The 70858-nt window shown below is 47.4% G+C and overlaps 3 protein-coding genes across 17 annotated transcripts in view; 1 reads left to right on the top strand and 2 right to left on the bottom strand.

Moving 5' to 3' along the window:
• Nucleotides 1-1579: 1579 nt before the first annotated feature.
• WFIKKN2 (WAP, follistatin/kazal, immunoglobulin, kunitz and netrin domain containing 2) lies at nucleotides 1580-37588 on the bottom strand. Of its 3 annotated transcripts, none has more exons than XM_061141103.1 (2): nucleotides 5626-5858; nucleotides 1580-3100 (listed from the first exon to the last, which is right to left on the bottom strand). In XM_061141103.1, exons 1-2 carry the CDS (start codon nucleotides 5827-5829, stop codon nucleotides 1580-1582), a joined length of 1725 nt encoding a protein of 574 aa, XP_060997086.1. In that variant the 5' UTR covers nucleotides 5830-5858. The 3 variants fall into 3 exon arrangements, 1 of the variants encoding a protein (XP_060997086.1); XR_009692726.1 differs by lacking the exon at nucleotides 5626-5858 and adding an exon at nucleotides 37476-37588 and having other exon boundaries at nucleotides 3090-3100; XR_009692725.1 differs by lacking the exons at nucleotides 1580-3100; nucleotides 5626-5858 and adding exons at nucleotides 25323-26427; nucleotides 37476-37588.
• Nucleotides 37589-62961: 25373 nt separating this feature from the next.
• Nucleotides 62962-69487, top strand: ANKRD40CL (ANKRD40 C-terminal like). 7 transcript variants are annotated; one of them, XM_061143727.1, is made up of 5 exons: nucleotides 62962-63054; nucleotides 63476-63565; nucleotides 66484-66564; nucleotides 67299-67474; nucleotides 68274-69487. In XM_061143727.1, exons 2-5 carry the CDS (start codon nucleotides 63529-63531, stop codon nucleotides 68415-68417), a joined length of 438 nt encoding a protein of 145 aa, XP_060999710.1. In that variant the 5' UTR covers nucleotides 62962-63054; nucleotides 63476-63528; the 3' UTR covers nucleotides 68418-69487. The 7 variants fall into 7 exon arrangements, with proteins under 7 accessions (XP_060999710.1, XP_060999714.1, XP_060999711.1 ...); XM_061143728.1 differs by having other exon boundaries at nucleotides 62981-63054; nucleotides 63427-63565; XM_061143729.1 differs by having other exon boundaries at nucleotides 62995-63054; nucleotides 63430-63565.
• A 1129-nt stretch (nucleotides 69488-70616) lies between these two features.
• The window catches only part of LUC7L3 (LUC7 like 3 pre-mRNA splicing factor), a 27693-nt gene continuing 27451 nt past the window's right edge, over nucleotides 70617-70858 (bottom strand). For all 7 annotated transcript variants that reach the window (XR_009693000.1, XM_061143717.1, XM_061143718.1 and 4 more), the window contains one exon: nucleotides 70617-70858. This exon is cut by the window's right edge. The gene's annotated coding sequence lies outside the window, so the exon portion shown is untranslated.

A 70858-nucleotide genomic window follows, 5' to 3' on the forward strand; every position in this document is an offset into this window, starting at 1 on the left:
AAATGGGTGGAGTGTTAGCAGTGTCTCTCCATCACTCAAATGGGATCTAGTTGGCCAGATTCCCCCTGTGCTCCCCCCTAGGTAGGTCACCAAAGCAAATGACACTGCCCAGCACTCCCCGCTCCCACCTACACATCAGCCCAAGCGAACCACATGGGAAGGGCTGTCGATACTATGAGCTTTTAATTGACATCTTCCCCCCACATTTGAGGAAGAAATGAGAATGCCCCACAGTGACCTTCTTCAGCTTTGGAGGGGCATGGACATAATGAAGGATGAGGATTGAAGAGGGGTAGATGAAGAGCTGACAGTGGCTTTCTCAAATCCTAAATCTAATAGTGGGGTAGCGGACTTGTCCTGGAAGTCCAGAAACAGAAATCAACAAGCTGCCACATCCTCAAACTGGCCCTCCCAGTCCACACCTAGAGCCTCCTTCTAGGTCCCTGCAGCTCTGGAGACCACCACCAGATGGCAGCATCGAGCAGCATTCCTTTCCCTTCCGAAGCCTACCTCCCGGTCTTCCCTCTTTCCTTCTTCTTTCACCAACCCACTTCCCTGCCTTGCTATTCCTCCTTTATTTCTCTTCCCATCAAAACAGATCCTGGGGCTTCTGTTGACTTTATGTCTGAGGAAGCCAGTGGCAACTGAGATCACACTATCTGATAAAGGGATCTTTTGCCAGCTGGGAGCACCAGCCATTAATCTGCTTCTGGGAGAGCCCTGGGATCTGGACATTTGTGTTCAATCACTGTGAGCTGGGCAGTAACTAACATCTTTCTGTGGTCCTGGCACCCAGTCAATGTTCAGAAAATGTCCACTGACTTGGACTGAATAAAACTGAATCAACAAATCAAACATCAATATACCAATCAATAAGGCCAGGGAGAAGAAGCACGACAAACATATTCTGCTTGCACTATGGTGGCCTCAGAGACTTCTAGACCAACGTGATCAAAGCACAGGCTGGCCACCACCCAAAGGACTTGCTTGCTTGGCAGCCTCCCCTTAAGGCAAGTTGTGCACTGGGCTGGATCATGCCTCCTGCTTCCCGCTTCCCACAACCCTCGCCATGAAGTGGTCTCTGTTCGTAGTGCTCTGGAGGGCTGTGGGAAGTTTATCCAATTAGTTCTGGGGCCCTCCTTTCTATTCCCACCTACCTTTTTAGCAAACCAATTCATTCAATTATTCCTGTGACCATCATTCAGCCAGCCGCCATCTCTAGAATCCTGCCTGGGAGTCTGGCTAGGGGCAGGGAGTCTGGGAGAGCCAGGGGAGGGAGTGGTCAGTCAAAAGAAGATAACAAAGTCAGAGGAGACTGGTCATCAGGAATAACCTGCAAATGTCGGTTGACTTCTTTTGTCCCCCTCACCTAAAAAGACATGCCCCCCCCAATTATCAAACCCAAAGAATAGAAGCTGATTTAAAATCCTCTGGTGGCCTTTTTCTGATGCATTGACTGATATTCCCCTGTTGGCCTAAGACTGTCTAATCTGACCTTGCCCAGTTTGCTGACTGAGGGGCGCCAGGAATGGGTAAGTAGAAGAGGATCAGAAAGAGGGCTGGGGAGGGGCAGGGGGCTTCACTGCAAGCCTGGGAAGTCCTTGAGGACATCGCAGGTTTTCTTGTGCATGACCTCACGCAGCTTCCGAGCCCGCCGGGTGCTCGAGGCTCCCACAAAGCTGTCGGGCCGCAGCATGGCCATGCCGCCGTCCACCTCGCCCATGATGATGAGTGGCATCTCGCCCACTGTCACATTGGGGCAAGGGCAGGTCCAGTCCATGTGGAGCAGAGTGACCTCCAGCGGCTCCCGGCCCAGGAACTTGAGGCCCATCTTCTCATCCTTTAGAACCTCATCCACAGTCACCAGGGCACGGCCTGAATCGGGCTCCTCGGTCAGCTCGGAGATTCGGCCCAAGATAACAAAGTCACTCCGACAGAAGCTGGTGACAAGCTTCTGCCTTGGCTTGCAGGCCCGGCAGCGCTGGTTCCCCCGAGGGAAGGGGCAGGACTCCTCGCAGTCCTCACGGCTCTCAAAGTTGTTGCCGTTGCCCTCACAGCCACCGTAGACAAAGGACTGGCACTGGCCCGTCTGGCTATTGTAGGCCCAGCGGGGCTCATAGGCCTTGCAGGGCCCCTGCAAGGCAGGCAGGCTGCACACGGCCAGTGACCCACTCATGCAGGCCAGCATGCAGGCCTCATAGGTCTCAAAGTGGTTGCGGTTGCGGTGGCAATGGCCGAAGGTGAAGGTCAGGCAGTTGTTGGCTTGGGCGTCAAAGTACCAGCGGGTCTGCTCCTCACCACAGTCATCACTGTCAGGCGGCTTCAGGCACTCAGCTGTGGGGAAGGCCGTGCCATTGGGGCTACTCTCTGCGGTGGCTGAAGCCTGACCCCCACTGACCACCGACAGTGGGAAGTCAGCACGCAGGACGCCAGCAGCGTTGCGGGCCGTGCAGGTGTAGATGCCAGCGTCCTGGGGCTGGGCGTTGTAGATGACCAGCTGGGCAATGTTGGTGACCACCACATTGCCGCGTACATGGTTGGGTCTCATAACCACATTCTCCCGGTCCTCCAGCTGCTTCTCCCAGGTGATCTCGGGCCGGGGCCGGCCCACCACATCACAAAGAAAGCTCACTGTCTCACCCACGGTGACTGACTGGTGTGCAGGGTGGTTGAGCAGAGCTGGGGCCGTGGCGTCCAGCCCAGGGGTCTCCGGGGGAGCCGTGGTGGGATGCACAGTGGTCTCCGGTGGCGAGGGGCTGGTGTTGGGCCAGGTGAAGTGATAGCGGCAGGTGACAACAGCCAGTGTGATGCCCTTGGAGCAGGCTTCAGCGTCCATGTAGCAGCGGTTATAGTAGGTGAGGCCATCGGAGGCGCAGGTAAAACTGGGCTCCTTCTCACAGCGATCTCTGCATTTGCATACTGGCTGGCCATCCCAGATGTCACATTCAGAGCCCTGCTGCAGACACATGAAATGGTCGCATGTGGCCTCCTTGGGCATGCCAACAGGGCCCTTCTTCCCCTTCACATCCATGTAGCGGGCCGCCACGCAGCTCTTGGTCCCACACACGTTGGGGCAGCACTTCTCATAGGTCTCACACTCCTGGGGAGAGCCAGATGGAGAGGTCTGAGCAAGGAGGAGAAGGAAGAGAGCACAGGCTTCCCCCACCTTCCCCCATGGTTTACAGGGAAGGGAACTAATATGTGCTCACCTATCATGAGAAAATCATTTTGATATAATAACTAATGTATTCATAGCTCCCACTATTTGCCAGGCCCTCTTCTAATAATGTTTACAACTGTCAACTTATCTCATGCTCATTACAATGGGTATAGCCATCATTCTCACTTCACAGGCAGTGATAACTGAGGCACCGTGAGATAAGGTAACTTGCCCAAGGCCACACACAGCTAGCAGTGTGGGAAGAAGCAGATCACATACTCCACGAGGGAGTCTTCCTACTACCATGAGATGAAATGAGAATGTGAAGACTAAGCGAGGTGACACTCGAGCCCTCAGAGCTGGGAACTGGTGGGAAAGGACTTCAAGTTCCAGGTGACGGGATTCAGAAATGAGTTTTTTTGTCTGCAACTTATCATTCCCACAGTGAGGTGTCCCCTGGAACAGTGGAGCCTGACTTTGTGTCTTTTCCATCGGGAATGCCCTGGCCAAATGCTAAGAAGGAAAAGTCAGACACTGCTGGGACAGCTGTTCAAAGCTGTGCCTGTACATAAGGAATGCACATGTACACATCAGGCAGCTCTCATGCTGGCCCCTGTTCATCCAAAGCCTAGAGGAAGGGCAGGCAAGGTAGGCCCAGGACATCAGGTCTCACACTGTGGGCCGTGCTAGTTCCAACATGTGAGACTTTGCATGGGGAAATCAATAGCAAAAAAAAAAAAGTCCCCTTGTGTGGCAAAGGTCAGCCAGGCCGTCATCGAGGACTTGCCAGGCTGTAATTCCTTCTGATTCTCTGTGGAGCCATGAAAGGCATTAGTCTAATTCCTCAAAATTAGCAACATGCTCTGGGGCTGACACAAACAAGGATTTCACGTGGTGTTTTCTCCAGGATGTGGGCAATGCCCCTAATCCTGAGCCCTGGTCATGGCTCTGTGAGCTGCTCCCCACCAGGGCTGGCCTCATGCGGCCGCATCAGCTGAGGGCTGCGTGGAGCCTGCCTGCTAGACTTGTTTACTGTTTTTCCCTCTCAGCTCAGAATGGGGACTTTGTTTTGCAGCCCTTGCTTGGCATAGGCTTCTAGGCCACACCAGGGAGGCTCTAGGGCAGAGATGGACAAATCTCAGAGCCGGGTTCTGAGGGAGAGGGACCTAGTGGGGGTGAGGGCAGGCGGGGGCTGAGCAGCAGGAGAACCTGCTCCTTGCCCGGGCATCCCTCAGTTCCTTAAAGACTCTGGCCTGGGAATCTCCTTCAGGACTTGGAGGCCCATGAAAGACTGGATCCTTGGGGAAAAGGGGAAGGTAATTCTGGGCACAGAAAACCTGGAGGGAATTTTTAGAATGGTTTTTACTTAAGGGCTCAGAATGTATCCATAGGCTAAGTCCCCAGCCTCACAGAGGAGCTTCTCCCCAAAACATAAAATCAGCCAGAGTCTCACTGTCTCCAAGCCCCACCTGATTTATCAGGCCAGGCTGTGCCCCTGAAACAGCCTTGCCTACAAATGTAGCCAACCAACCTCCTGATCTCAGCCAGATAGGAATACTTTTCCATCCCTAGCCAGTCTTTATCTTCCTTTTCCTCGGCTCCCCCATTGCTCATGAACAGTGAGAGGCTGGGATTGTCTCCTGGGCTCTCTGAGGGACAGGCCACTCTCTCCAGGACCAGTCTGGGCTCTCAGGTTATGTACATTTGGCAGAGGGAGCACTCTTGGTGATGCCCAGACTGGTCCGAGCCCAGGAGCTGCCAGACTGTCAGGAATTACCTCTGCCTAGGCAGGTGCCAGGTACTAGCAGGCTCTTCACCCTGGGAGAAGTAACAGGAACAACCCTTGAATGCAGGAGCAGGGAGAGAATTGTCCTAGAACCAGGTTGAGCCAGGCCTGCCCTGAGCACTGGGAGGATTAAGGGATCTCCCAGGTTGAAACCTAGCCCACTTCCCTCTCACAGACACCCAGAGAGCCTATTCAGATCCACTCCTGCCCACCCTCCCCATCAGCCCACACTGATGTCAGGGTCAGGGTCCTGACCCCCAGAGGTGGCCCAGAGGCTGGATGAAGCATCAGCTTTGTGGTCAGATGGATGTGGATCTGACCTCCCTGGCCTTGGAGCCTTGTGCAGTTCAGTGCAGTGCCCTGAGTTTCTCTCTCACCTGTTGACAGGCTGTGGGTGGGTTGTGCCAGTCTCTCTGATGTGCCTGGCATAGTGCTGGCTCAGAGCAGCCCTCAGCAGACCTGAGACCAGGAATCCGAGGATTTCTAGCCCCTGAGAAATTCCGACATCATGCTCATCTCTTCTTCCAGGCCTCGAAGTTAAGACATCACACCCTGTTCATGTCCATGTGGCCTGGGGCCAGGTTCTTTCACGTTTTGAGTCGTTCTCACCACCCAGCTCCCACTCTGCCTCACCACCAAGACTGCCTGGCCTGGCTCAGGCCTCTGGATTCACACTCACCTGGTCCGTCTCACACTCCCGCTTGCAGGTGCTCTGGGCATCCACCCAGAGGTTGGGATTCATGTCGTTGGGACAGATGCCGGCGTGAGAGTATCGGAGGGGCGGCAGGGCCAGGCCTCGAGGGGGCACCCCAAGCAGCAGCAACAGCAGGGCTGCCCCCTGCCCCCAGCGGGACCAGGAACGGCAGCCCCGCAGGGCCCACATGCTGAGGTCTGCGGCGGCCAGAGACCTCCCCTGAGAGGACGCCAGGGCTGGGGGCCCCCTGGGCCTTCTGCTCCTCAGGGCTGCAGACACCTGCCCTGCCCACCCCAGTGGGCCTCCTTGGGCTGCTGCGGCTGCTGAGGCTGCCTCCACCGAGTCTGTGGGGTCCGCCGGGCTGTGGAGCCTCAGATAAAGGGAGCTCCTTCTCCGGAGTGTGCCGGGAGAGGAGCCGCACCGGGGCCAGAGCCTGGATTTATGTCCTGGGCGCGCCACCCGAGTGGGAGCGAGCTAACCTGACGCCTGTCACAGGCAGGCTGCCGGCTCCTCTGTCCTGTGGCTGATCACAGACTTGTTGCAGGAAAAAAAAAAAAAGCTGGAAGCAGTTTAGGCGGCGTATCTGGCACGGTGGGACACCTGCTTGTTTTTGACTCCAGGAGGCCTTTAACCCCTTCAGGGGCCAGAAATGGCATGTGCTTTGGGGGGAGCTGGCTCCAGGACACGCAAGCTCACTGTACTACATGAAGAGGCTTGCTTCCCTTCCCCCCACCTCTCAGCCGGGCCCCCTCCTCCCGTTGGCCACCTCCGAAGAACACACACTCACTTGTTACAAGGAGGGACCTGCAGCCGCAGGGTTAGCATCGCCGGCCCGATAGTACATCTGAGAGCAAATGACGTGGAAAAACAACAAGTTCACGGCCATTCCAGGGCGGGCCTGAGCAGCCTGTTCTGTGTAAGCCGACTCCCACCCCAGCACCAGGTCCCAGGGTGGAGGGACGTGCGGACAGCCCCCTATCTTTCTATCCTGGGTAGTTTGCGTCTCAAGTTCCAAGTTCGGTGAATTTTCCCCAAATCATTCCAGAGACACATACCAGCTATGCTCCAGCTCCCCCAGCTCCGGGACGTATCACATTCCTGCTCCTCGACTGACACACTCCCCGCTCCAAGAGAACCTACGTGGTCACAGTGTCTCAGGACAGTGCTGGGCAGCCGAGCTGCCTCGCTAACGACCATGAAGCTTTTACCCAGGAAGAGCCAGTTGGCTGTCATCTCCCCACTTTATGAAGGAGAAGGTCACCCCTGGTAAGCAGCAGTAGGATATTTCCTGGGGTCGTAACGTGGGCCAGACTGTGTGCATTTTCTCATTTAATCCTCACAACAAACTGTACCTTCATTTTAGATTTGAGGAAAAGATAGGGTAAGCAACTTGCCCTGTGTCACACAGCTATGTGACCCCATCATTAATGCATGGACCCTACTTTTCAGGGCCTTTGAAATCACCCCTCCCCACCAAGCTGTCAAACTGCTGTCAAGGGGCAACCCGACTCTAGTCTCTACAAGCTGGACAAGAAGTTTGTGAAACATCAAGGACTGTATTGGAGGAGCCAGGAAAAGAGCCAGAAGCTGCCAGGGGGTGGGGAAGAGAGAGGTTACCTTTTCAAGGCCAACTGCAAAGGATTTGGGGAGCAGTAACCAAGCTGCTGTGTCCCAGGGGCAGTAGACAGGGGTGCGGCCCCAATCTTTTCACAGATGGAGAAACTGAGTGCCAAGCCCAGACCACTCTCCCCTCAGGCCAAACCCCAACCTCTAGCTGCTCTGTAGAAGGGCGTGCCCCTCCCTCCACCCTGAAGATTTTGCTTCTTCCTCTCGGGCAGGGTATTGCCTCCTCCCCTGAGCCAATTCCTTCCTGTCTGTGGGTCATTCTGCAAGATCTGTCTTTTCTGCTTATGTCAAAGAGCTAATGAAGGGTGTCAGATCCTAATCCCCTAAATTATTGGAATAAACTTCCCTCCGAGGCTGGTCCCAGTAATGAAGCCAGACAGCAGGCGACGCCGGCTGCTTTGAATTCCCTGTAATTTCATAAACCCATGTTCCAGCTGCTCTGAGTTGGGCCTCAGCACAGCCCTTGATGAACATGGTTTGTGCTGCCTCCTTTGATATCACAAAGGGAAATGGACAGTGACACATTTCTGAGCAGGACTTAGAAAAACTGTCACAGCCCCATTACATGAGACAGGTATCTAAGAAAAGGAGGCTGATTTCTTGGGAGTCCCTTGAGACCACTAGGAGGGAGGTGAGTGGGGAGGGACATGGGCCAGAGGTGGGGGAGGAGAGGGGAAGTCCCCCGCCCAGCCCGGTCCTATTGAGAGCTGTGGGCCTCCCCCTGCCCAGGCCCCACTCCCGGCCATTCTGCTCTGAGAACTCTCAAAACAGCGCTGGGGAAGAAGGGGCCCTAGTACGCTCGGCTCTCCCTCTTAGCCCTTCCAAGTCTCCCACCAAAACACAGCTCAGAATAATAAATAACATCTGATCAGGGCTTGGCGCCCACACAGCACTTTCACCTACATCGTCATGCTGACCCTCACGCCAGTCCCGGAGGGAACCCAGGTGTGGCTGTGAGCTCAGTTTTATGAGGGAAGAAACCAAGCCGCAGAGGGGTGAGGTGGGCCTGGCTGGGGTCTCCAGGCTCTGGCCTTCCCCTCTCTGACCCCAGTCCTCTGCTCTTCACACAGCCCAGTGCATGCTTCCAGCCCCTCCAGAAAGGCCCCTGCTGGCCGCCTCACCAGCTCAGCTTGTTTATAAGCTGTTCAGGGAGTACTTTGAAGTCCTCTCCCCCTGGGCCTTCTCTCCCACAGTCCCTGGATCTGGCTCCCTCTGACTCTGTTCCCTTCATGCCCTTCTCTGGAGGGTGGAGTGGAACCCATGCTCACCAACTCCCCAGGACAGCTGAGGGCTCAGCTGTCTGTTCCCACCTACTCAGGCCTCTGGGGAATGGAGATGGTGTGGGTCAGCCTGAGCAGGGGCCTGAACTTGTGGGTGTCCTCTGCCTTTCACCCTCCCTAAGGAATCAGGCATAGATCTGTCTGGAAGGGCCTGGATCCTGACCTTGTCTCAGAAGAGCCCCACCACTGTGGGAAGGCAGAGGGCCCATGGACCCTTCATACCTTCTAGAACGGGTTCAAAGCCTACTCTAGGTGTAGCCAGTAGGAAGTCAGCCAGGACAGAGAATTCTGGATGACCCTTGACCTCAAGATCACCCTTAGCAGAACAATTCCCAAACCACTAGAGTATTGACGACACACTGACACTGCTTCCTAAATGCGCCAGGTCTCTTCCCTCCAGAGACTTCAGCTATAAACATGGTGGGGACACCTGGAGATCCATAGGGACACCAAGCAGCATCTCAGATGCCGTGTCCCTCATGCACAGACCAAACCTCTTAGCTCTTGAAGCATCTCCTCCCACTCCCTTCTTGATGTTTTCTAAAGCACCTACTATGGGCCAATTTGTGGGTACACAGGGATAGATGGCAGTCCTCGTCCACAGGGAGGGCACAGTCTTGGCCAGAAAACAAACATGCAAAAGCATAAGAGTAGTATTCAATCTTGGGGATCCTTACAAGTGCCGAGGCATGGCAGGAGGGAGAAGCCTGGGGTGCCTGTTGGGCCCGTGACATGTTCTGGGTCTTGAAGCCTGAGCAGGACCCTATTTCTCATACTTCTTCTTGGATGCCTCCTCAGCTAAGGCCCTCCTTCCTGGGGCATAGGCCTTCAGTAACAGAGGTGAAAGGGAAGTACAAGGATTTAGGAAAGGGGGTAGGGGTGGGAGCTGTAGGTCTGGCTTCTGCTTGAGGTGGCCCCAGCAAAGTCAAAGCAGCAGCCCATTCTGGTCCATCCTGCTTGGGCTCGCAGACCTGAGACAGTCACACTTTCTCCCAGATGGATGAGAGAGGCCAAACCCCTGGGGGCCTCCCTGCCCTGATCCTGGTTATTTAAACATATCTGAGGAAGAGAACAGATTTGAGGCACAGGAATTGGGGTGCTGGGGAGAAGGAAGTCCTCAGCAATGGTACTCAAATGGATTCTCAGAAGGCCAGGCAGCCTTGGTTAAAGGAGGTGATTAGTCAGAGCCAAGCCAAGGAGTTCAATAAAGCCGGCGGCTCATTACGCAGCTGGGGACCCCCTGCCTGAGCAGCCCAGGGCCTGGGTTACATTACAGGGCTGTGTGAACTCTCCCCTCAGAGTGAGACTGTACTGGCCTTGAAATAATTATGGGGCCTCAGCAGATGGTGGAGGCAGACAGGGGAGACCTTCAGCTGTGGGACACGTGACCTGTCAGCATCTGTGCAGAGCAGGACATGGGAGGGTCCACCCTGGGCCTCGGGGGAGGCAGCACTGCATCAAGATCTGAGAATGACGAAGTTGGTTGTTGGCGCGGCCTGGCCAGTGCTCTGGGCCAGCCAGGCCCCTTTACAGCCTGCGCAGTCCAGGGGGGCCTACTAGTGGGACCAAGTCCCTGGAAGCTTGAGGGCCAGGGTCTGAATAGATCTGCGGGTCATAGTGCAAGAGCAGGAGACACTTCTGGCAACTGTGAGTCCTTGAATGCCTTCCTGGAGCAAGTGGGCATCAAGGAGCTTGGGGATTTCAGACACCTCACCGGGACACTCCATGGTGCTGAGGCTGAGCACCATGCAAGGAGTCAGAGGACCCCCTGAACAACCCCCCTCAGGCCCCTTCCCTCTCCCTCCTCTGTGATCCTTCGTCCTGACTCCTCCAGCTCTGCCTTGACAGAACAGGCTTCAAATATCCTCAGGCAGCTCTCAGCCAAGACAAACACAGGAGGGAAGGAGCCAGAAGGCTGTGGGGCTCCACCTCTCCACTCTGCCGGGGGAGAGTGAGGGCCTGGGGCTCCAGCGATGAGACTAAAACGGGGCATGGCCCCCATTCCATTCAGGCCTCGCCTACCCAAAAAACTTCCCTGACTACTCCACCCTCCTCACTCCCAAGCTCTCTGCTTCACTGTTTTCTCCTTTTGGATGAGAGAGAAGTAAGGACGGCTCAGATTCGGTTCTCTCTGCCCACCCTCACGCTGCTGAGCCAAGGGGCACATATCCTTTAGGACCAAACACAACCCTAGTTCCCTTTCCAACAGCACAAAATATACAGTGACTGAGAAACAGGCCCCTTTCCTGAACGATCATTATTTCAAGACCTCTGGCTTAAAGACTGCTTCTCCACTTTGGTTTAGCCTGTACTACCATGGACTTCTGCCTCGGTTTGCTTCTCCATCTCACGGTTCTCCCTTCTCTCTCAAACCCTGGAAGCTGCCACGTTGCTCTTTCAATCTTTAAAAGTTCCACACAGGATTTCTCTTTAACCTATGTGAATGCTGTCCTCCCCACGGAAGACTTTCCTTCCCTGGCCCATTCTGTCTGCTCCTGGCCAACTGCTTCCCAACCCATCTTAGAAGCTGCACCTTCCAGGAGGCCTTTCTGACCTCAGAAGCTGAGGGAGGCCAAAATCACCCTGGGGGGTTCCAGGTAAAGTTTTTAAAACAAAAAAGCAAAACAAACAAAAACAAAAACTGGTATACAAAACCTGTTGCAATTAAACATTCAACCCTGTCAGGATGTATGTCTGTGCCTGTGTAAATGGTAAATAGGTTTAAATGATAATGTCAAAAATCCACAATAGATGGAGGGGAGGAATAAATGAGGAATATGAGATTAACAGATACATATTACCACACAGAAGGTAGATACACAAGGATTTACTATATAGCATAGGGAACTACATTCAGTATCTTTTAATAACCTATAATAGAAAAGAATTTTGAAAAAGAATATAACAGGAGATGGCAAGACTGAACATCAACATCTTAGGAATTGGTGAACTAAAATGGACAGGAATGAGTAAATTTAATTCAGATGACCATTATATCTACTACTGTGGGCAAAAATCCCTTAGTAGAAATGGAGTAGCCTTCATAATCAGCAAGAGTCTGAAATGCAGTACTTGAGTGCAACCTCAAAAACGACGGAATGATCTTGGTTCATTTCCAAGGCAAACCGTTCAACCTCACAGTAATCCAAGTCTATGTCCCAACCACTAATGCTGAAGAAGCTGATCAGTTCTATGAAGAACTATCACAAAAAATGGTGTCCTTTTCATCCTAGGGGATTGGAATGCAAAAGTAGGAAGTCAAGAGATACTTGGAATAAAAGACAAATTTGGCCTTAGAGTACAAAATGAAGCACTGCAAAAGCTACAGAGCTTTGTCAAGAGAACATGCTGATCATGTTGTTCAGTCGCCAAGACATGTCTGACTCTTTGCTACCCCATGGACTGAAGCACACCAGGCCTCTCTGTCACTCATCGTCTCCCAGAGTTTGCCCAAGTTCATGTCCATTGAATCAGTGATGATATCCAACCATCTCATCCTCTGCTACCCTCTTCTCCTTTTGCTGGTCATAGTAAGCACCCTTTTCCAACAACTCTACACATGGACACCACCAGATGATCAATAGCGAAATCAGATTTTTTTGTAGCTGAAGATGGAGAAGCTCTATACAGTCAGCAAAAACAAGACTTGGAGCTGACTGTGGCTTAGATCATGAACTCCTTATTACAAAATTTAGGCTTAACTTGAAGAAAATAAAGAAAACTACTAGGCCATTTAGATGTGACCTAAATCAGATCTCTTGATTATACAGTGGAGGTAACAAATAGACTCAAGGTATTAGGTCTGGTAGAGTGCCTGAAGAACTATGGATGGAAGCTTGTTAACATTGTACAGAAGGCAGTGATCAAAACCATCCCACAGAAAAAGAAATGCAAAAAGGCAAAGTGGTTGTCTGAGGAGGCTTTACAAATAGCTGAGGAAGAGACGCAAAAGGCAAGGGAGAAAGGGAGAGATATACCCAACTGAATGCAGAGTTCCAGAGAATAGCAAGGAGAGATAAGAAGGCCTTCTTAAATGAACATTGCAATGCAAATAAATAGAGGAAAACAAGAGAATGGGAAAAGACTAGAGATCTCTTCAAGAAAATTGAAGATATCAAGGGAATATTCCATGCAAGGATAGGCACAATAAAGGACAAAAATGGCAAGGACCTAACAGAAACAGAGGAGATTAAGAAGAAGTGGCAGGCTTACACAAAAGAACTATATAAGAAAGGTCTTAATGACCCAGATAACCATGATGGTGTGGTCACTCACCTACAATCAGACATCCTGGAGTATTATTTAGGAAAAAGGTTTTTGCAGATAGGATTAAGTTAAGGATCTTGAAATAAAACCATTCTGGATTATCCAAGAGGGTCCTGAATCCAGTGACAGGTGTCCTTAAAAGAAAAAGGCAGAAGAAGGCTGAGACACAGAAGGAAGGCAGGCCATTAAAGATGGAAGCAGAGATTAGAGCAATGTTATCATAAGCCCAGAGATGCCTGAGCCATCAGCACCTAGAATAGGCAAGAAAATGATCCTGCTCTGGAGCCTTTGGAGGAAATGCAGCCCCACTGACACCTTGGTTTAGGGCTTCTGGCCTCCAGAAAATAAATTTGTATTGTCTTGAGCCACCAAGTTTGTGGTAATTTATTATGGCAGCCCTAGGAAACTTACACACCTGCCTCAAACTCTTCAATGGCCCTTCCTGGTCAGGATTAAATGGCCCAGGGAGACCGCTGAGAGCTGACCCTGCCACCTCTCCAGCCTCGTTGCTCACCCTGCAGGTTCCAGCTGTACAGAGTTACTGATGGTCTCTGAGCATCCCACCAGGGTGACCAGCCATCCTGGTTTGCCTGGAACTGGCCTGGTTTTGGTACTGAAACTCCGGCATCCTAGGAGACTCCTTAGTCTTGAGCAAACTAGAATGATTTTTTCCCTTTCTACCATGCTGCCTAAATCTTAGTTTAGGCCATTCCCTCTGCCTAAATTGTTAAAAAAAACAAAAACAAAAAAACTTCACTTTGGGACAAGACCAAAAAAAGGGTCAACGGGGCAGTCCAGAGGTGAGGGGGTGGGCCACCTACACCTTGGGGAGCCCAAGCCTGGATCACACTGTGAACCATAAAGACAACATTTATCTTGCCAGGGACCCAGAGTCAGCTGGCGACAGAGCCTCAGTTACCAGCAGCAGTGAGGGGTTGACAATCTGGGTGTGGGTCTAGCCCCATAGGAAGCGTCACAGTTGGCACTGCTGTGGGTGAACTAAGGCAGTGGTCCAGAGGAAGTGGCTATGGATGGGAGTCACTGCATGGCTGCTGGGTAAGGAGGAGACACAGGCAAGGACTTTTTTGGCAGGAGTCGTCCAGTGATCCGAGGGTTAGAGAGAAGCAGTCAAAATAACTGTCAGTTAGGTGTGCATTTGTCAGCATGTAACAAAGCCTGAGCAGCTGTGGCTTAAATAATTAGAAGTTAAATTTTCTCACAGAATAAGAAGTTAAAGGCAGCTTGGCTAATTTATCAGGGCTGTGGTTCTTATCTTTCCTGTCACCTTCAGCATGTGGCTTTTGCCCTTAATGTCTGATGATGGCTACTCCCCTAGATACTTCCTCATTCTGGACCCAGATTAGGGGAAAAGTCAAAACCCCTGGAACCACATTTGTTTATTCAGGGAAGGAAGACTTTTTGCCTTTTTTTTCCCCTTTTACTGCAATAGCTCTACATACTTTTTAGTTTATTTATTGTATTTCTTGCCTGCACTGGGTCTTCGTTGCTCCAAGTGGGCTTTCCCTAGTTGCAGCAAATGGGGGCTACTTTCTCATTGCAATGTGCAGGCTTCTCATTGTGGTGAATTCTCTTGTTGCAGAGCACAGGCTCTAGGGCACATGGGCTTCAGTAGTTGTGGTATGCAGGCTTAGATGCCTGGCTATATGCAGAATCTTCTAGATCAGGGATCAAACCCACATCCTCTGCATTGGCAGGTGGATTCTTAACCACCAGGGAATTCTGGAAGATTTCTAAGAACCTCAGGCCACAGCACTTCAGCAAGGATGGTGTCACATGACTCTAGCTACAAGGGAGCCTGGAAAGGTGAGGATTCCATCTTTGCAACAAGGGAGAGTGGAGTTGTGGTTGGTTTTGGGGTAGGCAATCCACAATATCTGCCACAGGGACCATTCCTGGGACCCATTGGCTGGTGAAGTGTTTCATTTTGCAACCCTTGGTCTTGTCTGCCCTGTAAAGTAGTTTCTGCTTCTAGGATTGAAGTCAATTGACATGCAGGACAATGTGATACTAGGCAAAGATGGATGAGAATTCTCAGAGATGCCTGCAGTTCTGTGGGATACCAGTGAGCTATGATAAAGCTGGACTGAGGTGGCCCCATAAGCCCCTAGAAGCTGTCAGGGTGCTCTGCACAGTAGTGGGTATGATCAGCTTTGTCATGTAGGGCTTACTGTTCACTGCAGTCTCAAGGGAGAAGCTGGGCAAAGGGGTTGCCTGGAGAAGGGATCTTTAACTCAACTCTTTTGACAGTGAACATCTCACAAACTGAGCCCTGTCTAAGGAAGGAACAGAGGCTGGTGTCAGTGATGCCAGAGCTTTGGGGATGAGTTCAAGTCCACTGCCCCAAATCTGGATGAAGACTGAACCCAGACACTGAGACAAGTAGTGGGAAAAGTGGTTTAGGTGGGAGGGTGAATTGTTGTATGATTAAAACATAACAAATATTGAGGTGATTTCGCGGGGGGGGGGGGGGGGGCAGCTGCTGGGACAGTCCCAGGGAAAGGACGTTATCATTCAATAGTCATTCACTCAGTAAAAATTGATTTTATGCCTGCTATGTGTCAGGCTTTGTATGAAGCAGTAGAGATATAAACCAGGAATATAGTCCTTGACCTCAGGAGGCATACAGTCTAGGTAGAGAGAAAGGTGTAGAACAGCTCATTATCTAGTCAAGTATCCAGTTATAGCTGAAGCATGCTAGGAAGGAGTCCAGGAGGCAGGGGACATCCAAGGAGGGGAAGAATGGGTCAGTCAGAAGAAACAGGATCTAACTGAAGTGAAGAAAGCCTTAGGCAGGTCAAAGGCAAGTCTGCCATGGCTGGAGCCCAGAGAGAGAGAGAAGTAGCTGGTGGCCCCAGTCTGCCAAGGAAGGCAGGGATTAGATCCTAATGGGCATTAGACTGTGGCAAGGGGTTTGGACTTAATTTTAAGGCTGGACTATGCCTCTGTGACTGAAAGGTGGCAAATATCGGATGTTGAAAAGAGGCAATGGGCAGGAGCCCATACTTCTCATGTGGGCCCCGGGTTACCATCACACAGAACAGAGGGAGTCACACTCTGCTCCCAGACCAAACTTAGGATGTACAAGCTGTGCCTGGTTCCTGGAAGTGACAGCCAGTTGGCAGAGAAACAGCCCCATGGAAGCTTGGACTGACAGGCTAGGGATCGCCCTCTGCCTTCTTTCAGTAATGAAATTTATGTAGGAAGGAGCAGAGATGGGAAGGGAAAGAGGGAGGAGGAACAGGTGCTGCCCCAGAAAGTGAAAAAGAAATTTTCCTCTTGGGAGCTTGCTGAGGAAAACGCAACTGTTAGGTTTCATCACAGCTTCCTTCAGTCAGGCTGAGGCTGGTAAAGGGCCACAAGTTTTAAGTGACTCAGATGCCAGACACCTGCTGGACCTCACTGAAGACTTTCATGCCCAGTGAACAACAGGACTTGTTATAGTCAACTATAGAGTTATACAGAGTTGTACACACTACGGAGTTGTACAAACCTGTGAACTCACTCTACCTGATCCCAAAGGCCAGAGGTCAATGCCTAATTCGCACAACTGCCATGACCTGGCCCTTTTAGTTCCTCCTAAACTACTCTGTCCAACTCTTTGTGACCCCACGGACTGCAGCACACCAGGTTTGGTAATGGACAGGGAAGCCTGGTCTGCTGCAGTCCTTGGGGTCGCAAATAGTCAGACACAACTGAATGACTGAACTGAAGCTACTCTTAGTTGCTTCCCAGAAGTATATTCTCTTTGTTGATTTACTCTTTTACAGAGCCTCATGGTCTAGATGGTCTTAAAATAAAGACATCCAACAGGCTTTGAGTGGCCACAGTAGTTGAAAATTGAACCCAGTAGCAAAAGCCTTGCTCTACCCTGTAAGGCAAGAGAGCTGGCGGCATTGGACAAGCTTTCAGGAAACAGGTGCTAAAGAAGGGGCTGAGCTGAACCAAGCCCAATTTTAATATGTAATCCTTGGGCTTTCACATGTTTTGACTGAAACACATAGTAAGAAATAGCCTTTTTTGTGATGCAGAATTCATATTCCTATGCACAATTGAAACAAAAGTTTTATAAAATAATAGTTACTTTTTCTACATGTGATGCACTCTTCAGTATTTCAAAAGTTGAAGATTACTTGGGAAGGTTGAGAAGAATAAAGGACTGGGATTTGAGGACTTTGGTTGTCTCCATCAGCAAGCTTAAGGCTTCAGGAAACCAAGTTCATATATACAAGTCAATTATTTTCCTTTATTCCATCAATGAACATTTAGAATTTGAAATTGAACAGCCACTAACTACTTGGAGAGAAACACATGGAGACATGGAGAAGCATCATAGTGAATGTCTTTCTTGGACCTTCCAGCCCAGCCCAGCCACCAGCCGAATGTGGTTGAGTAAATACCCCAGACAATGCCACACAGAACAGCCCCACTGAGCTCTGCCCAAAGTTCTAAGCCACAGAACCATAAGCAAATAAAATGTTTACCCCCCTAACTTTAGGGATAATTTTTAGAGCAAATTATAAGTAGGATAGGTTTGTAGGGATACTGTGGAGGCCAGCTTCAGCTGCTCAGCTCATGACAAGTCAGGAGTCAGAAACAAGTATGCGGTCAGCGTGCTCTATAGAGCCTGAGATGGAACACTTGAATCTTTCCCTGCAGCCATGTCATTAGAGGGTTCTGGACTGTGAGCTTGAAGGAGTGCAACATCAAAAAACACTAGGCCAACAGACCCAAAGCCAAGGGTGATTGATTATTTGCAGTTTACTCGGCAAACATTTTCAAGCAGCTGTTGTGTGTCCTGTGTTATATTTTAAACTGTGGAGATGGTGGAAAATAAGACTTGTGGCCTCCATTTTCAAAGATTTGAAATTTTGGTATAGGTTACAGAAACTAGACAACTGCACAAATGAATATCAATGACAGATGATGGAAGGTGCTTAAAGGAAACATACAAGATACCTTTCAGCAGGCAACAGGGCTTGCACCCCCCCTCACTGGTCCTTGTATTCCACCTGTAAAGAGTGAGAAGTCAGCTGGAGGAGCTCTGAACACCTGGCCAGGCAGACTCAAGGGCAGAAAAGTAAGAGCAGGAGCCTTGTTTCCAATGTAGAGTAGGGGTCAGGGAAGGACTTCCAGAGGAAGTAGTGCTGATGCTGAACCCTGAAGGATAGATCACACATAGCCAGGCAAAGAAGGAATAGCACATGCAAAGGCTGCATGGAACATCTGAGGAGCGGGAAGACAGCCAGGGTGACTGGAGAGGAGCAAGGTCACACAAGTCCAAGAGGGACTTGATTCAGAGGGGGGAATCTCTGGCCCATGCCTATGCCACCACCAAGGAGGAGGCCCTGATTTTATCTTCCATTTAAAAAATGTTTCCATTGTGCTTTGGATTCTGTTTTGGGCAGGTATTGGGTGAGGAATTTGAGAAAACAAACATATAAAACAAACCCAATCTGCAGCTAATTAAGAGTAGGTTGCAGAAGAGCCATTGGCAAGGCACTGCTTGCAGCAGACAGAAAACATACGGAGTATTTGGACATCTCCTAGGAGCATGAAAGAGGTGAGTGGGGGAAAGCTACTGCCCACTTCATGGCAGAATGGATAAGGACACAGCCAGACACAGACCAGGGGCAGAAAATGGGCCAAGCCCATTTGTCAGGAGCCACTAGGACTTCCTGCCAGTGAGGGATACAAAGACAGGTGCCTCTCTAACATGGAGCAGGAGGGCAGGCATCATGGCTGAGGACAGAGGAGGCTGTCTCCAACTCCAGGGCAGCACAGGGAAATGGGAATGAGCAGGAAGGTGGAGAGGGGGCAGGAAATACCTGTTCAAGTGGCCAGCCCTACACACCTTCTGGGTTCAACCCATAGACAGTGATCTTGAGCCTGCCTGCTGCCCAGTGTAGCCTCAGGTAGCAAGGATCAGGAGAAGCAAAGAGCCTACCACTTGAGGGCAGAGAGCAGGAGGGTGTTGGGATGAAGGCTCGATACCTGAACCCTGTGACTAATCCACTCCCTGATGGTTTCCCAAAGAAGGAGTGGGCACACACAAAAGACAATGCCAACGGGACCAGTGTATCCATCAATCTTAGTTTTACGGGCTTAGTGTCTGAGCCACTGCAGAGACTCTCCAGCAGCACAGACCCTAACTGAGATGAGGGCCTGGGTCAAGGACCTCAGGGATTCATCTCCCAGCTTCCCTCCCCAGGGTGCAGGCTGTGGGGTTAAAGCTGGCTTGCCAGCTAGACACCTAGTTACACAAGGAGAAGGTGGACCAGGAAGAGAGGACAGCCAGACCTCTACCAGGTTGCCCATCACTGGAACAGTGGCTCCAGGTCTGGCTGCCGTGAAGGGAAGACCGAAGAAAGGAAAAGCAACAGACTGCTCTCGGGGGAAAGAGGACATGGACAGAGGGCACGGAGCCCCATCAGTGAGCAAACTGCTGGCACATATGTGTTCCTGGAAGCACGCAGTGAGATGACCCCCTGCCCTTGCCCTCATCCTCTCCATCATCCCTCCTATTACAACAACACTGTTTGTGTCAGGTCCCCACCCTTCTCTCCCCTTCCACCTTCTTAGGAACTTGCTGCCATCAATGACACCTTTTCTCTTCCAAACATCCACCAGCTCTTCTTAACTGGGCCATTTCTATTAGCATCTGGACACTCTCAAGTCTCTCCCATCCTCAACAAATGACTAAATCATTCCCTTGACCCCCACGTGTTAGGGAACTGTTGACTAAAACTGCCTGCCTTGGCCAGGCATGATGATAACCACTTGCCTGAGTTGTCTTGCAACAGGAGGTCTGATTAAAAACGTGGTGCTTCTAACCGGGAGAATTTGGGAGGGGACGAAGAGGAAGGAGGAGACCATACATCCTACCAGCCTCCCAGAAATCCTCACGCTGGAATCCAACTTGGCTGAGAGATGTGTGCACCACCTGGAAGGACCCTGAGTCAGACCAAATATGGGCCAAGCAAGATGACTGGCTAGAGAAAACCAGGAAACTAACCCCATTACAACAAAACCTCAGACTGAACCACATGGCAGAGCGGTTCTCCTGGGTTCCCTTACTTAGTTGCTTTCCACCTGGGTGCCCATTCCCAGGAAAGTCTTTTGCTTTGTCAGCATTTGTGTCTCCGTGGACAATTCATTTCCAAGTGTTAGACAAGAGCCTATTCTCAGGTCTCGGAAGGGGTCCCCCTTCCTGTAATGTACATACCCTCTCCACAGACAACACTCGTCTCCAAAGTCAGTCTACATTTTCTGGATCCATTTTCTCACCTTCCAAGTCCTGACTCACTTCTCTTCTGTACACTCAGGTCCAGCTTCGCTTTCATCGTCCTGCTAACAAACCAGCAGCTAAATCTACCAGTGGTGTCGTGGCCCTAAACGGCACACGCAGCCCTGCTCCTTTCCATCTCTGCAGCATGTGACCTGTTGCCCACTGCTCCTCTGCTAGGACCCTCCTGCTTCTCACCCACTTCCCTGGTAGCTTCTTCCCTATCTCCTTTCCCCAGACTTTATGCTGCCTCCACAGCCCCTCCTCCCATAGACAGGGGTTTTCAGCACTGGCTGCATATTAGAGTCACCTGGGGACCTTTTACAAAGTACCAGCATCTGACTGCTCCTAATTAAAGCAGAGTCAGAGAGAGGTCAGATGTGGTAGCTTTAAACGCTCCAAAGTGATTCTGAAGGTGCAGCCAGGGTTTCAAGTCATTGCCCTGAGTGACTTCTTTCAGGCCCCAAACTTCGTGGCCATCTGGATACTAGTAGTCAGGCCCTATCTGCAGGCTCTGAGAAGTCCAGAAATACCTTTGCTTCCCCAAAGGCAACAGACCAGATGTCATCTTATACCGGAAATTGATTTCTCTCAGCTTTTACAGAAACCATTCCAGAGTCTAACACACTTATGTAATGCTAAAGTCATTTATCTACATATAATCTGCCTTCACATTTCCATAATGAACTAATTGGAAAGACATTTTCCTTCTGGCCTAAGGAAGACTTTAGTAGCATATCCAGAAGCAGGTTTATTATTTTTATCTCTTAAATTATGGATGAAAAAAATCTAGAATGCTAAAATACCTATGACTAAATCATGATGCTTTGTTTTGGTTCTCTGCCTCTCTCTCTCACACACATAAGGAAAAGAAAGTGGCTGCTTTCTGCTTCCTGGTGCCCTGACCCTGATCCTGCCCCTCCGACGAGTCTCATTCATCACACTGGAATGTGATTACCTGTCTCCCCAACCAGACTCCAAGGCCTTTGAGGGAAGGGACCATGTCTTAGTCATCACTGCATCATCCATGCCTACCATTGTGACTAGCAAAGCGTAAGAATTTATTGAATGAATGAATAGAATTTTACAGAATAAGCCACCACTCTGGTTGTTTCTTCTAAATTGATTCATAAGGAGGAGACATAAGCTCTCAGCTTAGAAGCTATAATTGGAAGGCAGACTTGTATTGTCTGCAGATAGGATATGCTCCTCCTCTGGGCATGAACTTAAAGGAGGGTCTTTAAGAATCCCAAGCCTGGCACACATGAGAGTCACTTGGATGGCTGGTGAAACTTGTCCTGATCTCACTGGGATAAGGAACCTGTCTTTTCACACACTCCCACTGGCTGCAGACCAGAAATGGAGGACAGTCTGGCACTCCCCAAAGGCAAAGTTTCCTTCACTCAAATATTTGGGAAATAAACTGAGGAGAAAAACACAGAAACAAGGAAATTCACAAGAAACCCAGGTAGGAGACAATTTTCTGCAGTCAGACTTGTCCCAGCACCACTTGCTGGGGTGGGAAAGCAAAAAGTGGGCACAGAAGTGATGCTGTAGACAGTGTATAGGCGCTCACCAATCTGGCAGTCTCCCTTATGAGACAAGGAGACCCCCTGTCTCCCCTGGGAGATAAACTTAAGGGGTTCCCACAACCCCCTCCTCAGTTTTGATAGCTTGCTAGAAGAGCTCCCAGAACTCAGGAAAAGTTTATTTACTATTTATTGCCAGCGCAGATGACACCAACCTTATGGCAGAAAGCAAAGAACTGAAGAGCCTCTTGATGAAAGTGAAAGAGGAGAGTGGAAAAGCTGGCTTAAAACTCAACATTCAAAAAACTAACATCATGGCATCTGGTCCTATCACTTCATGGCAAACAGATGGGGAAACAGTGGAAACAGTGGCAGACTTTATTTTTGGGAGCTCCAAAATCACTGCAGATGGTGACTTCAGCCATGAAATTAAAAGATGCTTGCTCCTTGGAAGAGAAGCTATGACCAACCTAGACAGCATATTAAAAAGCAGAGGCATTACTTTGCTGACAAAGGTCCATATAGTCAAAGCTATGGTTTTTCCAGTAGTCATCTATGGATGTGAGAGTTGGACTATTAAAAAAACTGAGCACCAAAGAATTGATGTTTTTAAATTGTGGTATTGGAGAAAACTCTTGAGAGTCCTTTGGACTGCAAGGAGATCAAACCAGGTCCTAAAGGAAATCAGTCCTGAATATTCACTGGAAGGACTGATGATGAAGCTCCAGTACTTTGGCCACCTGATACAAAGAACTGACTCATTGGAAAAAAGCCTGATGCTGGGAAAGATTGAGGGCAGGAGGAGAAGGGGATGACAGATGATGAGATGGTTGGATGGCATCACTGACTCGATGGACATGGGTTTGAGCAAGCTCCAGGAGTTGGTAATGGACAGGGAAGCCTGGCATGCTGCAGTCCATGGGGTCGCAAAAAGTTGAACATGACTGAGCGACTGAACTGAACTATTATAAAAGATACAACTCAGGGACAATCAAACAGAAAGATCACAGAGCAAGGTTTGAGGGGCTTGCATACCACTCTCAGCACTTTGATAAGCCAGAAGCTCTCAAAACCCCCACCCCACTCCCACCGTAGTTTTTTATGATTTCTTTATGCAGGCATGATTGATTAGATCATTGGCCATTGCTGATTAACTCGATCTCCAGCCCCTCTCTCCTCCTGGGCGGTCAGGTTGGGGCTAAAAGTCCAATCTTCTAGTCATTTTTTGGTCTTTCAAGGGCCCCCAGCCCCTATCCTGAAGCCATCTGGAAACTATCCCTCCCTGATGCTATCCTGAAGCTAGTCCCACTCCTCTGGCCCCTCACCCCAACCCCTCCATCCCATCATCTTATCCAATCAGCCAACAAAAGACACTCATCACTGGAGATTCCAAGGAACTAGGGACTAAGACCAAATATAATAAAAGATGCTTCTATCAGTCAGGAAATTACAAGGGTTTTAGGAGCTCTATGTCAGGAATGGGGGACGAAACTCTAGAGAAAGAAACATGGTGGGTGTACCTTTGGAAGTAGAGACACCCCAAAGTGTTTCTAAGCCCCCAGGCTCCACTTCCTCACCTCTCCTACTGGCACGTCACGGACCACCAAGGGCCGCCCTGTCACTTATCTCACAGGCCCAATTTGACCATTCCACAGGTGCCCATGAAGCACCTGCTGGGTGCAAGGTGCTGTGTTAAATGCCCTGTGACACTAGTGGACCCAGCAGAGAGGGGGCAGAGAGTGGAGGGTCGCAAAAGAACCAGAAGAAGGCAGCCCAAAGACCACAGAGGGAGCAGGCTGGGAGGTGGTTCAGTGGGTGTGGGAAGAGTGTTCCAGGCAAGGGGCCCGACAGCTAAGGGTAGAGCAGAGAGGAACCTCTGAGAAAGCAGAAGTTTAACACAACTGACCAGATTTTAGAGACCAAGGAACTTGAGGGGGAAAGATGCTTCCAGAGAGATGAGCAGGAGACATGGCAGACCAAGCTGTGTGATCTATGGCGAGGAGGAATATCTGAGTCCTCTCTTCTTCACTTTCTCTGTCCAAGTGACACCTAGTTGCCTCCAAGATAGCTGTTGCCTATTCAGTTCTCTGTGTCCTCCTTGTTCCAGATCTGCCTTATGAGATCATTGACCTAATTCCCAGAACCTCCAAACAGTACCTCACACAGTAAAAGGGAATACCATCTTTTGCCATACAAGGTGTATAATTAAGTTAAGGATCTTGAGAGGAGGACCTTCTCTTGGATTTTCTGGGTGGGTCTTCATGCAGTGATGTGTATCCTTAGAGAGATGCAGATGAGAAGATAGAGAGAGTGGAGAAGGCAGAGATTGGGATGATGCGCCTTAAACCAAAGAATGTCAACAGCCACCAGAAGCTGGAAGCAGCAGGGAACAGATTCTTCCCTGAGGCCTCCAGGAAGGGGGCTTGACTTCAACACCTTGACCTCAGATTTCTGGCCTCCAGAAGGGTAAGAGAATAAATATCTCTTGTTTTAAGCTACCAGATTTGAGGTGATTTGTTACAGCAGCCACAGGAAACCAATGCAGTGAGAATCTGTTCTTGCCTTCAGGGTCTAGAGGCCACCTACATTCCTAGACTCACGTCCTCCTCCTCTATCTCAGAGCTAGCAGTGCAGCATCTTCCGGGTTCACCTGATAATCCAGGACATCTCAAGATCCTTAACTTGATCCCATATGCAAAGTCCTCTTTACCATATAAAGTTACATATCACAGGACCCAGGGATCAGGACACAAACATCTCAGGGAGTCAGTAGGGGAGGAGTGTTATTCTGTGAACCATACTCAGGTACCCAGCTTCAGGGTGCTTTCTGAGTGCTGGTCTCCAGGCATCTCCAAAACTGTGCTTAAGTTCTCTTCCCACCAGAAGACTCAGTCCTCTCCTCCAGTTCCTTCTCTGGAGGCACCTGGGGCCCCTTTGAGGTTGGTGGCAGAGATGTTCATGGGTCTTCAAACCCTCCACCTGCTCCCCCAATCCCTGGAACTCGCAGCCCTGAGAGCCAGCCCTCCCCTTGGCTGCCTCTCTTCTACCTTTCCTTGGCATGCTCACTACCAAACCCTAATTTCCCACAATCTCCAGCCACCTCTGGGTCCACATACCTTGGCCTCCCGCTTCACTAAGGTCATGGCCATTCTTCCACAAAGCTCACTCAGAACCATGTCCAGGAGAGGCACTTAGTGAGGGTATATGTGGTCCACTGTTGGTAGAATCACCCAGGACAGGATTGTCAACATGGCCCTGTCACCTTAGCCCAAAGTCAGTTGGGGTCAAATGTATGCTGAGCGAACGAGGGATTCTGCCTCAGTTTCAAGTGTCATCCTTCTTTGGAGCTGCTATGCTGTTCCTAAACACCCAGGCCTCCTCTTTCTCTCTATGGCAGGTGCTGTTGCCTGACCAACGCCTCCGCCCCCCACATCATCCTGCTGGTTGGACCCCAATTTTGTCCACCCTCTCTTCAAGGAAGAACCCCTTCCCAGCCCGAGGCATGAACTTCAATTGCTCCAAAGCAATCCTGGTGGCTCAGGTCTTTTGCCAAGAGATTGGTTAGGCATGGCGGGGAGGTGAAGAAATTCCAGCCAATGAAACATGAGAAGTTAGCTTTGGGGAGTTTCATGTTTAAAAGGAAGCAAAGATAAAGAAGCTGCATCACTCTGCCTCTGAGTCTGATAGATGCCTAGACCTACAAGGTCTGCCTTAGGAGTCCAGAAGAGCCAGGCATAGGGGTGGACGGAGAAGACATGCCACCAGTCTGTGTCCCTGAGGCGGGTCCAGTGAAGCGCTGTGAATTTACCAGCCTCAGACCTGCCCTCAGGCCAGGACTCCCCCTCTGTGTCCCCTCCTATGCAAGGTCCTCACTGACTCAAGCGCTGCTGGTGCTTTTTGCTCATCACTCCCCATCCGTGGCCTCTGTGCATCCTTGCAGCAGCTGCTCGTCCTTGTTTAAAGCCCCACCCCAAGTCGGTTTTGGCATCACAGTCTATCCTCTCTTCTTCAACTCCAAGGCTGGGGATAGGGGGATGGCCACAAATGAAGCTCCACAGAACAGAGTCGCCAGGTGTATACACTGGCATGAAGTGACTAAGCTTGGACTGCTGCTGGGTGGGGTGGGAGAGAAATTAATTGGGAGTTGATGGCACACTGGGGAGACCTTTTTAATTGTCACTTGACTGGAAGGTTGCTCTTCTGCTGAAAGTCAGGGTGGTCCATGTAGCCCCTCTGTGACTGGAGGTGGTACAGAGAGAACCCCAGACCCCCAAGTCACTGGAAGCCACAGCAGGGCCTGGAGGCTGAGTCCACCCAGTTGGGTTAACAGGAGAGACCCCGGAGCATCAGAAGTGCAGTGGTGGGGCTCCGCAGATGGGAAATCAGGTTGTAAAACATCGATGCCAGGAAGCTGAGTGTCAGCTCTGTGCTTACTGTGACCAGCTTGGGACAGAGGGAAGGGTCTCTGAGTAGCCCAGGACCAAGACAACCAAGAACAAAGAGGGCCCCAAAGGCCAGGACTGGACGGGGCACTGCTCTCGAATTCCTTTGCTGGTGCCACAACAGTCCCTTCCTTGGAACAGTTTGAAGGCAAGCCCCAATTTTCCCTCCTGGTTTTTTGGAGTTGGGTGATCACCTCAGGGTGCATGTCTCTGCGAGTGCAAATCAGTCACTCTCCTGGAATCACGGGCACCGAGTCTCCAGGTGAGAATCCTCAGCTATCCCTGAGCATGCTCTCCTTCCCTCCACCTTCCAGGAAGTCACTGGCTCCTTAAGAGTCCACCTGGGAAGACACACAAACACACTTAAACACAAACACACGTACATATATGTGCTTCAATACCCAATTCCAGGTACATACATGCATGCACATGTACACAAATACACACAGCACATGTGCACTAGAACCTGGGGTGCTCATCAGAAATGCTTCAACTCACCTGCCCCACCTGGGGGACTGAGGAGCCCCAAGCAGGCACAGCCTGTAGACAGGGCTATGGAGGACCTGGCATTTTTATTTTCCATTCTGAAAAACCAGTCTTGACTCACCTTCCAGGTTTCCAAATTCCTACTAGAACCCGAGCCTCGGCCTTGTTTAACTGGAATCTCTGGTCTTTCCTCTTCTCCCACAATTCAGACTGGAGCTCTGGCTCCGGCTGCTTTTGGCTACTGGAGAGGCATGAGCCTGGAGTGTGTCACCCAGGCCAGGCTTACCTCACCCTCACAAGCAGATTTGACCCCTCTTTCAAAGTCATCTGTCAGAGGAAGGAGGAGAGAGGTAGGTGCCCCCAGCCATCACTGATCTCTCTAGGCCATTCCACAGGCTATCGTGCTCCTGGACAGCTTCTCTGGATGTGACAATTCACTGGTTGCCACTAATACCCAAGACAGAGATTCTCACTCTTGAGTGTGTAAGAGGTTGCCTGCACCTTTCCAGATACCCAGCACACCAAGGGGGATGACAGAGACGGAGCTGGAGAGGTAGGACAGTGGTGATTGAGGGGTGTGGTGGCTGAAGGTGTATGGTGGCCAAGGGACTGTTGTGGGTGAGGATGTGAGATGGCTGAGGAACTATAGTGGGTGAGGGTGTGTGGTTGTTGAGGGTGTGTGTTAGGTAAGGGCGTGTGGTGGTGAGGATGTATGGAGGGTAAGTTAGTGTGGTAGGTGAAAAGTGTATGGGGTGTGTGGTGGCTGAGAGAGTGGTTAGTGAGGATATGTGGTGACTGAGGGAGAGTAATGGGTGAGGGTATGTGGTGAGCGAAGGTTTGTGGAGGGTGAAGGTGTGTGTGGCTGAGGGAGTGTAGTGGGTGAGGGTATGTGGTGGGTGAGGGTGTACGGTGGGTGAGGGTGTGTGGTGGCTGAGAGTGGTGAGTGAGGATGTATTGTGGCTGAGGGAGAGTAGTGGGTAAGGGCATGTGGTGGGCAAAGTTGTGTGGTGGGCTAGGGTATGTGGTAGGCGAGGGTGTGTGGTAGGTGAGAGTATGTGGTGGGCGAGGGTGTATGGTGGGTCAGAATGTGTGGAGGTTGAGTCAGTGTGGTGGGTGAAAATGTGTGGTGGGTGAGGCTGTTTGGTGGGTAAGAGAGAGTGGTGAGTGAGTATGTGTGGTGAAGAAAGGAGAGTAGTGGGAGAGGGCATGCGGTTGGCGAAAGTGTGTGGTGGGCTAGGGTGTGTGGTGGTGAGGGTGTGTGGTTGGTGAGAGTGTATGATTGGTGAGGATATGTGGTGAGCAAGGGTGCTTGGTGGGTGATGGAGCATGGTGGGTGAGGGTGTGTGGTGGTTGAGGGAGTGTAGTAGGCAAAGGTTAGTGGTGGGTGAGTGTATGCGGTGAGTGAGGATGTGTGATGGCGGGGGTATTGCAGGGGGTGAGGGTATGTATTGGGTGAGGGTGTGTGGTGGCTGAGGGAGTTTGTTGGGTGTGGATATGTTGTGGTTTAGGGTGTGTGGTGGCTGAGGGATGGTAGTGAGTGAGGAGGTGTGGTGGGTGAGGCAGTGTACTGGGCGAGGGTGTGTGGTGGGTGAGATTATGTTGTGGCTGAGGGAGTGTGACGGGTGAAGGTGTGTGGTGGGGGAGGGTATGTGGTAGGTGAGGATGTGTGAGTGACAGTGTGTGGTGGGTGAGGAATGAGAGGGTGAGAGCGGGAAAGAAGGTTGGTGACTGCGGTTAGAAGAGAGCCCAGAGGTGGTCCTTACTGTGCAGGTGGTGCAGACACGGCGGGAGGAGTCCACCCAGGCCCTATGGGGCACAGGACCCCAGTGTCAAATAGATGGAAGAGGGGTCAAGATCATGTCCCTTCTCTGAGGCTTCCAGCATGTTTTGTTTTTTTTTTTCAACAAGAAGTACCAAAATAGGCTTTCTAAGACCATGTCATATTTTAAATGTTGTATTCATTAAATTAATACTTTTGATACACACACAAGCAATTAAATATTTCATTTCTCTGTTCCTGAAAGTAAAAAATTGATGTAGTTTTGAGTGATATAAAACGTCAGAACCTTTGCAGTAAAACCACACTAATTTTGCATTTTGAATAAGACAGACTATTCTACCAATTATAGTTTAATAATAATTCTGTGTCACTGTGTGTTGGTTTCCTGAGGCTACTGTGATAAATTACCACCAGCTTGGTGGCTTAAAACAACAGAAATTCATTCTCTCACACACTCTGGAGGCCAGAGATCTGAAATCAGTTTTTACTGGGAGAATCCATCCCTCGCCTCTTCCTTTTGGCTTCTAACTTCCTGGTGGCACCACTCTGATCCCTTTTCCTCTTCAGTGGAAACAGCTCCTGAAATTTAGTTGCTCAGTCATTTCTGACTCTTTGCGACCCCATGGACTGCAGCATGCCAGGCCTCCCTGTCCATCACCAGCACCCGAAGCTTGCTCCAACTCATGTCCTTCAAGTCGGTGATGCCATCCAACCATCTCATCCTCTGTCGTCCCCTTCTCCTGCCTTCAATCTTTCCCAGCATCAGGGTCTTTTCCAATGAGTCAGTTCTTCTCATCAGGTGGCCAAAGTATTGGAGCTTCAGCTTCAGCATCAGTCCTTTCAATGAATATTCAGGACTGATTGATTTCCTTTAGGATGGACTGGTTGGATCTCCTTGATGTCCAAGGGACTCTCAAGCATCTTCTCCAGCACCACAGTTCAAAAGCATCAAAAGAAACAGTGACAGACTTTATTTTCTTGGGCTCCAATATCACTGCAGATAGTGACTGAAGCCATGAAATTAAAAGACACCTGCTCCTTGGAAGAAAAGCTATGAGCAACCTAGACAGCATATTAAAAAGCAGAGACATTACTTTGCCGACCAAGGTCTGTCTAGTCAAAGCTATGGTTTTTCCAATAGTCATGTATGGATGTGAGAGAGTTGGACCATAAAGAAAGCTGAGCACCTAAGAATTGATGCTTTTGAACTGTGGTGTTGGGGAACCATGGATATGGAGGCCCAAAGATAAGATTTTCAACTTCTCATAGGCTTGGAGTCTCAACCCAGCAGCCCCCATTGTTCAGGTGTCTAGCAGAAAAGTAATTCAGTCTGCTTTTCTCTGCAGATACTGGTTTTAGAATAAAGGTGCCTCTGGCTGCTTCTGAATTTTAATGAAAGCTAAGCTTTTCTACTCAGCTCCTGCCCCAGGCTGCAGAGTCAGCTGTGACTCATACTGAACACTATTCTCCTGGCAACATGATTGCCAAGTCAGACCCATGAGAGCCATTTCTAGGGCTTCTCTACTGAGACATTCCCCTCTTTTCTGATGGGGCTGAAAGATATGGATGCTGCTGCTGAAGGATGGACAACCATGGGGTGTTATATCCCTGACTGACAGCACCCCAGCTTCTGAGGTCTCAGACACAGCACAGTTGCTGACACTCCCTCGGACTTTCCTCAGTGTCCTTCCAATAGAGGCTCCTTGTTTCATTTTAACTAGTTTAAGTAGGTGGTGGTTTAGTTGCTAAGTCATGTCCAACTCTTGCGATCCCATGGACTGTAGCCTGCTAGGCTACTCTGTCCATGGGATTCTTCAGGCAAGAATACTGGAGTAGGCAGCCATTTCCTTCTCCAAAGGATCTTCCCGACCCAGGAATTGAACCCAGGTCTTCTGCATTGCAGGCAGATTCTTTACTGACTGAGCTATGAGGGAAGCCCAGTTTGAGTAGACTTTCTGCCAAAGATACTCAATGTTCCTAGGGTTCACCAGAGAAACTCCATCACTGTTTTCTCACCCCTGTCACCAAAACAGCCATCCCCTCAACAAGGAGAAAGGTTCAGCCTTAAATGATAACCCGAGGCCTTCAGGAGCTGAGAAATCCACTCATTTGGCCTCCTTGGTCTTCTCTGAGCCAGCTTCACCTAGGGTGCTGCATTTTGTGTATTGATGGGGACACAGGATTACCATAGGATATAAACACAGATGTACCACCTCTTTGGCAAAATCTCGTCCTAGCTGAGATCAACAATGCAAGTGGAAGCAATTAAGACTACCTTCAAGGGTGGACAAACTACTTTTCAGAAGACTGGCTCCCCAAGGTGGTTCAGACCACCACATACCAATAATCTGAGGCAAGTGACTTGGTTGTGACCAGTGAGATGGGCACTGCTCTCCGAGAAGTTCAAGTTTCACATCTTATTCCGGCTGAGAACCTAAACTGCTGAACAGGTGTCAGAATAGCTAGACATGAAAACTAAGAGAGACTGTGGCCTGAAGCTTTGTGGTCATCTTATTATCAGGGCAAGTTAATGCTGCAGTAAGCAAGCTGGAATGATAATGGCATAAACACAGCTGAGTTCATTTCTCATTCACATGGACAGTCCCAGGTGGGTTCAGTTCTGGTGGCTGGGGATACTGCTCTCGTAATAAAATTCTTCAAATATCTGGGCTCTGTTATCATCAATACATGGCTTCCAAGATCATTGTAACAAAAGAGGAGAGGTCATGAAGGACCATGCAATGAGGATGTTTTCTACAGTTATATCAGGCCTAGAAAGGTTGTCACATTCCATGGGCCTCATCTCAGTCTCATGACCTCAACAAACTGCAAAGGAAGCTGAGAATGTGGTATGGGTGTGTGCCCAAATGGAGGAGACAGCCATTTAGACAGCAGTTAGCCATCCTCATGGTTCTTGTGGACAATGAAGTCACCTGTGCATGCTATCCATGCTCCTGAGATCCAGAGCTGCTGTGGCAGCCTCCATACGGATGGTTCTGAGGGGCCAGGCTACAAGTTAAATCAGCTGGGGAAAGCTGCCCCGTCATTGTTCACTCATCAGGGGCAATTCTAAATTACTCTCATGAATTCTGAATGCCCCACCCTTTGCGTAGGACCCAGTTGGGACCCTTGACCCTCACCCAAGCCTGATAGCCCTCAGACTACCATGGCAAAGACTTCCAGATTAGCCCCTACGTGAACTCATGCCGCATGGCTCTACTGCCACTCTGAGAGCAGTGTACCCCTTATGAGATGGCATCCTCCATTCTCTTCCTGGATCCTTGACGCTACCAGCTCCAGCCGCTGCTGTTCTCTCCACAAATGACCCAGACACCTGAAGTTGCGGTTCCTTTCCCAGGTTGAACAAGCGGTCACCAGTCAACCATTTACCACCCAATAACCAATGACCAAAAAGAGTTTCTCACTCATATCCTTCAGGAGTGCTGAAAATGTCTCCAATTCCCTACAGTGATTTTTGGAACCTATGCCATGTCCTTTCCTGTTCCCAGTCATTTTCCTTGTGAGGCTGGCAGGAGCAAAGGCTTAATGATGAAATTTTTGGGCTGAGGAAAGTTCAGCAGAGCCCAGACCCTGACTTCTCACTAAGGAGAGGGGCAAACAGGCAGTAGGCACCCAGGGTGCAGCACCTTCTCCAAGTTTCCAGGGATGGCTCCACTCTAGCCACCCACACCAGTGACATGTCGTTCCCTCAATGTTGCCCGTCCCCCAAGATGGGCTGTGGATGAAGCTGGGCCTGAGCTCCAGCATCTGTGCCCTTCCTGAGCCAGGCCTGGCCTGTCTCCAGGCCTCGGGTTTTTCTCCTGTCGTCATTCCAGCCATCTTCTGTGGTGGCAATGCCTCCGGACAGCTGAAGAGATCCTCTGGGTGTTTTGCAAAGAGAACAGGAGGAGATCAGACCAGCCTGACAGCAATCCAGGTGCCACCTCTTCCGGCTGTCTGACTCTGAGCCAGTGTCTGTCCCCTCCTTTCAAAGTACAGATCCCTGCAGGGCCAAGGGAGTCAATTAACTGAGGTCACAGCAGGGGGTCTTCCCCCTGGCTCCCAGGCTGCCTTTGGACGTTTACAGAAACTCTGAGCACGGGTCATATGGTGTGTGCCAGCTGCCTGTGTTGCACTGAGAAGAGGGGCCTTAGTTTTCGTCTGGTTGTCAGAGGGGCCCATAAGCCCCTCACCTAGAACCCCCACTCTCACCACTTTGGGCTGAGTATCTTGCTGGGTACCCAGCCTTGCCTCTTGCTCCGAGCTGCATTTGCCATATGGCACTGTGGTGACCCGTCTCCCACACCAGGATTTACTCAGGGCCATGCTTGTACTCTGAGACTGACCCAGGAATTATTTGCAACAGGATCTTAACAGGTTCCTTCTCCAGCCACCATAGTCCTTTTCATCCAGAAGCCCTGTTACCCTCATCTCTCCACCCGCCCTTCAAGCAGAGCTGCGTTGATCCCCAGAACCCCTCTCTTGCCACCCCCCAGACCCCTGCTCTGGCTTCTGTGCCCCCATGGCTTCCACTAGGTGCTATGAAGGTGATACCATCCACTCTGACATGGGAAGCCAAGGTTGCAGTGGCTTAATGCAATAGAGGGAGGTTTCTTCACATAAAATCCAGCTGGCAGTGTGTTCCACAGAGCCACCAAGGATTCAACTCCTGCCTTCTTCACCATGTGGCTTCCATGGAGGCCTTGGGCATCTGTCTCTAGCCAGGGACCTCAGAGAACATGGAGAACAGTGTGGAAGGTCTCTTAGGTTTTTACGACAGACGAAAATGTCACTTCTACCCCCTTTCTGTTGGCCAGAACACCACCTGTTTTAGTCCACTTGGGCTTCTCACAGCTCTGGAGTCTGGGAAGTCCAAGATCAAGGCGCTGGCAGATTGGGTGTCTGGTGATAGCCCACTTCCTGGTTCACAGTCGGCTCATCCTGCTGTGTCCTCACATCAGGGAAGGGTGGAAGAGTTTGCGGCCTTTTTAAAATAAGGGCCCTAAGTCCATCCATAAGGACTCCACTCTCATGACCCAATTGCCTTGCCGTTCACACTGTTCGCTGAACTCAGGGTAGGCAAGGCGCAAGCTAAGAGGCTGGAAGGAGACTCAAGGAGCTGTAGAAACTGCAGACAAGCTTATTCTCTCCTGGCTGACACAGCAGAAGCAGTGGCAGCAGACACTCTATATTCTCTCCTCTCATGGCTGACCCAACCGACACAGCCGTGACGAAGCAGTAATGCTGCCATTTTCTAGGTGGAGCTCGTTTACCCCTACGGCACAAAGTGCTCGTGACCAGGCGAGTACCTTGTGATGCATACGTGCAGTGCTATAATGATCTCAGCTGTTACATAGTCATTATTTACAAAACGTGAGGCAAGAGAGCCTGAATATGCCATCTTGGCTAATTTGCTCTCTCCCCACAGCGCCCCTGTGGTCACTGAAGCACTGTTCCTCTCCTCCTTTCCCACACGGAACACATTCCCACTCCTGTGCCCTCTCTGCCTTCTGGGACCTTAGCCACACCCTGGGACCCCCAGGAGATACACAGTTCTCTCTCCAGGTCCAGTGTGGTTCCTTGTGGTCTAGCTGTAGTAGTGTTAGTCGCTCAGTCGTCTCCTTCTCTTTGCAACCCCACAGACTGTAGCCCACCAGTCTCCTCTGTCCGTGGGATTCTCCAGGCAAGAATACTGGAGCGGGTTGCTATTCCCTTTCCCCAGAGGATCTTCTTAACCCAGGGATCAAACCTGGGTCTCCTGCAGAGCAGGCAGATTCTTTACCCTTTGAGCTACAGGGAAGTCCTTGTGGTCTGGAAATCAACAAACTAAAAAGTCATCTGTCTTCAACTGGCCTTCCCTCTCACTGCCTCCAACACACACACACACACACACACACACACACACACACACAGAGTATCCAGGGGCAGAATATCCACCATACAACACCCCAGTCAGGAGAAGAATGCAAGGTGTAGAGCAGGCTCTAATCATAGCAATTGTGAAATTCAGCCGGACAGGCGCTGGAAAAGTGGCTGCCTGGCGGGAGACTCTGCCCTGCCCCGCCCGATCTCCACAGCTCCCCTCCCTCTCCAGGGCTCTGCTGCCACTCTGCCCCAGTGCCTGGTTCAGAGTAGGTATTGGGAAATGCCCTCCTAGGTCACTGCCTCTCTCTTGCAGCCTGTAACTCCCACTGGTAAAAGTTCTAAGGCCTGAGAGGGTTCTAAGCCCAAAGGGTCAAGATTTTTTTTAGTTCAGGCTTCTGGCTTAATTGACAGGGCAGATCCCTCAAAACCTGAAAGGCTCTTCATTTCTCTGCTCCCAGTCAGTCTCAGGTGTCAGTGACCACATGCAAAATTCATTTTAAGACACCATTCTTCAGACTGGTTTTTGACTTCCTGCCCTTGGGCCATCTCCCTGGATATACTAACAGACACCCGAGGCTCTCAGGCCACCCGCTTCCTCTGACTTGGCACAGGGCTGAGGCTTAATGGGCCTTTGCTGCTCAAAAGATTGTTGAATATGAATTCCTTCTGACTATCTAGAAGCAGTCAGCTTTCCCAACCAAGGCCCCAGGTTTCTAGGATCTTCCTATTTCATTTCAGTTTTGCTTGCAAATCAGCCAGTTTTTGCCTGCCCTCATCTTTTTGTTCTAATACCTTGTTAAATACTGCCTATAAAACCAAAGTTCTCTATGGAAATCTGTTTTACAACCACTTCCCCAAGAATGTCAGCTCAGAGGACAGCTGGCCTGCTCATATATAGCAACCATCCTTCCAAATGTTTTGCCATCGCATAGCATGGGTCTCCATCTTTCCAGATCCCCAAAATGGTCTCCTCACCACTTGCCCCCAACTACACAACTCTTCCATGCATTTCAGACTTTTACTGTGGTAAAACCCCACTCCTAGGACCCCTTCATGGATCACTGCCTTGTTGTGGTGAAGGATCTTGCATAACTCAATGAAGCTATGAACCATGCCCTGTAGGGTCACTCAAGATGGACGGGTCAAAGTCGAGAGTTCTGACAAAACATGATCCATTGGAGAAGGGAATGGCAAACCACCATAGTGTACTTGCCATGAGAACCCCATGAACTGTATATAAGGACAAAAAGATATGACACCGAAAGGTGAGTCCCTCAGGTCAGGTGTCCAATATGCTACTGGGGAAGAGTGGAGGAGAAGTACTAATAGCCCCAGAAAGAATGAAGCGGCTGGGCCAAAGTGGAAATGATGCTCAGTTGTGGATGTGTCTGGTGATGAAAGCAAAATCCGAGGCTGCAAAGAACAGTATTGCATAGGAACCTGGAATGTTAGGTCCATGAATCAAGGTAAATTGGATGTGGTCAAGCAAGAGATGGTAAGAATAAATATTGACATTTTAGGAATCAGTGAACTAAAATAGACAGGAATGGGTGAATTTAATTCAGATGACCATTGCATCTACTACTGTGGGCCGGAATCCCATAGAAGAAATGGAGTAGCCCTCATAATCAACAAGAGTCAGGAATGCAGTACTTGGGCGCAACCTCAAAAACAGAATGATCTCAGTTCGTTTGCAAGGCAAATTGTTCAACATCACAGTAATTCAAGTCTATGCCCCTACCACCGATGCCAAAGAAGCTGAAGGTGATCTGTTGTAAGAAGACCTAGAAAACCTCCTAGAATTAACACCAAAAAAAAAAAAGATGTTCTATTCATCATTGAGGATTGGAATGCAAAAGTAAGAAGTCAAGAGATAGCTGGAGTAACAGGCAAGTTTGGCCTTAGAGAACAAAATGAAGCAGGTCAAAGGTTTACTGAATTCTGCCAAGAGAATGCACTGGTCATTGCAAACACCCTTTTTCAACAACACAAGAGACGACTTTACACCTGGACATCACCAAATGGTCAATATGCAAATCAAATTGATTACATTCTTTGTAGGTAAAGAAGGAGAAGCTATATACAGCCTGCAAAAACAAGACCTGGAGCTGACTGTGTCTCAGATCATCAACTTCTCATTGCAAAATTCAGGCTTAAACTCAAGAAAGTGGGGTAAACCACTAAGTCAGCCAGGTACAGCTTAAATCAAATCCCCTATAAATATGCAGTGGAGGTAACAAATAGATTCAAGGAATTAGATCTAATTAATAGTATGCCTAAAGAACTATGGATGGAGGTCTGTAATACTGTACAGGAAGCAGTGAACAAAACCATCCCAAAGAAAAAGAAAAGCAAGAAGGCAAAGTGGTTATTTGAAGAGGCTTTACAAATAGCTGAAGAAAGAAGAGAAACAAAAAGCAAGGGAGAAAGGGAAATGTACATCCTCACACAGGGTTCAAAAGAATAGCAAGGAGAGACAAGAAGGCCTTCTTCAATGAACAGTTCATAAAACTAGGAGAAAATAACAGAAGGGGAAAGACTAGAGATCTCTTCAGGAAAATTGGAAATATCAAGGAAATATTTCACCCAAAAGTAGGCACTATAAAGGACAGAAACAGTAGAGACCTAGTCGATGCTGAAGAGATCAAGAAGAGATGGAAAGAATACATGGAAGAACTGTACAAAAAATATCTTAATGAGCTGGATTACTATGATAGTGTGGTCAGTAACCCAGAGCCAGACATTCTTGAGTGTGAAGTCAAGCGGGCCTTAGGAAGCACTGCTGTAAATAAAGCTAGTGGATATAATGGAATTCCAGTACAGCTACTCAAAACCCTAAAGGATGATACCATCAAGGTGTTGCTTTCAATATGCCAGTAAATCTGGAAGACCCAGCAGTAGCCACAGGACTGGACAAGGTCAATCCTTATCCCAATTCCCAAGAAGGGTAGTACCAAAGAATGTGCTAACCATTGGACAATTGCACTCATCTCACATGCTAGTAAGGTCATTTTTAAAATCTTGCATGCTAGGCTTCAGCATTATGTGAACCAAGAATCTCCAGATGTCCAAGCTGGGTTTAGAAAAGGAAGAGGGACCAGAGATCAAATTGTCAATATTTGCTGCATCATAGAAAAAGCAAGGGCATTCCAGAAAACCATCTACCTCTGTTTCATTGACTATGTTAAAGCCTTTGACTGTGTGGGTCATAACAAACTGGAAAATTCTTAAAAAGATGGGAATAGCAGACCATCTTACCTGTCTCCTGAGGAACCTGTATGCAGGTCAAGAAGCAAGTTAGGACCCCGTATGGAACAACTGACTGGTTCAAGATTTAGAAAGGAGTACGACAGGGCTGTCTGCTGTCTCCCTGTTTAACCCAAATGCTGAGCACATCAGAGAAATGCCTGGCTGGATGAGTTGCAAACTAGAGTCAAGAGAAACATCAATAACCTCAGATATGCAGATGATACCACTCTAACTGCAGAAAGTGAAGAGGAACTAAAGAGCCTCGTGATGAGGGTGAAGGAGGAGAGTGAAAGAGTCAGCTTAAAACTAAACATTAAAAAAACTAAGATCATGGCATCTGACCCCATTACTTCATGGCAAATAGAGGGGGAAAAGGTGGAAGTAGTGACAGATTTCCTCTTCTTGGGCTCTAAAATCACTGCAGATGGTGACTGCAGCCATGAAACCAGAAGACGATTGCTTCTTGGCAGGAAAGCTATGACAAACTTAGACAATGTGTTGAAAAGCAGAGACATTACTCTGCCGACAAAGGTCCATATAGTCAAGGCTATGGTCTTCCCAGTGGTCACGTACAATTGTGAGAACTGGACTGTAAAGAAGGCGGAACGCCAAAGAATTGATGCCTTCAAACTGTGGTACTGAAGAGGATTCTGCTGAAGCTGAAACTACAGTGATTTGGTCATCTGATACAAACCGCCAACTCTTTGGAAAAGTCCCTGGTGCTAGGAAAGATTGAGGGCAGAAGGAGAAGAGGGTGTCAGAGGATGAGATGGCTGGATGGCATCACCAATGCAATGAACATGAACTTGGGTAAACTTTGGGAGATGGTGAGGGAGACAGAGAGGCCTGGCGTGCTGTAGTTCATGGGGTCGCATAGAGTCGGACACGACTGGGTGACTGAACAACAGCAATACGAATTTGTCTTAAAAACATTAACTCATTTAAGAGGTAACTCTCCCCAAATTTCATTTGCTAAACACACTGTAAGTTTACTTTTCACTCGTATAAAAAGCAGGCTAGGGAGCAAAGGACCAAGGACCTCTATTCCTTGCAGTCATTCAGTGACTTAGACAGATTAAGTAAGGCTGCGCCAGTCTCCATACACAGCTTCTGAGGGAGGCCTGGACACCAGAACCCAGGCAGCAAGTACAAGAGAGCAGAGCGGGGGTTGGCCTGGTTTTGCAGACATAGTTTTGTTGCATCACAGTCAGACCCATTGTTGACATATTGCCACAGCTGTTTTCACACGACAAGGGCAGAGTTGAATTGTTGTCGGGGAGGCTGTGTAGCTCACAAGGCCTAATAAAGTTACCATCTGGCCCTTTGCAGCAAAAGGCTGCCAACCTCTATGGTGGAGGACTGGCAACCAAAACAGGCCGGGCCCAGAAATGGCATCGTGGGCCAGAACAAAGCCACGTAAACACGGCCCCTCAACTGTAAGGGAGGCTGCGGTTGTGCTCTCAGTGGGGCCCAAAAAAACAGAGAAAAGAGACAGAGTTATCACCGGGCCTGTCTCTGCCACAAATACCCTCCAGGCCCTGGTAACCTTAGATTCAGCATTTATGGGTTCATCTGCTTTGTTAAACTTCAGATCCATATCTATAGCAGTGTGCCAGACTTCCCAAACAGAACTTGATCCTTTTTCGCCGTCCCCTCCCCAAATCTGCTTCTCCTTCTGTGGTTCATAATTCAGTAAATAGTTCATTGTTCACTCAAGCATGTAAACTCTAACCTTCCCAATCCCTCCACCCTGTAACCATGCTCTTCCTGTGCATATAAATTTATGTCTCCCAAATCTTACTGCCCCCCTGCTCTATATTCTGCCACAGCTCTCGTGTATTAGCCTTTTAATTTGCTGCAAGTTAAGCACCCACAAAGCTTGCACACAATTGTCTAAGTCTGCTTCTCTAAAGTCTAGTTGATCTAAATCACTCCACTGTGTGAGCTTCTTGCTGTCCCCAAAGGTCGCAGACAGATCACCTGAAGCCCCCATCTCTGCCATGGCAGGGCTGAGAGGGGAGCTGTGGTTTAGGAGCCCTCAGAGACTCCACACTCCACTCCCCCATACTTTGCAGGATAAAGCTCCAGGAAGCACAAAGAAAATTCTTTGCATAGCAGAAACTCTCAACCAGTACAGAGGGTGCAGCCCCCTTTCACACACTCTCAGGGAAAAATCTTGCAGCGGGCTGAGCAGTTTTGCTCTTCAGGGACATGGTCTTGTATCTCATCACAGGCTCTCTGCCTCCTTGACTCTCCATTTCAACCTGTCTTTTCATCAGAAATTCCTAATGCCCAAATCTTGAGAGCAGGACCTTTCCACAAGGGCTTCTCCTCCAGGACAAAGTCCCTCCCAAAGACCTCAGAAGATCACCATGTCCATTCCCTTTCTCTCCTTCTCATGACACAGCAGCCTCTTTGGGGGACAAAGAGAAGCCAAGTGGGGCTGAGGTCCTCCTGGGGATCATGAGTTTGGTCCCTTGGGCTGCCTGGGTGATGACCCAGGTGATGACCCTGCCCAGGTGTGACTCCCCCAGTCACCCTCCACCACTATCCTGTGTTTCCCTGTAACAATCTTATCTTATATGTGTTCATGGCCTGTCTCCCCCACTAGAAAGCAAGGTACCAAATCAGAGTGGTGACATTGTCTCTTTTCTGTTGTTTCCCCAGCATCTTGAAAGCGTCTGGCTTAGTCTTGGTGCTCAGTAAGTTTTTGCCAAATGAATGAAGTGGCTAGTGACCTTTGAATGACCTCTTGCTTTCCCCACAAAAATTGGGGCCCCCCAAGACACCATACCTCCCTCAGTTGCTCTGTCCCAGTTTCAAAGACCGTCTCCTCCCAGAGGATATCTACAGTTGAGTCCCTACCTGGAACTCTCCATCTAAGCAAATAAGAGCTCCACTTAACCCCTGTTCAGAGAAAAACATTGGCCTTCCTTGGCTTCTGCCTCCCTTTCCTCCAGGGCATCAGCAAACCCTATTGGGACCACCTCCAAGGTGTATGCTGACCTCTTGCCATGGTCCCGCACTACCACCAACTCTCTCCTGGACAGCTAAACTAGCCTCCCCCTGGGGCTTCCAGCCGCTCTTGCAGGGTAGCCTTTTGAAAGTGTAATTCAGCCTTCTGCTCGCCACCCTCTGATAGCTCCCTTCACACCTGGAGTAAAATCCAAGTGCTCATCAAACCACAGAGCCCATGATGCCCCAGTCATCATCACTAGCTCACCTCCTTCCTCCCAGTTCCAAGGCCTTGGGGCTCTTCACTGCTCCACAGGCTCATCCAGAATTTCTGCCCCAGAGCCTCTGCACCTGCAGCTGCCCTGCCCCAAACCTTCTTCCCCACATACCCCTGTGGCTCACTTTCTCCTGTTAGGGTTCGTCTCAAACATTTCATCAGCATTCTATCCGATAAGGATAGAATAGGATAGTTATACAAGTAGTTGTAGAAGTCCCAATAGTGGACTATAGATAGAAAAGGAAACCTAGGAAACTTTGGGAGGTCATTGTAAGTCAGTGATAGCTCAAGAAAGCTATTGGAACATTATTCAATGAAGCAAGCTTGTTTAATTATAAAACCATAATAAACAAAACCAAAAGATATGCCCCAGGCCACTAGATAAAAGAAACCACTTTTCTACTAATAATCCTAGTTTGATCTCATAGGGTCAGACACTTTCCTGCCTAACATGAAGGAGGGAGGAGCTAGTGAAGGAGGAACTAATTCTGTATGCCTTATGCCTGCATCTATGTCTACCTGAAGAAGGAAGTCTTTCCCCTTCTCCCTTTTTTTCCATTATAAATTGTAGCCCACTCAATCCTCGGGGCAGAGTTCCCTCACCTGCCCACTTGCATCTCTTACAAGTGTCTTATATTAATAAATCTATTTCTTGCTTATCACTTTGCCTCTTGCTGAATTCCTCCTGCGCTGAGACACAAAGAACCTGAGCCTCAGTGAGTCCAGACACTGGGTGAGTGATTCGAATTAAAAGATTGTGGGTTCAAGTCCCTGGGTTCTGGCTGGGTTCGAGTCCCAGCACATGGGTTCAAGTTCCAATCTGAGGTAGACAGTTTCACGAGGACTTTCCTGGCTGCTCCGCCCCAGATAGGGCCCCTGTCTCTTGTTTCCTCACTGCGCCTCCCAGGCCTCACAATGCACTTCACACTGCTTTCTGTCTGTCCACTGAGTGTTGTCGACAGACAGCACTGTAAGCTCCCAAAGGACAGGGACCTGTGACTTTATGTGCTGCTGTGCCCCCAGTGTCTAGAACAAGCCTTGCCCCATCTCTAATGCTCAGTAAATATCTGTTGAATGAAAACAAAATGATGACTAAAGGAGGTGGGTCCCTGTGTGGGGGGAGGGCGGGGGGAGGGGTGGGGCGTGGATTCAGAGCTCAGGTCAAGGGATCTAGGTCAAGTGCAAAAGGGCCCTAGTCCTCCACCCTCCCTGTCTTCTGGCATGTTCCGTCTACAGTCCCTGTGCCCCTCCCTCTGACTTTAGGCTCAGTCCTGTGACTGGGCAGTAGGCTGTGGATAGACGTGACTTGAGGGCAGGGCTGTGTATTTCTGTCTCTGACCTCCGGTCCACCATGAGAACAACTCTGGGCAAGCCTGCAAATGACAAGGGACCCATAGATACATGTGCAGAGAACACTCTGGGCTGGGTGAGGAACAGCCAGTGCAAAGGCCTGAAGGCAGGAGCTTGCCTGGTGTGAAGAGACGGCAGGGCTGGCCCTGCAGCCCAGGGAGGGAGGGATAGCAGCACAGAGGCCACAGAGGCCAGAGCCTGTGAGACTGGGCCTTTTCACCTGTGAGATGAGACGCTGAGGTGGGTGTGATTGTTCTAGCACTGGTAGGAACTGATACTGGAACATGGCCGAAGCAGAGAGACAGGGACCCAAGGGATGTTGCAGTGATGAGCCCAGGGTGGCCACTGTGGAGGTGGGGAGAAGCGGTGGGATTCTGATGGCTGGGAGATTAGCACTGGAGGGTTTGCATAAGGACTGGAGGAGGGGCTGAGCAATGAGAGAAGGGGAAGAGTTCTGAGCTGAGAAAGCTCGGAGACCCTGCCCAAACGCCTTGGCCTCCTGCCCAGAGGACCCCTCTTTCCCTTCCAGCTGTACTAGCCCTTTTTCATTCCTCATACACATTCAATTCTCTCCTGCCTCCGGCCTTTGTCACTTGCTGTTACCACTTTCCCCTTGCTTTGCCTGGCTAATCCTTGTCATTGGGGTCACAGCTTAAAATTAAGCACTTTACAGAGATCTTCCCGAGACCCTCACCACCCCTACAGACAAATCTGGCTCCATTATTTTTTCTCCTCCCACCCTGCTCTTTCCCTTCCCAGTTCTCATTGTAATCATGTACACAGTGCTGTGTTTACTAGTTTAACGTCTGTCTCCACTGGGTTATGAAAAGCAGAGCCCTTTCCTAGCCAAGTTCTGGAGAGAGGCTGCCTGAATTTAAGTCTTCATTCCTCCCATTTAAACCCATGTGAATGTGGGAAAGCTACTAAACCGTCCGGCCTCAGTTCCCTCCTTGGAAGAATGGCAGCGACTAAGACCCAATAGATCATCAACGTAAAGCACTCAGCTCAGTGCCTGGGACATGATTCAATAAATGTTAACCACTACATTAGCCATCGTAAGAAGACCAGTATAAGAACTATCAAAAAGCACTTAGTCTGTTTGTATGACTTAACCAGACTTGGCAAGCTCTCTGAGCAGTGTAAACAAGCAGCACTCCAGGTATCAGACTGCCTAGATGAGGCAGGTTTGAAACTGCCTCTTGGCAAATGCACAATTGGGTAAATAAAAGAGATGTATGGCATTTGTTGTTTTTGGTTGCTTAGCATCCAAACCCTGAGCAGATCCCTAGATGGGCAGGAGGCAGGATTCCCCTATGGAAGCCCAGTGGGGCCAAATTCCCTCTCCCAGATCCTGGCAGAAACAGCTTGGCCACTCAACCTGAACTCTTCTGCCTAGGACCTGGACACTGATTGAGGGTCACAGAGAAGCCAAGACCATTGAGATGTTTCTCCTCTGATGTTGGGGGTACAGCAGCCAGCACCAAGGAGCAGTGTTGACCATGATGTCAGCAGGCCCATCCTCAGTAGTTCTGCCTGTGGTTCTACCTCCCAGCCTTCCTGCCCAATTCATATACCTGGTTCTCTAGTCTATCTTGTGATTCTACAGCCCACCATCATGCTACCAGAAAATTCATTTCAGACTGAAGTTTGTTTTCTCTTGTCTACAGCCAGGAATTCTGGCTCGTCTGCCCTCTGAAGAAGCAGAGTATCAACCCTCAGAAAACCTCCATCAGTCCTCACCCAGGCTCCACCTTGCACATCACCATGAGCACAAAACTTCACTGAAGTGCTGCAGCCACGCGTCAGCCTGCACTCAGAGAACCCGGAAAAGAGAGAAAAGGTGTGGCAGGCTTCTTTCTTAGTACGTCATATCACCCTGCCCCAGTGCAAATGGCAGCGAGGGTGTCCCCAGTCCCCAGGTCAGAGCTGTTCCAGAAGAAACAGAGAGAAGCAAAAGGAGCTAAGCCTGGAATACTGAAGTTCTTGGCTCAATAAAAACACTAACTATGAAGGCACATTCTCTTCCTACCCAGAGGATGGGCTGGAATGGAGAAGCACAGAGCTCAGAGAGGAAGCAGCTTGCTTCCTGGGCAAGGGCATGGAGACACCATCCTCTCAGAATAACCGACATGTATGTACATATAAGGAGACCCAGTGGTGTGGCTTATCTGGGCAAAAAGGCCCGGAGACAGCCCCCTCTCCCAAGTTTACCACAGAAGTGGCTGAGAGAGGGTCTGGGGCCAGAAGAGGCTGAGGGTCAGGATGATAGGATATGATGACATAAGCTGGATGGACCATTGGCCATCTCAGTGAATGATGCCAGTTGCAGGCACCAGCAGGGTGACCAGAGACCAGAAAATGATGGTCAGTAGGACTAGAACCCCACAGATGTCAGCAGAGAAAATGAAAGTGACCAAGATCAGAAGTCCTCTCCCTACTGACAGCACGAGCTCAAGCCCCAGGGAAAAGGGGATGCAGAAACAAAATCGACTGAAGCAAACCCTGAATTCTTTAAGAAAATGTTTCCACACCCTGCAACATGGAAAATTCAGATGGCAATTAAAGTCAGCTATGGAAAATAAAAATGTTTACACAGGTCACTTTGTGGCCTGGGAAGTTTGTACCTGCTACTCAAACATCCCACCCCAAGAAAGCCACCACCGTCATTGACCAAAAAAGCAAAGGATTGTTGGCCTGGAGAGCTCTCAGGAGAGTTGTGGAGAGAGAGACATTAGTAGGACTTTGAAGCCTACTATAATAGGAAACTATTTCCTTTTATTAGCACCTACTGAGTGTCAGGCTCCATGCTAAATACTATATATGCTATTTCTGAGAGAGATGGGAAATTACTCCCATTCTACAGAGGAGGAAACTTCAACAGAGAGGTATTGAAATGCATTGGGCTGATTTTCCACAAGACAGCTTAAATCACGATGGCTGAAAAGACAGGCCGTTTGGGTAATAGGGAATGCTGCTCTGGGGCTTTAAACCCGAAGGTGATATTGGGAGACATGAGAGGACTAGGAGGGACGAGAGTAACTAAAATGCCAAGTTCTTGGAGGTGTGGGACGGCCCCTGGTGGATGTAAGAAGAATGGCAGCTCAGGGCTCCAAATCCACCCTGCCAGTGGCTCTAGATGGGAGGGGTGAGCAGAGGGCCCTTGAGGCTACAGGAGGTGCTGATGCACGTCTTCTTCTTCCCTTTTCTTTTAACAATTTATTTATTTTTAATTGGAGGATAATCGCTTTTCAATATTGTGTTGATTTCTGCCAAACACCAGCATGAATCAGCTATAAGGATACATGTGTCCCCTCCTTCCTGAAGCTCCCACCTGTCCCACACCTCTGTATGAGCCCCCTGAGTCGTAGAGGAGCAAATTCCCACCACTACCTATTTTACACATGGTAATGCATGTTTCCATGACACTCTCTCAATTCATCCCATCCTCCCCTTCCCCCACGGTGTCCACAAGCCTGTTCTCTATTGTCTGCATCTCCACTGCTGCCCTGCACACAGGTTCAGCAGTACCAATTTTCTAGATTCCATATATATGCACTAATATACGATATTTGTCTCTCTCTTTCTTACTTCACTCTGTATAACAGGCTCTAGGTTCATCCCCGTCATTAGAACTGATTCAAGTGTGTTTCTTTTTATGGCTGAGTAATATTCCATCGTATATATGTACCACAGCTTCTTTATCTATTCATCTGTCAATGGACATCTTGGTTTCTTCCGTGTCATAGATATTGTAAATGGTGCTGCGATGAACATTGGGGTACATGTGTCCTTTTCAGTTATGGTTTTCTCAGGATATATGCCCAGTAGTGGGATTGTTGGGTCATATGGTAGTTTTACTCCTAGTTTTTAAAGGAATCTCTATACTGTTCTCCACAGTGGCTCTATCAATTTACATTCTCACCAACAGTGCAAGAGGGTTCCCTTTTCTTCACACCCTCTCCAGCATTTATTGCTTGTAAATTTATTGATGCTGATCAGCATGAGGTGATACCTCATTGTAGTTTTGATTTGCATTTTTCTAATAATGAGTGACGTTGAGCATCTTTTCATGTGTTTATTAGCCACCTGTACATCTTTGGAAATGTCTGCTTAGGTGTTCTGCCCACTTTTGATTGGGTTGTTTGTTTTTCTGGTGTTGAACTGCATGAGTTGCTTGTATGTTTTGGAAATTAATCCTTTGTCAGTTGTTTCACTTGCTATTATTTTCCTCATTCTGAGGGTTGTTTCACCTTGTTTATATAATGTCCTTTGCTATATATTTTCCACTACTCTAGAAGGTGGGTCATAGAGGATCTTGCTGTGATTTATGTCAAAGAGTGTTCTGCCTATGTTTTCCTCTAAGAGTTTTATAGATTCTGGTCTTATATTTAGGTCTTTAATTCACTCTGAGATATCTTTGGGTATGGTGTTGAGAAGTGTTCTAATTTCCTTTTATTTTTCCCATGTAGCGGTCCGGTTTTCCCAGCACCACTTATTGGAGACTCTTTTTCTCCATTGTACATTCTTGCCTCCATTGTCAAAGGTAAGGTGCCCATAAGGCGTGAGCGCGTATCTCTGGGCTTTCTATCTTGCTCCATTGGTCTATATTTCTGTTTTTGGATGCACATCTTCTTTGGGGTCTAGACTTAGGACCTCAGTCCAGTGACAGCAGAGGCTATCCCAGGAAGGCGTGGTCTGGGGAGGGCTTCTGTGCGGACAGAGGAAAGGAAGGAAGGAAGGAGCCTTGACTGAGCGATGACCACGTGCTGAGAAGAGACACACTGAGAACAAGAGTGTTCACTTTAGAAACAGGTAGAGACACAGGCACGTGGAAACCAAAGGAAAACCACAGTCATCACCTGAAGATCAAAGCTGAATTCACTCAGAAAGAAATTCATAAGACAGAGCAGATTTCTTTATAATGCTGAAGGGGATACAACGGCATAACATAAAAACATAGATATATCAAGAAAATGAAAAGACAACCCATAGAACAGGAGAAAATATTTGCAAATCATATATCTGATAAGGGACTTGTGTCCAGAATATGTAAAGACAAACAAACAAACAAACACCTCTTGCAACTCAACAATAAAAAGACAAATTACCCAATTTTAATATACACAAAGGATATGAATGGATATTTTTCCAAAGAAGATGTACAAATGGCCAATAAACACATGAAAATATGCTCAACATGATTAACCATTACAGAAATACAAAACCACAGGCAGAAACTCGGGCAAGAATTCCTTACGCTAAAATTTGAAGACAGGTGATAACAAATATGAACAAGAATGTGTATAAACTGCACCCCTTTTACATTGTTAGTAGATTGTAAAATGGCACAGCCACTTTGGAGAACAATTTGGCAAGTCCTCAAAATGTTAAACACATAGTTGTTGTTTAGTTGCTAAGTCATGTCTGATATTTTGCAACCCCATGGACTGCAGCTCACCAGGCGCCTCAGTCCACTATCTTCCAAAGTTTGCTTAAATTCACGTCCATTGAGTTGATGATGCTCTCTAACCCTCTCTTCCTCTGCCTCCCCCTTCTCCTTTTGCCTTCAATCTTTCCCAGCATCAGGGTCTTTTCCAATGAGTCAGCTCTTTGCACCAAGTGGCCAAAGTATTGGAGCTTCAGCAACAATCTTCCAATAAATATTCAGGGTTGATTTCCTTTAGGATTGACTGATTTGATCTCCTTGAAGTCTAAGGAACTCTTAAAAGTCTTCCCGAGTTATCCTATGACCTGGCCATTCCACTCCTATATATATGTGCAAGAGAAATGAAAACAAGTCCACACAAACACTTGTACAAGAATGCTCATGGCAGCATAATTCATAATGGATAGCTCAGAAGTGGAAAGGGCCCAAATGTGCAAGTGATGAATGGATAAATCTAGCCTATCTTCTCAATGGATTGTTATTCAGGGATAAAAGGGAATGAACTATGATGAATGTTACCACATGGATGAACCTTGAAAACATGTCAAATGAGAGAAGCAGACACAAAAGGTCACATATTACATGTTTCCATTAAGAAATGTTCAGAATAGACAAATTCATAGAGCGAAAATAGACTAGTATTTGCCCAGGTTTAGGCAAGGTGGAATGGAGATTGACTGCTGATGGACACGAGATGCCTTTCCTTCAATGTTTTCTTATTTATTTGGCTGCCTCCGGTCTCAGTTGCAGCATGGGAACTTAACTCCCCAACTAGGGATCAAATTCTCACCCCCTGCATTGCAAGGCAGACTCTTAATCACTGGACCACCAGAGATTTCTTTTCATAGTGATGAAGTTGTTCTGAAATGTCAGTGGTGATGGGTGCACAATTTTGTGAATATACTAAAAAACACTAAATTGTACACTTTAAAATGAACAAGTTTATGGCATGTCAAATCAATTAGGGGGAAGGCAAAGGCAACCCACTCCAGTACTCTTGCCTGGGAAATCCCATGGATGGAGGAGCCTGGTAGGCTACAGTCCATGGTCACTAAGAGTCGGACACGACCGAGCAACTTCACTTTCACTTTTCACTTTCATGCACTGGAGAAGGAAACGGCAACTCACTCCAGTATTCTTCCCTGGAGAATACCAGGGACAGGAGCCTGGTAGGCTGCCGTCTATGGGGCCACACAGAGTCAGACACGACTGACGCAACACAGCAGCAGCAGCAGCAAGTCAATTATATTTTAATAAATCTGTTATTTTAAAAAATACATAAGGCAAAAACTTAACAAAATGCATGGGAAAATACACACACTGGAAACATCTCTCAGCCATTAAGAGAAGAAAGGCAATGCCAAAGAATGTTCAAGTGAAAGTGAAAGTCACTCAGTCGTGTCTGACTCTATGCGACCCCATGGACCAGACAGTCCATGGAATACTCCAGGCCAGAATACTGGAGTGGGTAGCCTTTCCCTTCTCCAGGGGATCTTCCCAACCCAGGGACCAAACCCAGGTCTCCCACACTGCAAGCGGATTCTTTACCAGCTGAGCCACAAGGGAAGCCCAGGAATGTTCAACTACCTCTCAACTGCACTCATCTCACATGCTAGCAAAATAATGCTCAAAATTCTCCAAGCTAGGCTTCGACAGAACATGAACTGAGTTAGCTTCCAGATGGTCAAGCTGGATTTAGAAAAGGCAGAGGAACCAAAGATCAAATTGCCAACATCCGCTGGATTATAGAAAAAGAAAGAGAATTCTAGAAAAACATCTGCTTCATTGACTATGCTAAAACCTTGGACTGTGTGGATCACAACAAACTGTGGAAAATTCTTAAAGAGATGGGAATACCAGACCACCTTTACTTGCCTCCTGAGAAATCTGTATGCAGGTCAAGAAGCAACAGTTAGAACCAGACATGGAACAGTGGACTGGTTCAAAATTGGGAAAGGAGTACATCAAGGCTGTATATTGTGACCTTGCTTATTTAACTTATATGCAGAGTACATCATGAGAAATGCCAGGCTGGATGAAGCACACTTGGGATCAAGATTGCAGGGAGAAATATCAATAACCTCAGATATGCAGATGATACCACTCTTATGGCAGAAAGTGAAGAGGAACTAAAGAGCCTCTTGATGAAGGTGAAAGAGGAGAGTGGAAAAGCTGGCTTAAAACTCAACATTCAAAAAACTAAGATCATGGCATCTGGTCCCATCACTTCATGGCAAATAGATGGGGAAACAATGGAAACAGTGACAGACTTCATTTTTCTGGGTTCCAAAATCCCTGCAGATGGTGACTGCAGCCATGAAATTAAAAGACGCTTGCTCCTTGGAGGGAAAGTTATGACCAACCTAGATAGCATATTAAAAAGCAGAGACATTACTTTTCCAACAAAGGTCCATATAGTCAAGGCTATTGTTTTTCCAGTGGTCATGTATGGATGTGAGAGTTGGACTGTGAAGAAAGCTGAGCGCTGAAGAATTGATGCTTTTGAACTGTGGTGTTGGAGAAGACTCTTGAGAGTCCCTTGGACTGCAAGGAGATCCAACCAGTCCATCCTAAAGGAGATCAGTCCTGGGTGTTCATTGGAAGGACTGATGCTGACGCTGAAACTCCAATACCTTGGCCACCTCATGTGAAGAGTTGACTCATTGGAAAAGACCCTGATGCTGGGAGGGATTGGGGGCAGGAGGAAAAGGGGACGACAGAGGATGAGATGGCTGGATGGCATCACCGACTCGATGGACATGTGTTTGAGTAAACTCCGGGAGGTTGTGATGGACAGGGAGGCCTGGCGTGCTGCGATTCATGGGGTCGCAAAGAGTCGGACACTACTGAGTGACTGAACCGAACTGAACTGAGAGAACCTTATATTTTTTAATCATATGGTGGAGGGTGTTACTGATCTCTGGTGGATGGCAGCCAGGGATGCTACCCAATACCCTACAGCACACAGGACTGAGCCCCAACAGGGAACAATCTCGCCCTGAGTATCAACAGTGCCAAAGCTGAGAAACCCTGATGCTGCTGCTTAGCAGCTCGGTCATGTCCGACTCTTTATGACACTTCAGACTGTAGCCTGCCAGGCTCCCCTGTCCATGGGACTTTTCAGGCAAGAATACTGGAGTAGGCTGCCATTTCCTAGTATACCGTAACATAAGAGAAATACCCACAATGAATCGTTCAATTCGGAAGGAAGTTCAGAATCACATTTATACCATTTTTCTCCCTAATTATATTTATGCTGGTGTACACATAGAAAAAATACTGGAAAATTCACTCCATGAATTTACTCATGCTCATTTACTCATAATTCTTTTATTCATTCAACAAACATTGGGTACTCCAAAGCACCAAGCACTGGTCTCTCCTGTGTGCTGAACACTCATCAGAGAACAAGGCAGTAGATGCCCCTGCCTTTGTGGGAACTCTGGGGTTTCCTGGAAGGTGCCCAGGCGTGGGGAAATGAACAAGATGGTGCCAGTCAGGCTCTCTCGCCCTATGTTCTATAAACAATGACTTTGAACAGTTATGTAACAGCTGAGATCACTTACAGCACTGCACACGCATGTCACGAGGCACTCGCTTGGTCACAGGCTACTTTGTGTGGTACGCCTGTATGAGCTGCCTCATGAAAGCCCTGGCTGCTGCTGCACTGGGGCTACACTGGAGTGGCATCATGGTCATGCTATGGCTATGCTATGGCTATGTTATGGCTGACGCATCAGCCAAGAAAGAGGCTGTGTTATGGCTGCCATGCCAGCCAGGAGAGAATAAACATATCTGCAGTTCCTACAGCTCCTCAAGACTCCAGATTCTTAGCTCGCACCTTGCCTACCCTGGGTTCCGAGAACAGTGCAGACAGTGTAAAGAGCATCAGCAGTACACAAGGAAAACTGAATTTTTTACTTTCCAGGCTTTTGAGGTTTTGACTTCTTTTTTTTAAAAAACTTCTTTTTTAACAAAAAGCATTATATTGCTTTGTAAATAAAAAACAACAAATACCAGAGGTATCTGTGGAGAAAAAACGGCAGTGGTGTCTGCAAGCCACGGCCCAGGCAGGGCACGGCAGCAACGGCCTTGTAAGAGTGAAACTGCCCCGGGTCCTGCCATGCGCCTGCCACCCTGGCATGGGCAGCGGTGGCTCCAAAGCTCGGGGCCTGTGGCTCTTCGCCTTGGGGCGGGGAGGCCTTGGCCCAGAGGTCGCTGAGCAACTTTGGGGCAACTACGAGGCCCGAGTCATGCCCCACTTTGTATTCATGAGCCACAGCTCCATGTTCTATGACAAGGATGGGGATCTGGCTCACGAATTCCTTGAGGAGACAATTGTCACCAAGAACAGGCAGAAGCAGGCCAAGCTGAGGCGGATGAATTAAGAACCTGATTCCTCAGGGCACCGTTGATTCATCCTTGTGGATTTCCCTGTGATCCTCTGTGAGGTGTGAGCCTAGGGCAGTGACAGGCATGAACACCTCCTGCCCCAGCAAGAAACCCCCGGGCTCAAGGTGTGGCTTCCAGTGAGGAACCTAGACTGGGACCACAACCGTGAATAAACTCCACTGGCCTGGAACCTTCAGCTGTGAGCAGGGCTGTCCTAAATGCTGGTTGGCTGCTGGTTTGTATGTGGACCAGAGGTGACTGGAAGCTGGCGAGGGCTGATGGCAGAATTACCAGTCCACCTTTCCCAGCCATCCCTACAAGGAGCATGGCAGGCACGTGCTAGTCAGGAACGCCGGTTCCTGTGTTCTTGCCTGGCCTGCATTCTTCCAAGCTTGCTAGGGCCCAGCCTTGCTAGAGACGACAGCACTTTACAAGCAAGGTCTGCCTTTTTCCAGCCCCAGGGATATGGGAGCTGTACGCAAGCGGGAACTTCCTTTCCCTCACTGCCTTTACTCACTTGTTGGAGCACTTCAGTTGTTCACTACCTCGACTCCTCCAGTGTTGGACAGAAGCTGGGGGCAGAACAAGCCTGATTCTTCCTGCCTACCTGCCCATTTGTTCCCAGCCCCAGATTAATGGACAATTTGCTGACTGTTAACAGGAGTAGGGACTGGTGTAGGAGGTTTCTCCCTCTATTCAGGGCTGGGATGATCCCTCCCCACTGCAACTAGCTGTTGTCCCCCACCCCAAGTTGAGAGGGCATAGGAGGGGGATCAGGAAGAGTTCTGGATGCCTGTGCCCCATCCCACCTACTGTGTCTAATCCCCCTCGCCCTTACACATCCACAACCCTGTGGTAAGGCACAGCACCTGAGGGCTGGTGCCAGTAGCTCTGGGGAGCCCACAACCCCTTTCCATTCGGTATACCCATCCTTTCAGGATCAGTCAAGAGAAAAACAGCGGAGCCCTGTGTAGGGGTAGAAAGGAGAGAACAACCATAAAAGGAATACTTAAAATGTAAAAGCTTGCAAATCGCTTGTAACTAGTCTAGTCCATCGGAGAAGGCAATGACACCCCACTCCAGTGTTCTTGCCTGGAGAATCCCAGGGACGGGGGAGCCTGGTGGGCTGCCGTCTATGGGGTCACACAGAGTCGGACACGACTGAAGTGACTTAGCAGCAGCAGCAGCAGTATAGTCCATGATGTTGTTGGGGCAAAGTCTGACTTCTACATAGAAATTATATATATATAATTTATATCTATAGATTATATCTACATATAAATTATATATACATATATATATAAATATAAACAAATCTACATATAAATTATATCAAGGAATTCATGAGCCAGATCCCTATCCTTGTCATATATATATAATATATATATTATGTATATAATATATAGAAATTATATATAAATATATATATATTTAATTCCTTACTGTGCAAACTCTGTGCTTTAAGTTAGTGTGAGAAATGGCTTGGGGAGGGTAGTCCTCAATCTAGGAAGGCTGTTGGGTTATTTGTTCAATAAAGTTATTTGTAGACCCTGAAAAAACAAAACAAATACCATAGATACTAACCAGCACATAGACACAGATGTGAAGAAAGGAATCAGGGCAGAGAGAGCCTCACAGCTCACAGCAGCAGGTAGGCTGGGCAGGTGAGGGGACTCAGACTCCGGTCTGCCTGAGTCTCTGGAAGTGAGGAAGACACCCACAACCTGAGACAAACAGAAGCAGCAGCAGCACCCTAGGGAGAAGCCCGACAGACCGCAGAGAGGACTCTTGTGCTGAGCTCAGCTGCTCGGTTGTGGCAGACTCTGCAACCTCATGGACTGTAGCCCGCCAGGCTCCTCTGTTCATGGAATTTTTCAAGCAAGAACACTGGAGTGCATTGCAATTTCCTTCTCCTGGGGGAGGACTGTTAGTCTCTTGAACTTCATGGTGTAGCAGCAGCATAATAGACTAAGTGAAAGTCACTCAGTCGTGTCTGACTCTTTGTGACCCCATGGATGGACCACACAGTCCATGGAATTCTCCAGGCCAGAATACTGGAGTGGGTAGCCATTCCCTTCTCCAGGGGATCCTCCCAACCCAGGGATCAAACCCAGGTCTCCCACTTTGCAGGCAGATTCTTTACCAGCTGAGTCACCAAGGAAGACCAAGAATACTGGAGTGGGTTGCCTATCTCTTCTCCAGGGTATCTTCCTGACCCAGGAATCGAACTGAGGTTTCCTGCATTGCAGGTGGATTCTTTCACCAGCTGAGCTACCAGGGAAGCCCTATTAATAGACAAACCACCACCCAAACAAGTTATTAAAATCTCCTTTTTGTGCAGCTGCTCTGGGACTCTGCTTGCCCATCCACTCCTGTAGTTCAAGCACCATAGAGGGTTAACAGCCAACTGTATCTATAACAGTTGTCTATAGATTAGCATCTCAAAGGAGCTTTCTTGCTGAATCCAGGACCAAGGTGGGGGTAGGGGGGCGTGTAGTGGGGGAAAAAAAGAAAAAATATATATATATATATAGCCACAATAGCGCCCTCTGTCCCCTAGAAGCAAACAAAACAGCTAAGGGACTAGCTGTTAAAAAGTAATAAAAAGCCATTAAAAAGAATGAAATAAAGCCATTTGCAGCAGCATGGATGGACCTAGAGAGTGTCATACTGAGTGAAGTAAGTCAGACAGAGGAGGAGAAATAGCGTATGACATCCCTTATATGTGGAATCTAAAAAGAAATGATACAAATGAACTGACTTCCAAAATAGGAAGAGACAGACTTAGAGAAGGAACTTATGGTTACCAGGGGGAGGCGGAGGGAAGGATGGGGGAAGGAATAGTTAGGGAGTTTGGGATGGACATGTGCACACTGCTATATTTAAAATGGATAACTGGGGGCTTCCCTGGTGGCTCAGTGGTAAAGAGTCTGCCTGTCAATGCAGGAGACACAGGTATGATTCTGGGGATGGGAAGATCCCACATGCTGGGGAGCAACTAGCCTGTGTGCCACAACTTTGGAACCCCACTCACCTAGAGCCCAAGCTCCACGATATTCTCCACAATGAGAAGCCCGAACACTGCAACAATGAGTAGCCCCCATCCTCTGCAACTAGAGAAAAGTCCATGCTGAAATTGAAGACCCAGCACAGCCAAAGAATAAATAAATTAAAAAATTTAAAAATGCATTTCACTTTAAAACAAATAAATAAATGAATAAAAATGGATAACCGACAAGGACCTACTGTATAGCACAGGGAACTCCGCTCAGTGTTACGTGGCAGCCTGGACGGGAGGGAAGTTTGGGGGGGAATGGATACATTGTATATGTATGGCTGAGTGCCTTCACAGTTCACCCGACATTATTACAACATTGTTCATCAGCTACACCCCAATACACAATAAAAGTTTAAGAAATAAAACGTAAGGCAAAAAAAAATAATAATAATAACAAAAAACAGTTGAGGGAAAGTGGTGCTAGTGGATGAAGGGTCTTTGGTAAACAGAACTGTCCCTGAAGAAACAGAGACCCCCGTCCTCTCCTGTACCCTAGTGGTCACCCAAGACTTTCGTCTGAACTGGCTTCTCTAAGGCCATCCAGGGTTCTATCAAGCAATGACAATAGTACCGACTGATACAGAGCTCTTACATTCTATCTTTGCAGAACAGATGGAATCATTATTGTTGCTGCTGCTGCTGTTGCTCAGTCACCCAGTCGTGTCTGACTCTTTGCCTGACTCATGGACTGCAGCACGCCAGGTCTCCCTCCCTGTCCCTCACCATCTCCTGAAGTTTGTCCAAGTTCATGTTCATTGCATTGGTGATGCTGTCCGGCCATGTCATCCTCTGACATCCTCTTCTCCTTCTGCCCTCAATCTTTCTCACCATCAGGGACTTTTCCAATGAGTCGTCTATTTAAATCAGATGACCAAAATACTGGAGTTTCAGCTTCAGCATCAGTCCTTCCAGCGAATATTCAGGTTGATTTCCCTTAAGATTTACTGGTTTGATCTCCTTGCTGTCCAAGGGACTTTCAGGAGTCTTCTCCAGCAACACAGTTTGAAGGCATCAATTCTTTGGCATTCTGCCTTCTTTACAGTCCAGCTCTCACAATTTTAAGTGACCACTGGGAAGACCATAGCCTTGACCCCTTCCTGGATCACTGCCTTGTCATGGTGAAGGGGCTTGCATAACTCAATAAAGCTATGACCCATGCCGTGCAGGGCCACCCAGGACAGATGGGTCATAGCAGAGTTCTGACAAACGTGATCCACTGGAGGAGGGAACGGCAAACCACTCCAGTATGCTTGCCATGAGAACCTCATGAACTGTATACAAGGAATCATTTATTATCACCCAATATACAGATGAAGAAACTGAGGCTCAGAGAGAGTTAAGCAAATCACAGATGGCCCTGCACTCACAAGTAACCCAGTAGGACTCTTCTTCCTATGCCGCCCTACCTTCCCAGAGCTGCCATCTTTTTTATAAAGTCAAATTGAATCTTTAGCTGGGTCTCCAATCCTAGAAGCCAGTCTGAGGGTCTGCTAAGGGCCAAGTACTATTTAATGGACTCACAATCTTATCTCCCAGGAGCAAATATTTCCTGGAGCAAGCAGTCAAGTCATTTTTGCCTGGTCCCTATATTGTTAATCACAGAAACAGGGAAGTGTGTTGGCTTCTCACTCTTCATCACAATCTCAGGTCTATTCTGGCTCAGTGGTGGCGTAACATCCCTAGGAACCAGGAGCTCCCAGCTGTCTTCTCCATGTGAGGGAGGATCCTGCAGGCTGTCTTCTGGATCACTTGCCGCAATACTTTCCTCAGTCATTAAAAATAGTTTTTCCAAGTAACATATGCAAATAATTTTTTTTAAAGAAAAAAGTTTACAGATGAGGATCCCCAAGTTTAGGAAGTCAGCCTGCCTGACCTTGGTCCCAAAGGGAGATGTTATCTTTATTATACCAGTGTAGGCAAGGTGTGAGCTAGCAGACTGGAAGAGGAGCCTAGGAACTGCAGATGTGCTTATTCTCTTCTGGCTGGCACAGCAGGCGTAGCAGCAGATATAACATAACACAACATAACTGCACACAACCCTTCAGGGCTTTTCCAGGTGAAGCTTATACAGGCATACCACACAAAGTAGCCCGCAAACAAGCAAGTACCTCATGAGGCACATGCACAGCGATCTCAGCTGTTACATAACTGGGCAAAGTCATTGCTTACAGAACATGGGGCAAGAGGGCGTGAGAGTGCGAGGCAAGAGAGCCTGACTAGAGCCATCTTGTTCATTCCCCCACAACTGAACAATAAAGAAAACCTGCCCATTGGGGATTCCCTGGCAGTTTGGTGGTTAGGACTTGGTACGTTCACTACCAGTGCCCAGGTTCAATCCCTGGTCAGGGAACTAAGATCCCAGAAGCCAAGTAGCATGGCCAAAAAAGAAAAAAAGAAATCTGCCCTGTGCTCCAAAGAGAGACACTATCTCTAACTTTCAAGGTTGTTCACTATGCAAATATTCTTGAACAAGTCCAAAGATAGCCAATGCCTATGCTCCACTAACTGCATGCAAGAGGCCCATAAAGAATTATCTACCAACAATTAAAAAGGCCTACTAACAGATCATACAGAAAGTTAGGGAATTCCAGAAAAACAGCTACCTCTGTTTCATTGACTTCGCCAAAGCCTTAGAGTGTGTGGATCACAATAAACTGTGGAAAGCTCTTAAAGAGACGGGAATACCAGACCATCTTACCTGTCTCCTGAGGAACTTGGAGCAACAGTTAGAACCTTGTATGGAACAACTGATTGGTTCAAGATTGAGAAAGGAGTACAGGGTCTGTCTGCTGTCACCCTGTTTTTTAATTTATATGCTGAGCACATCATGAGAAATGCCGGGTTGGATAAGTTACAAGCTGGAATCAAGATAGGTGGGAGAAACATCAACAACCTCTGATATTCGGATGATACCAAACTAATGGCAGAAAATGAAGAGGAAGTAAAGAGCCTTTTGATGAGGATGAAGAGGAACTAAAGAGCCTCTTGATGAGAGTGAAAAAGCCGGCTTAAAGCTAAATATTAAAAAAATTAAGATCATGGCATCCGGCCCCATTACTTCATGACAAATAGAGGGGGAAAAGGTGGAAGTAGTGACAGATTTCCTCTTCTTGGGCTCTAAAATCACTGCAGATGGTGACTGCAGCCATGAAATCAGAAGACGATTGCTTCTTGGCAGGAAAGCTATGACAAACTTAGACAATGTGTTGAAAAGCAGAGACATTACTCTGCCGACAAAGGTCCATATAGTCAAGGCTATGGTCTTCCCAGTGGTCACGTACAACTGTGAGAACTGGACTGTAAAAAAAGGCAGAATGGCGAAAAATTGATGCCTTCAAACTGTGGTGCTAGAGAAGACTCCTGAAAGTCCCTTGGACAGCACGCAGATCAAATCAGTCAATCTCAAGGGAAATCAACCCTGAATACTCATTGGAAGGACTGATGTTGAAGTGAAGCTCCAGTATTTTGGTCATCTGATGTGAACAGCTCATTAGAAAAGTCCCTGATGCTGGAAAAGATTGAGGGCAGAAGGAGAAGAGGGCGTCAGAGAATGAGATGGCTGGATGGCATCACATGTACATGAAGATGAACTTGGGCAAACTTCAGGAGATGGTGAGGGACACAGATAGAGGCCTGGCGTGCTGCAGTCCATGAGGTTGGAGAGTCGGACATGACTGGCTGACTGAAAAACAAGAACCAACAACAACTAACAGACAAAGCTAGAACAGTAAAGGAATTCTAATGTGGCAAGATAGAAAGTTCTCATACTCTGTTTGCCCCTGTGAACCCCAGGACCAGGTACCAGACAGCTCCGGGCAGCCCCTACACAGCCTCTACAAGAGCCCATTGAAATGACAAAAAGCAGACAATCCTCTACTTGCCTCAGTTCAGTTCAGTCGCTCAGTCGTGTCCAACTCTTTGCAACCCCATGAATCTCAGCACATCAGGCCTCCCTGTCCATCACCAACTCCCGGAGTTTACTCAAACACATGTCCATCGAGTCGGTGATGCCATCCAGCCATCTCATCCTCTGTCGTCCCCTTCTCCTCCTGCCCCCAATCCCTCCCAGCATCAGGGTCTTTTCCAATGAGTCAACTCTTTGCATGAGGTGGCCAAGGTATTGGAGTTTCAGCTTCAGCATCAGTCCTTCTAATGAACACCCAGGACTGATCTCCTTTAGGATGGACTGGTTGGATCTCCTTGCAGTCCAAGGGACTCTCAAGAGTCTTCTTCAACACCACAGTTCAAAAGCATCAATTCTTCAGCGCTCAGCTAGCGAATTTCCTACTTCCCATGAAAAAAAGGCTCTTGTCTACATTTCCCCCGCATTCAAGGCTCTTGTCTACATTTCCCCCGCATTCTGCCTCCTGGCCAACCCTGGGGCCTTTCTGTGTGGCCCTGTGTGGCATGGCATGTCCTCCTCCTCTCTGGAACTGTAACAAACTATCTTTTCAATGTCAGTTGACTCCTGATCTGTTGGTCTCACCATACCTCAATAATAATAAAACCTACCTTTTTACATTTTATCTCTTACTATCTATTTGCAAAAATTACAAAACTTTACAACACTGTGGATGTTGCTCTCACACGTGGCTGATAGGAATGAAAAATGGTTAAACATTCATGGAGGGAAATATAGTAACAGCTAACAAAAAGTTTGTGTTTACTTTTGACCAACGAATCCTACATCTAGGAATTTACCCAGAATATGTATCTCCAATAATAAAAAATACATGGACACAATATTACTAATTACATCACTGTTTGTTTGTAACTGCAAAATATTGGAAACATACTGAATACCTGTACATAAATAATCTGGTAAATAAACTATAGAATCCCCACACTAGAGAGCGTAGGGGTAAGGTGAGAAAGATATCTATGAACTGATATGGAATGATTTCTAGATATATTGTTTAGTGGGAAAAAAAGCAAAATAGAAAATAATTTAAAAAAATAATTTTATACCACTTTTTCTGTAAGAAAGGAATAATAAGGAAATACACAAGTATCTGTTTGATTTTTCAAAAAGAAGCACTGGAAGTCAGAAACTGAGGATGTAATTTCCTGCAGGGGACAGAGGAGCACACAGGGAAGGCATGGAAATGTTGAGTGACTCGACTCTAATTTTTGAATAGTTTTGACTCTTAGAATCAAGCTATATACTCAAAATATATATATAAATAAGGATTGGGAAGAATCCTAAAATGCAAACACAATCAACCCAACTGTATTTCAAATAAGCAATTCTGAAACTACTTGGTCTGTGTATTGTCAGACTGAGCGAATGAGTAAATATATTAAAGATGTTAGGAGCCAGATTTCCCACAGTTGGAAAAGAACTACAAAATGGAATTGGAGAAAGCTAGGGAAAATTCTTTTGTTTTTAAATGGAACCAGAAGTGTCAGTATGAACTTGATGTATTTAGTAGATTAATATACACACAAGAAATAGGTGCAGACATATGTGTGTATGTGTGTCCCTAGCTTTCCACGAAAAGGACCTAGAAGCATTCTTCTTGGCATCCACATAGGAATGAGTGTACTGTTCCCCACTGAACAGAATGTGGCTCCTTGGAGAAATGATGGACTCCAGGGCTGAGGCAGGGAAAGTACAAGTTGATATGCCAAGAAGTAAGAAAGTGCTCATAAAGTGATGGATATGGGAAAGGATAACAGGATATAGGAAATAGCTGTAAGCAGACACTGTACACAGTTGGGATAATCTGGGCACCAACATAAATAATGGGAATAATGGATTATAACTCACTGAATGGATTATAAAATATAACTCAACGAATAAAACAAGAATCCATGAGCCCACACAGATGATAAATGAGTGAAGGAGAAGGAAAGTGCTTTCTTATAGTAGAATAAGAAATTAATGTAGAAAGGAAAGTGGAACCAGAGTATCACCATTTTGCAATCATCACAGTAACCACTGATTCAAGTAAAACCTTCAGTGGATTCTGGAAACTGGAGTGAAGGAATAGGATATTTGAAGAAGGAATAGGATATCTGTATGGTTTCACAGTACCTCCTCAAGAGTTACATCTTAATTAAGAAAGGGAAAAAAGACATACTTTACAATAGAAAAACCTGGCAGACAATTCCTTTCACAGGTGACTGAAGTCACCATCCCCTAAGATGGGACAAACCAAGATGTGCCTCCCACTATTATGTGCTAAGAAAGACATACCACTTCTGTGCTGTCCCAACCAAAGCACATAATCTTATCCTAATCACAACAAAACACTGGACAAACCCAAGTGAGGGACAAACCACAAAATCATTCGCTTGGACTTTTCAAAAATGTCGATATTAAGATAACAAAGAAAGGCTGAAGCACATTTCTAGATTAAAGAAATGTATGAGACATGAAAATTAAACATGATGCACAACTCTGAATGAGATCCTGGGCCAGGGAAAAACGTTAAAAATGATACTGTTGGGTTAATTGAAAATTTTGAGTATGGACTATGGTTTAGCTAAGAGCATTATATCAAAGTTAGATTCCCTGATTTTGATCCTCGTATCTTGGATATATAAGAGAATACCTTTGATATTAGGAAATACAGCCTGAAGTCTTTAGCGATAAAGGGATAAAGGAGCATATCTACAACATACTTTCAAATTTCAGGGGGGAAATTTGTGTGTGTGTGTGTGTGTGTGTGTGTGTGTGTATTATATACATACACATGCATATATATACCAAGGAAGAGAGAATTAAAGCAAATATGGCAAATTGTTAATCACTGGTAAAGGGTATACATTTTTGCAACTTTTCTGTAAATTTAAAACTCTATCAAAATTAAAAACTACCCCCCAATCCCCCACCCCCCACAAAAGCTACTATTTAAATAGAAGGGTCCCTTAACTGCCCAACATAATGAATGAAAAAAGACTCATGCCCAGGCCTGTGTGGCTGCCTCCACACATTTCGCTCTTGCTTGCTAATGGGCTCTGATTTTTAACACTAGACTTTTTACTCTAGAGCATGTATTTACTTTATTTAAAAAATAAAAATACAAGGGAGTTCCCTGGTGGCCTAGTGGCTAGGATTCTGGACTTTCACTACCATGGCCTGGAGATGTTAATCAATCCCTGGTCTGGGAACTGAGATCCCACAATCGCACAGTGCAATCAATAAATAAAGAAAAAAGAAGGTTCCCCAAAACAACAAGAAAAGGTGAGTATTGTTGAGAGAATGCATGAATGAGTGAACCAGTGAATGGGGAGTGGGCGAGTGTATGGACAGAGCAAGCAAGTGACATGGGGCCACTGGGGATGCAAGAGGCTCCCCCTAAAAGCACAAGCACTTTTATCCCCAGTCTCTCTACCTTCACAGCCCCATCCACTCAGGTGAGGGGTGGAGGGTGGCTCTGTTTAAGGGTGACACACCCTGGCAGCGGGGCTGGCCAAAGTGCATTTTCTTCCCCTCCCTTAGGAGGTCAAGCCAGGTGAAACCCTGCTGCTTCCTTCTCTCTACCCAGGGTGGGGCCTCCTGCATTCTTGGCGGAACACCAAGCATGCTGAGGAGACAGCATCAGGTTGGCAACAAGGTGACCCAGATCCAGCCCCAGGCCTGTGCTCAGCTGCCCCTGTGACTACCAGGGAGCATTTATATGCTTTGGGTCTCCATTTCCCCATTTGCACTTTAGGCCGTTTGGTCAAAACTTTCAGCTTTGGCCACACATTAAAATCAGCTGGGGGGCTCTTAAAATTTCAGGACCCAGACTGCACCCTAGACAAATTAAACAGGACTCACTGGAGGGTAGAATCCCGATACCCGCATCACACTTTGCAGGTGATTTCAATGCACAGCTCGGTTTGAGAAACCTAGGGGCGCTGATCTCCACAGTTGCCTCTAGCCTCATGATAATGAGCCCCACCTGATGCCCCACTTCTGACACTGGTGTTCAATGAAATGGGAGAGTCATCCCAAACATGTGAGTTCCTACCTTCAGCCCTTTGAGACTACAGCCCTGCCCAAGGACTTTGCCCAACCCCGCCCACCCTTCATAAAACCTCCTGCTCCAGACCCTGCCTTCACCATTTTGATGTTTGGAATCAAGGACTCAGGATCCTTGCCAAAGAGGAGTCTCCCAAGGTATGTGCCCAGGTGTTCTTGCTTTCTTGTCATGCACAGATGAAGAAGGTGCTGGGGCAAAGGGGAGAGAGAATTGGGGAGGAGAGGGAGTCTGTTCAAGATACTGTTTGACTTTTCTTATCCCTTGAGGTAGTAGCTACTAACATTTCCCAAGGAGGGCTGTGCCCCCAAAGGCCTCCCCTCTCAGGGGCCTTTGGGTGGGCATTATTAGCCTGCACTGCTTCCCCACGGACACAGGCTGAGAGGAGGGAGCATTGAATTTCAGTCCCTTCAGTTGCAGCTGAAACAGCAGAGCCTTAGTTTGACTATCTGTAAAACAGGCCAACCCTGCCCTAGCTCACTGGCCAATGACAAGAACATATCGTTTCAAAGCAGACAGACGCAATGAAGCTTTAAAACATGCCTTTTATTTGATTGGAAGCTCAGCATAAATGCTGGAGGGGCTGCTGATCTGACAGACCATAGAACTTACTCATGGCTGAACCCCAACTGGATGTGAAGAAGCCCTCAGGTGAGTCTTTAAACCCTGTTTCCAACATGGTTGTCAAGGAGGATAGGGGAGGGGCCTGAGGAGGGGTGGGGTGTCTTTCTCCACCCTGCCAGTAGTGTAGTCAAGAGCAGAGCAAGTAGGCCATGGGTCCTTTCAGAGGGAGGCAAGTATCAATGGCTATAATTAATAATAGCAGCCAGCAAATACTGGTGCTCAGTACATGCTAGGAGTGGTTGTATTTTCTATGCATTTTCTTGTTCCTTCTTATAATCTTGTGAGGTAGAGATTATCAATCCCATTTTCCAGATCAGAAAACAGGCTCAGAAGGGTTAAGTGACTTGTCTACGGTGTCACTGCTACTAAATAGCATAGGAAAAATTCAGATCCAAATCTGCCAGACTTCAAAGAGCATGCTTTCTGACCTCTAAGAAACCCTGTCCATCCACAGGTCCATCACGAAAATGAAATGCTTTTGCACGTGGTAGGCCAAGGTGGGGTACATCTCATGCTGTGTGGAGTGAGCAGTGAAGGGGTGGAGAAGGGCATTGTTCCAGTTCAGATATCTGGGTCACTCAGTCTCCCAGACCAGCACGGAGCTCCCTCCACGGCTGGAGTGGAAGGGCACAAGGACATTATTTCTGTCCTGGGAGAGAGCTGCACTGGGCAAGACTATCTTATCTTTGGGAGAAGCATTTAGCAGTGTGGAAAAAGTATGGTTTAAGCCCTAAGCAGAACTGACTTCAATGGGCCTGAGATCAGAGCAGTTGTGCAGTCCTACAGGCAGACAGACCTCATGCTGGGGATTAAGTGCTCTGTGGTTGTTGGCTTGAAATTTCTTATAATTTTGAGTTTGTTTTGTAAGCCAAATCAGATAGGACAATGGAGCACCTGCTGAGAGACCAGGAGCTGTGGCTCGAATGTGTGATTCCTCTCTCTCAGCCCACCACACTCCAACCTCCACCAAAGCCCCTCACTCCTCTGTCACCTTTGTAACCGGCAGCGACTCAAGCAAAAGGTGGTCAAGGCAGGGCATGCTCTGAGGCCCACCGGGCAGGGAAGAGGCAGGGGCCCCAAGTCACCCCTATCCAGGTAACAGCATTTGGGTGGGGAAGCTGCAATTCTTTGGGTAGCCATTTTGCCCTGGGCCACATTTTCCCCTGGCGGCTCGGACAATAAAGAATCTGCCTGCATTGCAAGAGACCCAGGTTCAATCAGTGGGTCAGGAAGATACCCTGAAGAAAGTAGGAAACAGCTACCCACTCCAGTATTCTTGCCTGGAGAATTATAGACAGATGCCAGGTGCCAGGCCTTTTGAATCGCAAAGGGCCACAGACTATGGGATCACAAAGAGTTGGACATGACTGAATGACTAACAATTTCTTTTCACTTTCCTCTTAACTAGGTCATATCCAGGTCCTGCCATTTCCTGGAGCAAACTCCAAGTTACTTTATCCTTCAGCCCCAATTTTCTTGTCTTAAAATGGGAATAATACCAATACCCCATGGGATTATTGTGAGGCCAGTGAGGTTTCTGTTGTGATTCTTTTTTCCAAAATGCAAGTCTGATTATGACAGTCTTCTCCTGAACACTGTCTAATGGCCTGACGCTGTTCTAGAATAAAGACCTTTCACTCACACCAGCACTGTCCAATTAAAATATTACATAAGGCACTAGTGGTAAAGAACCCACCTACCAAAGCAGGTTAGACCTAAGAGACACAGGTTCAATCCCTGTGTTGGGAAGATCCCCTGGAGGAGGACACGGCAACCCACTCCAGTATTCTGGCATGGAGAATAATACCAAGGACAGAGGAGCCTGGTGGGCTACAGTCCATAGGATTGCAGACTCATACAAGACTAAAGCAACTTAGCACGCAAGCCAATAGGTAATTAAACTCTTTCTTGTAGCCAGATTGAAAAGGCAGGCGAAATTAATTATAATACATTTACTTCACCCAATAAATTAAAACTATGATTTCAACATAAAATCAATATTAAAAATTAAAAAGAATTTTACATTTTTCCCTGTCTTTGAAATCCAGTGTGTATTTTATACTTAGAGCATATCCCAATTCACGTGACTAGCAACCACAGATTGGGCGGCAGAGGTTGGTGGATAACCCTACAATTCTGACACACTCAGCCATGCTGAATTGCTTTTCTTTCTAAAGAACCACTGCCTCGCTGCACTGGGCCTTCTGCTGTTACCAGGCCCTGAAAAGCTCTTCTCTCTCCACCCTCTGGATCTAGTTAAGCTTACTCAACCTTCAGATGTCAGGTCACTTAGCCTTCAGGGAGGTCTTTCTTGACCCCTTTCCAGGTTTTTCACACTACTGTGTATCTTGATCTCACCAGGCCTCCAACTGTAATATCACATTTACCTGAGGTCACCTGATTAATCTCTCTCTCTCCTGTTGTAAACACCAGCACAAAGGTCACTTTGGGTTTTTAATTGTTTGAATCATTTCCCCAGGGATTAGCACAGCACAGAGTAGCCTTGGGAAGATATTCTATGTACAACACCTGGCACCTGGATGCTCTAATGTTCCCTCCTTTTCCTTCCCTCTGGTTGAGAAACTTCTCCTTATTAAAGGGACTCTCTTAACTGTACAACTCTGCTGAAGATCTGGAGACACAAAACTCTCAATGCCAAATATATTTAAGTAGAAATGAATTAAGCACACAGATTATAAATATTTCTTCTTCAGATTACATACCATTTAAAAATACTATCTCAGTTCCTTTTCATGATTTAAGCAGTAAAGGAAAATTCCTATTCAAGTCTGAGTATAATAACTGCCCTTTTCGAGTTTTTTCCAGTGAGGAGCTGCAGAGCAGAAAGGGGCAATGGGGCTCTATTGTCCCTTGTCTAACCGGCAGAGTTGGCAGAGCTAAACGCTGAGCTGCTGTTTCTCATGTCTCCTCCAATTCTTTCTCAGGCGAATATAAACAAGGAAGCTCAAATCAACAGTTGCCAACTGACCCAGGTGATCATGCCAAACCTGATGACACCTGCCTAGGTGAGGATTCAACCCCTAGGTCATGTTGCAAAGTCAACTTCATCATTTGGCTTCATCAACTTCCTCCACCTTTAGTCAAGACTGCTCCTTCTTATGACAATTAAGTTTTAAGACTTAAAACCAATGCCACTGTCTCCAAGTGAAAAGTGAAAGTCGCTCAGTCATGTCCAACTCTTTGCGACCCCAAGGACTATACAGACCATGTAATTCTCCAGGCCAGAATATGGGAGTGACACAGGGTCTTCCCAACCCAGGGGTCGAACCCAGGTCTCTCACTTTGCAGGCAGATTCTTTACCAGCTGAGCCATCAGGGAAACGCAAAGATGTCTCCAAAGATGGTAGAATTATCCTGTTTATCCTCCTCTCATCTTGGAAGTCCCAGGGGATCCAACAGGCATCAACAGGATGATCTGCACCCTTAAGAATATAGAGCCCCAGGGCTCACATTTTCTTGAAACTTTTCAAACAGCCAACAAGGCACACCCAACACAGATGTATTGCCAAGGGTACTGCATGTCACACACTGGGTTTTTTAGATCCTGGCTTCACACTGCCTTTTGGTGAGTATAATGGGGTATACACCTGAGTTTGCCCAGCATTCCTATCAAGGTTTCAGATAATTAAAAGTTTACATATGCCTTTTATTATTTTATTATTATTCAGCTCTTTGTATAATTGATGTCTAAAATGGGTATTTTGTTTCTTTTACAAAAAAAAATTTGTGGGTGATCCAGAGCTGGTACTTAAAGTCAGAATTCAGAGCCACAAAGAAAATGACTTCATTGAAGTTGAACTGGATAGACAAGAGCTGAGTTACCAAAATCTACTGAAAGTAAGCTGCTGTGAACTGGGGATTAACCCAGAGCAAGTAGAGAAGATCAGAAAGCTACCAAACACATTGCTCAGAAAGGTAGGGTGTTTATCTAAATAGAGACTGGGCTCTAGGTGGGTAAAATTATGTTCATTGAAGCCAATCACTAGCTTTTGTATTACTAGTATGAAAACAAATCCAAGACATTGGACATTTTAGCTGCACGACAGCCAAACATGGTAGCTGGGTTATTTTTAATCTGGTGCTTTTACAGATTTGCATACCTTTAATTTACTCACTCTTTTAAATTGTCTGAATCACAACAACAAAATTTAAAACCCTAGCTCAGTATGAATGTCCAGCCTCCAATCTCCACAAAGCTGACTGGTCCCAGGGACAGAAAATACAAAGCCACTCTTAACTGCTTAGCAAAGTCAAGTCTTTGCAATCTCAGGAAACAAAACTGGGGGCATTTGTATTTTTATGACTCAAAAACAAATCTCATTTTTTAACTTGAGGAAAATTCTTATCTCTTTGGGCATATTTTATAAAGCAACTTTCAAAATGCCTTTTAGCAATTCTTATTGGTGCCGTGGCTAACAGTATATTCTTTGTAAACTAAAAGTGGTGGGATGATCATACTTTCAGATATATATATATATTTTTAATGCCCTGGACTAAAGTCTTTTTAAAATTGAGACTTTATTCCCCTTGGAAATCAGCAACAAGGTCTGAAACACAAAAAAAAAAAAAAACAGAAAAGGAAAACAATTCTCAACTGCTGACTTAGTTTACCATGAAAGGAAAGAAAACAATGCTGGGGCAATCTTATTAAGCCTTTTCATCATAACTTGACATGTATTTATGACCCATTATGTAACTTCTTTTTCATATTAAGGACAAAGACATTCGAAGACTACAGGACTTTCAGGAAGTAGAACTTATTTTAATGAAAGATGGAAGCTCTGAACTGACAGAATATACACCATCTCTGTTAGAGAAGCCCTGCTACAACAGCAATGCTGCAAAAATGACGTATTAAATTGCAGAAATGAAAAACTGGAATCAATATTTTGTAAATAATGAAGTCTGTCTGGATGCATCTAACAGTTTGCTAACTTCATGTATGTACTTATTTCCTTGTTTTGCAACTTCTCGAGGCTTGGGAGTACAGTACATTCAAAGTACTTTGACAAATATAAGTATTTTTAAAAATTTAAGTATGATACCTATCAACGCAAGTTTAGTTTGTAAAGTTGTACCCCAATCCTGATTAGGCACAAGTATGCACTCCTGAGACTCAAGACAAATGGCCAGGCTCTGTTCTTAACTCCATTAAGGGCAGGGTGAGTTAATTGGAACTGTGAAAGCCAGGACCCACTTGACACTCTGGTTTAAAGATCCTAGCTTCTAAAACCATCTCTTACCATCATTTCCTTTTTACAACTTTTAAATCTAGAAAATGGTGAGAGGGTAACAGGCAGGAAGACTAGGTGTCCCCAAGCATCAGACGTTTTTTTTCTCTCTTAAGCAACCGGAGGAAAACAAGTGTCAGATGTAATTTTTCCCTTCTCTATACAAAATTAAAAGGTTTCTTTAAAAATTCTGTTGTCATGACACCTGGTTCCACCTGAACTTTTCTCAAACCTTGAGCTAACCAATGTGTTTTTCTTATGGAAATGCTTAAGCTGTGTTAATGAACTATGTATTTACTTTAGACTCTTTCAAGTCGGTTCCACCTAAGACTCAGAACCAATAATGGCTCAACAAACCAGTATGTTTTACTCATAGAAATGTTCTCTTAAGTTATGTTTATAAAACTATGTATTTGTTTAGAAACCTGCCTCTCTTCAAGATTCCTGTCAATTGTCTTATGGCACGGGATGACTCACCTTGTGCCAATGCTATCTCAAAATGCATGTTATGGGTGAGAGGTCTGGTGCCACTCTCTTGAGTTTTGAGACATTTCTTTTCTCTAATTAGCAGCTTATGTAACTTCTTGCTAAATCCTAGCAAGAGGGCACTCTTTCTGCCCCTTTCTGATGTCTGTCAGAAGTTTTCTTTTATACTTAATAAAACTTTATTACACAAAAGCTCTGAGCGATCAAGCGTTGCCACTGGCCCGGAGGTCAAGAATCTTGGCATCATACACAGCTCATAGCAACAACCTTTAAATGGCAGGACTTACACAACTTGAGTAACCACTTTTCAACCTAACAACTTGCAGAAAAGCCAAGGCACAGCATACAGCACTGAAAGTGCACTCCTGCCTGACTCCATTTACCAACCTTCATTAATACACACTTTTTTACACACCAGTGTGAAGTCATCTCTAACCCTTATGGAATCAAGGAAAAAGTCCCAGAGACCTCCTGGGCAAGCACAATGAAATAAGCCATCCCTCCCTCATCTCCAAATCCTCAACAGCTCACTTCTGATGAAGGGTGAAGGGACACTAACGCATTGCATCAACACTTATCTCACCCACTGCCAAAAAAAAAAAAAAATGGAAAATGTTCTGAATAGCACAAGTGAAATGTGTACCATTTTATTCATGAAATGAGTATGAAACCTAAATCTGCAGTTTACTTAGTACCCACGGGGTTTTGGTTAGGAGAACCTCAGCACCAAATATAAGTCTGGCATCCAAGTCACACTTGTAAGATAGTATGCCCCCTAATGAAAGCCAATGCCACCCAGAGCCTGGTGTTCCATTGCCAGGGGTATGACAGGGGATGACAAGGGGTCAATCCCCAAGTGCTTTGTCCCTGTTATTTTCAATTTGTCTTAAAGAAGATAAATTTAGGCATGAACTGAAGGTTGGTTAATGGCCCCAAATCACTGCTTGTGGAAAAGTGAGATTTTAGGTTGCTTTTAAGTGAACATGGTAGAATAAATTTATTTGAAAACAGTACTGTTGGAAAGCTTACAATAGAACCTGCACAGGTGTCACCTAGTGAAGTACAATAAGATCAATAAGGACAGCAATTACCACAAGGTTGATACAATTAAATATGCATACCCATTTCAAGTTAATACAACCTGCATCAAATGTATTTTCTAGAAGCGACAGTTTTAAGGCTGAAGATTAATAAATATCTCAAGTGTCAAGAGTAATTTTAACGAAAAAAATTATTTTTTGCCACACTACCCGGGACGGGGATCATAGCTCCCTCACCACCCAGGGATCAAACTCACCCCTGCAGTAGAAGCACAGAGTCTTAACCACCAAACTGGAAGGGAAGTTCCAAGAATAATTTTTATTATGTATTTCATGCACAGATTGTAAAAACTTAATTTCTGGGTGACATACAATTCCGCTGTAGGATTATGCCATTTTCAAGTCATTGAAACAAATCAGTTATCAGAATGCTATCCTAAAAAGATTTCCAGAACGTATTTAGAAATGGTCTAGAATGCATATGGTTCATATAACGAAGTGATTTGGGGTATATATTTGGAAGTATACAAGGGCCACTGGTA

The sequence above is a fragment of the Dama dama genome, chromosome 5, assembly GCF_033118175.1.
Source record: "Dama dama isolate Ldn47 chromosome 5, ASM3311817v1, whole genome shotgun sequence".
Lineage (NCBI taxonomy): Eukaryota > Metazoa > Chordata > Mammalia > Artiodactyla > Cervidae > Dama > Dama dama.

Bases quoted from the DNA above. Each gene is read 5' to 3' on its own strand.
- WFIKKN2 (XM_061141103.1), bottom strand. From the start codon at position 5,829: ATGTGGGCCCTGCGGGGCTGCCGTTCCTGGTCCCGCTGGGGGCAGGGG. The intron at 3,101-5,625 runs GTGAGTGTGAAT...GGCTCTCCCCAG, and splicing joins GGGAGTGTGAGACGGACCAG to GAGTGTGAGACCTATGAGAA.
- ANKRD40CL (XM_061143727.1), top strand. From the start codon at position 63,529: ATGGCTGAACCCCAACTGGATGTGAAGAAGCCCTCAG. The intron at 63,566-66,483 runs GTGAGTCTTTAA...ATTCTTTCTCAG, and splicing joins GGATGTGAAGAAGCCCTCAG to GCGAATATAAACAAGGAAGC. The intron at 66,565-67,298 runs GTGAGGATTCAA...TGGGTGATCCAG, and splicing joins ACCTGATGACACCTGCCTAG to AGCTGGTACTTAAAGTCAGA.